General features: G+C 40.2%; 1 protein-coding gene across 1 annotated transcript; it reads left to right on the top strand.

Moving 5' to 3' along the window:
• The first annotated feature begins 7,448 nt into the window (after positions 1–7,448).
• Positions 7,449–57,658, top strand: TAFA4 (TAFA chemokine like family member 4). Its single transcript, XM_050904810.1, has 4 exons — positions 7,449–7,528; positions 10,623–10,738; positions 47,891–48,046; positions 57,507–57,658. Exons 1-4 carry the CDS (start codon positions 7,449–7,451, stop codon positions 57,656–57,658), a joined length of 504 nt encoding a protein of 167 aa, XP_050760767.1.
• The last annotated feature ends 14,431 nt before the right edge of the window (positions 57,659–72,089 follow it).

Here is a 72,089-nt window from a genome sequence, read left to right on the forward strand (position 1 = left end):
GGATTGCCTCTTGTTCTTAATTTGAATGGTCACCCGTAGTCAGTGATCATCTACTTCTTGCATGTGAGCCCTGGGCTGGCCACCAGGCATGAAGGACAGGTCTGGGACCTCCCAGTGCATTATCCAGAGACACAAACTGCCATGAGGCCCCCTCCTCCATCTCTTCCCTCCCTCCCCCAAGCGATCTCTGCAAAATAACCTACCAGCTCACCTGGGTCCCTGGTGAGTGGGAAGAAAGGTGAGTGACCTGCTCTATAGCAGGTCAGTTATCTTTTCCTTCCATGGCAGAAATGAAATTCCTCCGTCAATTCAGGGTATAGAAAACAGCGTCTTATTGCTCGAGATAATCTGTGCAACAACTTTAATGCTTTGCCACCTGGCAGGCAAAGTTTACAGTAGGGGAAAATGCTTATTTGCCATGTCTGAAACACCCTGCTGAAGAGATTTCTTCAAAGACGTTTCTCTCCACATTTTTTGGTGTGCTGCCTGATTTACATGAGTACTGCTCTGCTTCGGGGCGGTCAGTTGGGAGTGGAGCAGGGCACTGTCTCTGCTCTGCCTCCTCTTTGAACAGGGCTGAAGCAATTCCTGTGCTTCCTTGAACACAGCGCCTGCAAGTCTGCCCATCTCTTCAGTAGGCCATACACCAGGGAGTGGGGAAGATTTTGAGCTGTAGTGAGGGACTGAAAGAACCTGGATAATCACAATGAAAAATTCTCTCTGATAAATGTAGTTGAAAGAGTTGAAGCGCTGCGGTGTAATGAGGAGATATGCTGTGTTGGCTGTCCAAGTCGGGAAGTCTGTTTGTGCAACCTTAAAAATGAAACCTTGAGGCAATACTTACCTCTTCAGGAGTTTACTTTGGCAGAAGAGTTCTTTGTAGGATGGAGATGAATAATAAATAATGCTGTATGGAGAAAAGGGTCTATTCTACCTCTACTTTACAGCTAGAATAGCTGTACTTTACTCTCTGGGCAGTCCTGTTGGTCTGGGCGGAATTTTTCCTGGAGGGCAGATTTGGACTCAGTTTGAGTTGAGAGAGCAGGTTCTAAAACATTTTCCTAAAAAATTAATTTTCTAAATGAGATTCTATTTAATTTAGATGATCCTCTCATACACAGAGATTATACTTTTGAACTGCAAGTGATCAGTTATTTGTGCCAGGTTAACTCATATGCTTCATTTGCAAGACTACTTCTTCTTGCCGCTTAAATACACTTGAAAGCTGTGAGTTCTGGTGACCACAGGTCCCCGGAATATACACTGGAGTTAGTGTATATGAAGAAGCTACTGTTCCCTTGCCTGGAGGGGACCTGAACTAGCCCCTGTAGTTTGCATTGCATCAGGTTCTGAGTAGACACCTGACTTGTTCTGCCTCAGTAGAGGAGGCAAGAGCTTCGATTTCAAACTCCTTACACTGTGTGAACTTGAGATCTTCTGGCAGTCCTTTAGTTCTCACCTTCAGTCCCTTGCTTGAATTTGTTTTCTGATTCTGTGCCCTGCTGTTACTGCTTCTGTGTGACCTGAGCTCCACTGGGTTAAACTTGGAGGCCACAACTCTCACTTAAAATGAGTCCAGCTGAAAAAGGCTTTCCAACAGAGCATCCACCCAACTCACTGTTCTCCCTCTGGCACAATTAACTGAGGAAGGCTACAGTGACTGGGGCAGAGAATTAGGGTGGCTTAGGCATATTTTTGCAGTCCTCCCAGCACATCCTCTTAACATGCCCACAATGGATGGAAGATTTGTTCTCATCTCTAAAGGAGACAGTGAAGACAGATATACCCCAGAGAACTCCAAATGCTGGTGAAGACAGATACATTTCCCCCAAAACACATGGCACATAGGATGTCTGTCTGTGTGTGGATGGTCTGGCTGCTGGTGTGGTCGATACCTCATGCTATGTGGATATACTAGCAGTTCAGTACTCCCTTCTTAGGAGGCTGTGGGTTTAATTTCCTTTAGCTCTCACTGGCATTGTTTTCTTTTCCTCCCCTCCTCCCCCAGTTGCTCTTAAGTGAGATTTTGAAATATTCCTGTGGAAAGGGCTGACTAGCGGTGACAGACTGAGCGGCCGCCAGCAGAGACTGATGTGATAAATGGAAAGTGATGTCATCAAAAAACACTTGTAAAATTGCAGGTGGAGCGTGTTGGGATTCTGCTGGGGCCTGAGAGGTGCTGGAAACTGCTGCAGCCCCCCTGTGGTTTTTAGGCTACATGCCTGGCTTAAAAGTGAGGAAGCAGCACCTTTGCAGTTTGGTGCTACCTCGTTTAGCTAACTTTCTTGCTGTCTGAAGAGCCTTCTCGCTTCAGTTTGCCTTATGCTATGAAGCTTCATGTGGTGGGGCCTCTCTCAGTGATACCTGTGGGAGAGTAAATGCAGCAGAAAAGTTGATGTTGACTCTGGGAGTAAAGGGTAGAGGAACTGGGCTCAATAAAAGTTTTGCTTTCTTGCACTGTGAGAATAGTCTACGTTACTACGTGCATAACTTTGTGTCCTTCCCCAGTTTGCATAGTGCCTTCCTACCTGGTGTAACTGTTATTTGGTGTGAGTAATGATGGGCAGAACTGAGACCTTTAAGCACCTTACTTGTCCCCGTGTGATGCGCCAGCCAGGTAGACAAGCAGGATGTATCAGGAGGGAACAAGAAGTACAAGCTGGAAGGTTTGTTACCTCTGTTTATATGTTTATGTTTACCTATGTTTATGTTTTATACCTCTGTTACCTCTATTGATAAAGATAATCTCTGGTTACTGTATCTTCTGAGGTTCGCTTCAAAGTACCTGATGTTAAGAAGTTGGCAGTGATGCAGAGAAGAGCTGCATGACAGATTTAATAGTGCAAAGCCTTCCAAGGAGAGGCTTCCTCCATCTCACTTACGTGAAAGTCGGGGACGTGATGGCAGGCTGCGAGCAGTGAGTGCGGGCAGCGACAGCGGAGAGCGGAGGGCACTTTCATCTGCCAGCAAGAGGCCTGATGAGATCAGATGCCTAGAAGGAGAAGCTGGACAAATTCAGATTAGAGATCAGGTGCAGTGTTTAAAGTGAGGTTAATTAACTGTTGGAATAACTTAGCTGTGGTGAATTTACTGCCACTTGAAGTCTTCAGATCAAGCTAAATTTACCTGACCTGATGTAGAGAACTCTGCGTGAGGGTTGAGGGACTACATTCAGAATCTAAGCCGTGATATTTATTTCCCTCTGGCTGGCCCATTTCTGTGGGCTCACGGGGAACCTTGAGGAGACAGAGACGGGCCCGCGAGGCAGTGCGGGAAGCCCACCAGCCCAGCATCTCCTCCTGCGGGTGCCCACACCACGCTCCTGCCCTCCGAGAGGAGGGTGAACGGAGGAATCCTGTGACAGCAACGTGTTAATATGATTAATGACAAAACTTAATTTGCACGGACAGTTCATTCTCGCACAAAGGAGCGCTCGCAAATTAGAGGCTTTGTGGCAGGCGGGGGCCTCGGAGGGGATCTCTCTGAGGGCCAGGACGGCTCCGGTGGGGAACAATGAGCGGGGTTCGGCGGAGCAATTGGTGCACGTTGTACGGATGAGATTTAATGAGATTTAATGAGATTTCCGAGCGATGACAAAAGTTGGAAGCGTTTAATACCTCGCCGCTAAATTATGCATGCGGCCTGGGCCGGGGACAGCTCCATTATGCGGCGGGCCGCCGCCGGGAGCCGGCGGGGCGGGGCGGGGCTTGGCGGGCGCGGGCGGAGCCGCCGAGGCGGCGGGCGGCCGCCAGGGGGCAGTAGCGCCACACCGCAGAGCCGGCGGCCGCCCGCCGCCTTCAGGGAGGCGAGACACCCCCCCCCCCCCCCCCCCCCCTTTCCCGCCGCCGCCGCCCCGTATCGCCCCTCAAAAACTGCTTTATTACCAACAAAAATAAAGTTACTCCACGCGGACAAAACGATTTGCCCACTCGCGGCCCTAAAACTGCTGTGGGCTGCCAGGCCGGGCCGAGGAGCGTCACCTTGTGGGTGTCAGCCCTCCCCTGAGGGGCAGCGCCTGCCCTCCAGCCTGTGGGCCTGGGGCAAACTGCTTCTGAGGGATAAAGGAGTTTTTGGAGGGATGTTGCTAAATATATGTCCTGTTTATAGTCGTTTAGCCCTGAAATGGGCGGTCTGTGTTGGTTAGCTGGTGTGTAACAAGTGGAACGGGCCAAGCAGGTGTTCGCTCCAGCTCTTTTCTTGGATTTTGTCTCTGTTTCCCCTCCAACTTGAATAGCGGCGCTTTTCAAATACACGTAGTGACCAGACTAGATCTTTTTCTTTCCTCTTCTAAGAAATTGCAGATCTTGCTCTGTTTTCTCTCAGTTCTTTATTCAGTAGGACATAAGAGTTTAATAGGGCTGACGGTGGGGTTAAACTCTCAGGCTGGCAAATTGCCCTGTAAAGTATGTGGCACCCATACTTGCTTCCTTCTTACCAATTGCTTTACAGAAGAGGAGTCTTTTAAGGGATGCACTATCTTTATTTTAAGTGAGGAATTATTGAGAATGGAGAAATTAAGGCCTTTTAAATATTTAATGGACAGAGGTTTTCTAAATTATTTAATAGCTTATTATAAAAGATGGCATAAAATGGTTTAGTAATTTATTCTTTATAGAAAGTAGCCGTAAGAAGTATTTTACAACATGTAAATATTGGTAGGAAAAGTACCTAATTTAAAATGCTATCTTATTCCATCTGTCAAAGGAATTATACAGTGCCTATACGATTTTCAAATAACTTTAAACCTTTATTGTTTCTGTTCTTGAAACGCTTCTCTGGCGTAGGGAAATGCTATTTATACCCATTTTACTGGAGTGCAGAGGCACAGAGACAGACTGTGCTGGGTCTGAGGGGCAGCAGATCTGACCGTTGCAATTCCCTTTAGATGCCAGAACCCACAGTCTTAGTCTGGGCACGTGGATGCCCTAAATACTGACACAGAAGAGTTGTGTAGCCTCCGGGGCGACTACTGTGCAAAGGAGGAGTTGTTCATGGCCAGCCCATACGTAAATACTGAGAGCGGAGCCCTTCCCCTCTCCTCCTTCCTCCTTCCTTCTTTTCTTTTCTATAGCTTTGCTAGAGATGGAGGTGGGGGTTCAGTTGCCTCCTGCCTAGAGCTCGTTGTATAAAAACAACCCCTTTCTTCATAAGATTGCTTTCCTTGGGTAACTTCTGTTCAAATCCTTCTCGTGTAAATTAACCCCGCTGCGTTGAAGTCAAGGACTTCTCAACATTCCAGTTGTTGTCAGACATATTGGCGACTCTCGGGAGGCGACGCTGATTTTTATGTTGCTCAAAGCGGCGCCCGGTTTGCTCGCTGGTGGCCAGTGGGAGGGCTGGTGCCCGCTCGTGGGAGCCGCTGCCCTCGCAGGCCACGCTGCCCCAGCAGAGCTCCTGGCACAGAAGGTCAGGAGTGATTTGCTTGTTTGTGCAGCCTGCAAATAAGCAGCTCTGCTTTCCAAAGTGGCGCTGCGCCCTGAGACGAGGCAGGGACCAGCAGTATAACCACCGGTCACAAAGTACACACAAAACGTGGTTTCGCCATGAGAAGCCTGGGATTCCTTTTACCGTTATTCACCAGGTGAGCCTCTTGCTTCTCTTCTGATCTGCCTCCTTTATTGACATAAACCAGCTGAATCTCAGACTTAAGATTGCACTGTAGGAGTTTGCCTTACACTGCTCTCAAATGACCCTATTTTCTTAAGAAATATCGCTGCCTGGAAAGCATCAGAAAGCCCCAAGATATGCTGTAACATCTGCTACTTTTGCCGTATCCATTTAATGAGAATGAGTTAGAATAATCAATACTTCCTTGTCTTTTACCAGTGTTTAACATGTGTTTACAGAACAGGTTACACTAAAGTTAGTATTTACCTGTAGATGCATCTACACAGGTTTTTTTCCCTCTCTAATAAAAATAATGGAACAGATAAGCACTAAAACCTGAGTTAGTCTATTGCAATATTGATTTCTACAGGAGCACTGTAAGAATATATTTATCTATCTGTCCTATTATGAAATGAATAAAAATGTACCACACAACCATTTCAGTCATTCAATACTATATTGAAAAGCCTGTTTGTTTGCTTTTTCACAATAGGCCTTTTGAGGCACACTGATTTTTTTTATTTCATGTGTATTTGTGGAAGAAAGGATTAATACAGGATGGTAGTGCTTTGTCTTAAGACATCTCTTTGCTCACATTTTGTTTTGATTAGAACTGCTGCGTTGTGATTTTGGCTCACTCTGAAACTCTCCACATTGGAAAGCGAAGACAGAGTAAAATGTGATTAATTATAGATTGCTGGCCTGGTACCTCTTTAATTCCAGCAATTACTCTATTTTCTCATGGTGTTCTGAACAGAAAGGAGCTGAGTGTATCGAGCCAGGGGCTTTCCTGTCCTAAGCTTCTGAAAGGTGTCTGCCTATGTGCTTTTATGACCCCAGAGATGCTTTGCCCTCCAATGTGATAGTGTAATTTTGTGTTTCTTAAAAGCAAATTTCTAATTGATCAAAGGAAGAGTGAAATGAAAAGAGTGGTGGGAGAAGATGAGAAAAGGTTATTGTGATCACTCCGTAGGTGAAGACCACGTTATTATTACTCTCACAAATTGCACTGTGTCGTGTTTTCAATAGCAGAAGCTCAAGCTGAGCCCAGGGATAGAAGCGAGAGAACAAATAAACAATAAAAGCAAAGAAACTCGAATGTCTATGAAACGGCGCGTTTGAGCTCATTATTCTGTGGAACGTGTGTCAGTACTGCTGCAAAAGTGTCTCCATATAGTGATTTTGAAGTGTAGCTTCTGGGTATAGGTGGGCTGGGTGTGAGATGTGATGCTGGAAGCAAGTAGAGGCAAAAGTGTCAGAGGGTGCTATAATGCATTGATCCCATGGACACGATCCTATGGATGTGACCCTACAGACCCTCTGCTCCTGAGGCAGCCAGACTCCAAGGGCCTTGGCCAAATCTTATGAAGACAATGAAAGATTTTTCCCCTGTCTTTAATAATCTCTGGTTCAAACTATTGGAGGTTTCATGTAATCATGTGGAAATCTGTTTGCACTATGGTGGTGTCTTAGACCTTACAGCTTTCACAGCGGTGGGGTGGTGAAAGGGCACATGGTTATAAGCACACAGTGAGCTGCACACATTATGTTTGTAATTTCTAGTATAACGAACTCTGCCTTTAGTTAATGTAGTGATATTTTAGAGCTGCCTTATCAGAGTTTCTCTGTGTTCTTGGAAACAAGTGAAAAGAGCAGTATGACTGCTGCCTTTTGTCTTGGATTGCACTGTAGATGGCACTGTGAAACAATGATTTTGGTAACGAAGTTCTATTTCACAGCACCATTCCAGACGTTAATTGCAGCGTAATATGGCTTTCTTTCTAGGTCCCCAAAGCGAAGGAAAAATTCTGAAATGCAGAAAGGCTTATTTGCTGCCGCAAATGGGAATCTGGAATAACTATGAAAAACACACTGAAATAATTGTGTTTGACTGGAACAAAATTCTTGCAAAGTCCCCAAGGTAAGAGCACTTTTTATCTTTCAAATGACACTGAAGATTTGCTGTTCTGGTTAGCAACAATATCCACTTGAATCCAACAGAGAATGAAGGCTTGACATTTCTGAAAGCGGCAGCCCACTGACGCTGAAGGGCTCAGCACCCCTTGCTGCATCTGTCTGCCAAATTTCATTTTTTCCCTGCCTTTTTAAAGATCCTCTTGTATTTCTTTATATTAGCCAGCTGAAGGCTTGTTTCCTGTCTACCTGCAAGGCAGACTAAAGTCTGCAAATGTTGTATCATTTTAATGGTACTGGATGCTTTTAGCAGCCTTTCAGTTTGGATATAACTAAGTTGATGCTTTGTAGTGATACACTTATTCCTGGACTTGAATATACTTACAAAGGGGTAAGGTTACCGTGTTAACCTGATGAAACTTGGTTTCACATTCCCTGTCTAACATCAGGGCCATGGCTTCAAAAGAGTCAAACTCATCATCTGGGAAGGCTTTTGAAATTAGGTCAGCACACAACCACTTCCACTGAGCCCAGCTTTGCTCCTGCACTGGGAATGGTGGGAACACCTGGGTTCACTTACATGCTGAAATAGCAGCTGCTGAGCATGCAGTGCATGAGTTGGGACTAAATACCTGTCCCTTCCATCAACTCACACCAGAAAGAGCATGCTCAAAATGTCTGATCTGTGGTATTTAATTCCAAGGGTTAAATCCTGCTTTCAGTCACACCTCAGGAAACCTGAAGGAAGGTCCCTGTCTTCATTATGATACTACAGAGTGACACCAGAGCTGGGGTCTCCGCTGATACTTGGATCAGATTCCTGTGGTTGCATTTAGAGCAACAGAGGGATGGTATTGCAAGACGAGCAGGTGATGACTTCCTATTTAGTGGTAACTGGTGCATGAGGTGTAAGCCTTGTGTTTCTCATGGAGAGAGCAAGAAAACTAAGGTTAAATTCAGCTCTCTCCTCAAGAAAATGAGGTTCGGTTACCTGGGGAAGATTTGGGTGACTAAAATCTGAAATGGTAAGTTGATTTCAGAGCTTACTGGGCAGTTTCCTTAGACTAATATTGGATCAACAACAATAATAACATTTATGCTGGTTTCACAGTGACTCAATCCTGTTAGCTTCAGTAGCATTGTGTGGTTCAGCTGGGTGCAAGAGATGAATTAGATCCATGCTTACTAGCTGAAGTGTAGCTGCTTTGAATCAGCCTGGGCGTGCTCCATAAGAGGATACCTGAGGGTAGGCAAGGATCAATGACGTCTTTATCTTCTGGGCTTGATCCATGCTTGCAGAAGGCTCCTATAGGCTGCTGCAAAAGAGCCTCAGTGTGTTTCTTCCTGTAGTGGTTCATTTGCATCCAGGGTGGCAACATATTGGGCTCAAAACAGAGCACGCTCTTAAAACAAGGAAAGGTACCTTTTTGCCAAATCGGTCCTTAAAATGCGGCTTGTTTATGTGGAAATTTTTTTTTCTTAAATCTGTAGATCTGGTAAATTATTTTTTAGCAGTATTTGTGTAGCTTTTTAAAAAAGTTTGTAGGCGGGAGTAAAGTCTACAAGGACAGCTGAAGGTGCTGGCTTTTTCACCAATGTATTTTTTCTCAAGTGTAAAATAGTGTGTTTTGCTAAAGTATGTTTACATACAACGGGCTTTTGGTCTCTTAACTTTTGAAATTATTGAGTGCATTTGTGATTTGTTTGGGCTTTATCAACAATCCCATTCATACACAATGAGAGAACAAAATTGTTTTGTGATGTGCGAAAGGGAAAATTATGCAAGCACTTTTAAATGAGAAAACATGGCATCTGTTTTGGTTTCATTTATAGATGGTTATAAAATTTAAAACAGGATCCAAGTGCTTCACCTAGCTTTGACAGTGGAGCTGTCTAAGGCATGAGGTTTTTTTTAAACTATCAGTCTATTCAGTACTTGAATAGTGGATTAGTCTCAGGTATTTTAAAGATATACAGATAAACAAATTATTTAGAAAATACTTGGGAGAATCAGAATTGGAATCTGCAGGGGAAAGAAGTTCCCAAAGGACTTTTTGGTGCAAATAAGCATGCCTATGATAGGCTTGCCCAAATCCCAGTGTGCTGATTAACTGCAGACTAACGTCACTGCTATGAAAGCAGTATTTAGTTCAATTTATGCAAATTTATAAATTGCCTTTAATTAATTTGATGTATTCCTGCTTACAACATTTGCTGAAAGTGTGGAACATTGTATCTAAGGTTTCAACTGCCTAACGCCTATTTATGTATTGCACGAGTAATAAATCATCGTAACTGAGTTTAAGAAAATGATTAGATTACCTTTCTATATGATGAATGGCATAACATAAGCTATTGAGGGATTTAATTGTAGATATTTGCAGCAAAATTACTGAGGATTTGTGGTCTTAGTTCTAACACTAACACGAATAAGACTAACAACATCCGCCTTCTTTAGAACAAATGTTTTCTGAAATGCGGTTTCTAACACCCGGGCAGAGCAGCGAGTCCTCACATATTTGACTGAGGTGCTGGTTTCATGAGTGTTTAACCCTCAGCAAACTTATTGATCTCCAGGAAATCTAGCAGATGATGTGTGCTTGGGAGATCCAGCCAATTCGCGTGCATGGCTACATAGGAGTTGGTAGCTTTAGCAAATATGTCCTGAGAAGTATTAAGTAAAAAGGACATTTTTCTGTGATGTTTCTATGATTTTGAGGTGGGTGCAGTTTAGAAATAGTAGCACAACTTATTTATAAGTATATTTAAATTTAGAGTGTGGATGGATCTTAATTCCCCAAAACCCCACGCCTTATCTCAGATTCATAGAAATGTATTGCACTCATAATGTGTTATTATAAAAATGTTTTTGTGGGTAATACGATGTGTGATAGCCGTTGCATTGCTTCTAATTAGAAAACATGCTTAACAAAGAAATGATCCCAACTAAACCATGAATATGATTTTGTCAGTGTTGCCTTGTAATAAGCCATATTAGTTATTCTTCAGCATCTTTTCAGCTTTTCCTTCCCCGCATCATTTTTATGTTATTCCCTACTCATATTGTTCTTTCACTCAACTGCTTCCTTTTCTGCCTCCAGGATGAGATTCTGTGCCAAATCAATGCTTCTATCTGACTGGCTCTTTCTGGTCTATGTGTTAATGGTCTGCTGTAAATTGTTGTCCGCCTCTAGCCACCATCCCCGGGGGCACACAGGTAGGAGCTTTTAAACTCATTATGTGCTACTGAGACCAATTAATACCACTCACAGAATGTTAGAGCCCACTTGTTAGGAATGGATAATTGATGAGGCTGTTGACAGCATGTTATAATCAGTGCAATGGGTTAAAAATACAACAACAACAAGAAAAAATGAGTTACTGTAAATTTTCATGGTTTTTCTCTAGTAATTTTACGTACTGAAGCTCACCAGACAGTTTTTGGAGTGACTTCATGACTGCTAGGACTTTGGGATTTGTTTGTGTCATTTTGCTTTATCCTTATCCAAAGATATTCTGAAATGTATCTTTATCTTCTCCCTCTTAATCCAGTTGTTAAGAGACTTTACAACGGTATCATTGGCTTTGGTGAGCAACAGATCAAAGCCTCAGACTTATGTTAGCCAGTTCTTTCACTAAGTAATACATATACTGAACTGTGGTAGTAATACAAATACTGAACTGTGATTTAGTTCAGCTTGTGGTATGCTCCTTCTTTTCCTAACTTGCATAGTGAGGCAAACAGAAAGACATTGCATTTAAGAGGATGCACTATTGTAGTAGGGTATATCTACCAGGCACAATGTAGTATCATCTTATAAATGACAGAAATAACTCAGAACAAGCTGGGTTGGCTTCATGAAGAGATACCAGACTGGATCTTTGAAGCAACATCTCTGTGCTAGGATCATGCAGACACATCAGCTTGAAAGCAGAAAGAAATATAGTTGTACTAGTGCTAATGCAAAGATATCAGTGCAAGGCCTAAAACTGGATAGCTGAGTTAGCCCTATGTCACCTTTGATCCCAGAAGAGAGGGAGGTAAGTTAACAAAATACCACCTGTGAGCTCTGCTTTTTAGGAGAGGTCAAAAGCCTGGCTGCAACACCACGAGGAGAAGACTGCATTCTCAGTACTATAGTTAGCTTCATGCTGGCTTGGGGATTTCTGCAAGTGTTGCTGTTTGTGACATAGTCTCAATCTTAAATTAGGTGTAATGCCTTAAATCCATATGTAATGTTCTTAGCTCTGAGCCAGACTCTTGTGGGTCCAGGCCTAATGTTAGCATCCACTTCAGCTCAGTGCTAGGAAGTGGGGACGCATTTGTTAGAGGCTCCATCTTCCAGATGAGACAACCTATTGATCTCTTTCCTGGCTGCTTCCGGTGATTGTCTAGGTAGAAGCTGAAGGCTCCTCATGTGATCGCCAAAATCTCTTCAGTCCTGGCAAGCAGGGCTGACTGTGACCTGCATATAGCTGCGGTGTCCATCTACGTGCTCATAGCACATCAGCAGTGTGTGTATCTAAGAGCTACACAAACCGCACCCTTGCCTTACCCCGTCACCGGCTCTGCGTTCCCTGGTGCTGTGCAGCACTCGTATGTGTTTGCCGTAACACGCAGTCACAGATTATGGAGAATAACTGACGTGTTGCAGCAAAAGCCCATAAAGTGATTCCGGTGAATGCAGTGTTAGAGGATGATCCGTATTACCGTTTTGCAGGTAGCTGTTACAGAAACTAGTTGAATCACTTCAATGAGGAAGGGGGTCTATGCACAATGACAAGTTAATTAGGCCCTCTTGACCTTTCCTGTAAACAACTGCTGCTTAGCAGAGCATTTCAGAGCTGACTATGCAGCAAAACCTGGAGAACAGCCTTCCGCAGCTTTTGTCATTCAGGGAAGAGTCTTGTAAAAAGAAATGTTATTTTTTGTCTTTTGAAGATGCACTTTGCACGTGTACCTAAGGGAAATACTTGTAATAAGGCAGTAGTGATCCTGTGTTGTGGGCTCATACGATGAACACTCATTATGTGTTATGTAAATTACGACAATCTTTTTAACATTTCAGAATGCTTGACTGCATACTTTTAATTGACACCAAGAATTCTTTCCCCGGTATCAAAGAGGTACTGTAAAACACAATCAAGCTGCTCGACTGTTAAGCAGATTTGCGTACCATGCTTCCTCTGCTAGGCTAAAGAAAGGTTCTGCTCTTCATGAATAGATTGATCAGATTATGGAGCTCTTTTTCAAATAGACACCCTTGAAGCTGGAGCTTTCATGTACCTTTTTAGACTATGGTGTCATATTCTTCCCCAGACATGAGTTTCTCTTATGTGTACACTGAAGTGACCCCCATCCCACTTTATGATTCCATGTAGCAGATGAAACAGTCACCTCATTTTGGATTCTCCATCTCCCCGTGTCTAACATATGGCACCACAGAGCATCTAGAGGGCTTGGGGGGCTCTCCTCAAGGGGCCTGTGTTTCCCAGCCTCATCTTATCTTTGCTGTTTGATACAACACCCAGATTGACCTTCTAATGTATGATCAGATCTGTGATGGAATCTGCTATGTGAGCAAGACAACGCCTTGTTCATCAGGAAAGCAAATAATTTAAAGCTTTTAGTGTAGACTGTTTTGTGGAAAGCAAATAATTAGCCTCATTTGTTTAACACAAATTAACATGTTCTTGGATGGCAATTGAGATAAAATTTTTGCAGTCAATAGACAACATTAACATTTTTCAAAGTAAAATGTCCCAAAGCACATTAGAGGGATGAATTCGAGTTTGGGGTTTGGTAAAGGCTTTGTCCAGTGTCCCTTAGGTCAAGCAGCTGTAACCTGGCAGGTACGTACTGAGGTGGGAAATACGTGCAGTTTATGAGGCGTGCGGTGCCTAGCCTGGGATACCTTAGGAGGAGTTGGTTTTTAAGAACGTGTTGTGTCTGGTCCTGAAAATCAGTGTGTTTCAAGCTATGTACTTGACACCACTAGTCACTTTTGGAAAAAATGCATAGTCATTGAAGCTAAGAAAGTTTATTAACTAAAAGCAGATAACAGAATTTAAGATGAAAAGTGGGGATTGACTTTTTTCTTTTCAAAATACTGCCATTTTTAAGGAGCCTAATCTGGGAAAAGACAATTATTGACTTTGGTCATCTTAGATGGTGCCTGAAAGAATGACATTTGACAGCTGTCTCTGCAATATTCAGACAGGAACAGAGACTAGATCTTTAATGACCCAATAACCATCCTGTTTCTGAAAAGTGGGAGAGAATGCCATTGAGCAATCCCTTTGACAAAAAGGGCCTCTTCACTGTAATAAAGTATAAGACAGACTTGGTTCTTTCTTTTGTTCTGCAAAATATTCACCACCATCAAATAAATGTTAGTGGAGAAAGAGACTGTTCAATCTAGCAAGCTAATCCTGCCATTGCTTTGAAGCTGTTTGGATCTTCAGCCCAGCTTGGAGACCGCAGCCTATTTTTCATTCGAACACTGTAATTGTTTTGACTGGCAGAGTTAACTAGGCAAAAGGTAGAGAAGAAATGTTCTTTCTCATTACCATTAGATCACTGAAGATGCTGCTTAGGCAGATTATTTCAGCAGGTTCCCTGTACGTCTATGTAGAGAAGACACGTCAGAATATTCATCTGACTTTGTTGCTCTGAATTACCCTTCTGAAGAGTTTGTCTTTTGCACTGACAATAGCTGAGGGAAGCATAAGTACCAACCTTACTTATAGGTATTTAAAATTGGGCAGTATTTCAGGCTCCCAGATTGCCTAACTGATACTGATATAACTATCAATTCCATGCTGTGCTGAATGAAGCAACATACATTTAGTACCAGAAAAGATTTGTTTCCACCTCACTGCTATAAGTCAGGATCCACAAATGATGAAGCATTGAAAAGACACTTCCTCAGGTCACCTCATGTGGGGGCTGGACTTGCAGACCATTAATTGGTATAGCCAGCTGAGCAGTTTCTGTCATGAATTACCAGTGCATCTTGGCTTTTTTGAGACTGCTGTGTTTTATTTTTATGTGATGATGCTCACCTGAAATGCTTCTGGCCTCCTGCTTGCTGAAGGGTCTAGATTTTTGGAAAGTCCATTATTATTAATATGCCCGGAATCCATATATTTAGTGAACATCTGTAGCTTAAGGCAGGGCCAAATTTGGCTCTGAATTGTCTTCTTGGTTCACATTTTCTCTCTTTGTGATTTCAAGTGAAGACTTCAGTGGTAGCCCTAATAGTTTGCTTGCTCACCGCGCCTGCAGAATGATGCAGATCATAGGGATAAATCGCTGTGTTTGAGTGCACTGGGACAGCTTGCTCTTTTAGCCAACCGGCTGAATAAGTAGCAACTTCTTTTCATGGAGTTTATTCCTTGTTGCACTACAGACAGTTTTACTTACAGGGTTATCAGATGTTAAATGGGAGAAGTCTTATTAAAAATGGCAGTGGCAAGCAAATATGCATGACTGTAGAGACTGGGAAGTGGGTTCAGGAGCAAATTATCACCAGCCTGAGCTGTTGTAAACTCTACATCTTTGCTTAGTGAAATCCAGCTGAAAATTTGTAATTTGCTCCCTGGCATCTTAGATGTGATCTCCAGCAACCAGAATGCTGTCCTAGCTGTTTTTCAGAGGACCAGTGATTTCCATCACGTGTGAAAGACACGCTTCTTTTGTAGACTCTGCTGAGCAGGGCCCGAACTGGGACCTGAGATAATTTTCTGGGATTCCACGAGTGTTCTCCTTTGTTTTCTTCTGATTGATGCTTGAACAGGGAGAGACAGATGTATGGAAAGGCTCGGCTTGTGTAGGAGCAATCTGAGTGAATAATGCAGCAGTGCGCTTGATGCAGAAGACAAAGGCTCTCCTCGCTGCTGCTCCCTTTCTGCCCTTGCTATGGCTCACAGAAAGCAGTCTTTTTCAGAATGCGTCTGTCTCTCCTTTTTTTGTCCTTCTTTGGTTGCTCTCTGAAGAGATGCTGGTCTAACCTATCAGTGGGGTGGTCAAAATCACTTGTTTGTCACAGAAACAGACCTCCTGTCATTTGGTAGTGGCAAGTATTGTATGTACATAGACCTGAGGCAAAGATCTACCCTTGATGGACAGCAAACCAGACCTACTGAAGGCAGTACAGAGGGTGTGTGGTGAACTAGGTGTTTAATAATTTTTTTCGGTGTCCCAAACAGCAAAGAGAAGTCAGTACCCTGGAGGAGTGGAAGAATCCCCCCACAAACCTAGCGATCACACTAACACACTGGGAAAGTACATGTTTCATTGCCCTGTATTCCTCCCTTACTACCTAATAGCAGCCTATGATAGGTAAAACCTTGATGAGTTGTCAGCGTGGTGTGCGTTATCAGTAAGGTAGGCATCAGGTGAAGAAGGAATGAACGTCACAGTTTATCTGAAGGATGAGTAAGGGATTCAGTGATGCTGTTGGACTGGACTGAGGGGCTGAGTGGCAGGTGGGCATAAATAATACTGGGAACATCCCAGCAGAAGGTTGCTCCTTTATGCACAAAATAGCAATTCACGTGCTGAGGCATGTATCAAACATTGACCCTCTGAGCCTGCTTTTTTTTTTTTAACTCTGAATGTGAAATGTCATTGTCAGCTGGAATTCAGACCTGCTAATACCTCTTGATCATGCTTTTGGTTTCAGGCAGTCTGGTATCAGACTGGATTGTTCCACATCAGTTGCAGGTTTTCACAGCTTTAAAGACTTTGTGAACAGAATCCTGTCCCCATTGGAGTCTGAGGAAAAATTCCTCCCTTACACAGCTTCAGGACTTCATCTACTTAAGTGAAGGATGTGTATGTGAAAAATGCAGTTTTGTATTAGAAATATTGCTGCTTTCAAGGAAAAAGGGAAAACCCAGGCTTCTTGTTCTCCCCTTATTTTTGGGTCATTCTTCCTAGCAGTGCTGTGGGGTTGCCACGGGCACAGTTCCCAGTTCCACCAGAGGGCCCTGCAAGGCCACGGAAGGGGCCCCAGCGCACAGCCGCAGACAGGCACCGCGCTTGCTTTCTCGTCACTTAAATCATAACTGTGCATTTTACTAATTAGAATTATGAGTCCTTTTGTATTTCAACGGGTCAGACATGGTTAGTGCACAATAAGCTTTAGCCCTTTCTTCTATTTAGCTCCTTTTATGTCTTAATGTTTTATTCAGTGTGTTATTTATGTGTTTTATTATCCCGCTTCTAAACATAGGGTAGCTATAATATACAGCCCTGGCTGTAACCTCTTCAAGTAATAAGGTAGGGAAAGCAATTCAGTTGAGCAATATGTTCCCTTTAAGACAAAAAGGAGCAGAGTTCACTGCGTGAAGTTTGCTGGTATATTTATTTTTGAGAAGAAAAAAGAGGAAGAAATGCTTCTTATTTTCCTTTTTTTTTTTTTTTTCTTCTTCCCCTTAAGTAACAATGGGAACTTTTAATATATATGACAGATTTTGACACGACTTCAATTTGGATGCATAGCTATGTTACCAGTAAGGAGCAATTCAGGTCTTTTATAGGGTAAAACATAGCTTCTGGTATAGTTTTCCATGAATGTGTGCTTTAACTGCATGGAATGTGATTGTATATGAAAAGATTAGTGCATTCCAGGGAGTCAGGGGGAAAAAAATTACAGACAAACTGGTGAATGTGTAGGTTCTGCATGTCATATATCATCGTGTTTCAAAAGTTGGGGGAAAAGTTCTGTAACAAAAAGAAGATGGAGTCTCATTTAACACACAAATGGCCAAGTCCAGTGTATCAATCTGTATAGCAGGAGGCTGAAACCAAGCCCTTTCCCGCAATATCAAAGTGACCTTATTTTAAAGCCATTGGGGAAAGCTTGTGACATACTGTCTTTATTTTATTCATTTTACATTGACAGCATCATTTTTTATATAGCTGCTATCTGCAATAAATGATAATCTTTACATTCCGTTGACCAAAATTCTAACCAAGAAAGCTTTCTTTGCTCTTTGTCTTTTTTTAATCTACTTCTCCCAAACTTAGAACTTGTATTTTTTATAAAAAAAAAATTATATTGTAAATGGGTAGGCTTGTGCTAATGTGGGGATAAGTGAAAATCCGCAAATGGGATAGAAAGCATCTTGTCCTCAGTGTTCATCTGGGTGAAGTGATGCCACAAAAAGCAGCATGTGTTCTACTCAGGAGCTGTGCTCTGGGTTTACATGGAGGTCAACACGCCGAGTCCTTGGGAGGATGGATGCTTGAGTGATGAAGGCAATAGATTGAAATGTAAAGGACTTGCATTGAATTCCTTGCTCTGAAATGATTAGAAGACCTGCCTAAGATGAAGTCCTGACCCCACTGAAGTGGGAGTTTGTGATTCTTCTGTGATTTAGTTTCCAGCCTGCTCCGGATATGTCATATGGTTTTTGGTCCCAGCAGAAAAGTTAGACTTCATAGTTATGATTTTATTAACGCTTAAGCTAGTCATTCTTACAGAATTCATCATTCAGTGTTTTGCAAATCACTGCCATTTTGAGGGATGGAAATTGCTTTAGGGCCTGTTCCGCTATTGATCGACATGTCTGTGCTTACTGCATAGGCTGCATTGCCACAGCCTTGCAATTACAATAATTGTAATAGCAGTGCAGAGCCTGTCCCAAACTTAAAGTCCAATTTTAATGTAATTGTAAGGCCTTGTGTTACTGGAGAATTTCATCCCAAATGAGTGACTGCGCAGGCTTGAATAAAAGTCCATGGAAATGGATAGCAGTTTCTGTTGATTTGGTGATTTAGTGTCTTAGTGTCTGTTAGACACTTAGTGTCTATTTTTGTCTGTGCTGCTGGGTGAAGGGTGGTTCAGAAGCAGGCTAGGACATGCTGACCCTCCATGCTGGCTTCCATTTGTCCGTGGTTTTGGCTGTAGGTGGGTACAAAATATTCACCCTATATTTAAGAGCAGGAAACTAGTTGTCACACTTGGCTGTAGCATCAAGCATGCCCCACCTGTGCCTAGTCCACTCAGACTGCGTGAAGAAGTGCTCAGCTCTGCTCTCATGCCAAGCATGGTATTTTCCCCTGCCAGAGAGCTGCCCCTCAGTGTTAGTTTGAAAGTTTACGGTGTTGATGTCTCTGGTTTCAAGGACATGTTTGAGCAAGCATTTTTTCTTGGAAACCAGAAAATGTTTAATTAATAATGGAAGAACTTGGAGATGGAGGTGGCTTCAGCCCCCCGCAACAGTTAAGTGTTTTGTTGGCGGAGCACCTCCAGATTGCTGCCGATAGCCCTTTGCTGCAGCTGTCTGTTTTTCAGTGTTTGGCAGCATTCTTGCATTCCTTCGGGAGAGTGACAACTGGTAGAGGACAACGGATTCTAAATCAGGAGATTAAGGATGTCTTGTAGGGTTCAGCAAGGTAATCTCTCCTCATCAGACTGGAGATGCTATCCATCAGCACAGGAGTGGAGACTACACCTGACATTCATTATCTTCCAGGGTGGCAATCTTTAACAATGCCCCGCAAATGACAGAAGTTATGAGTGGAAAATTCTAGGATAAACATTTCTATTGCTTAGTGTTTGGCCTGCCTGCCATTCTTTCTTTCTTTCTACTTTTGTTTCCCTGATGGACAGCATCCGTACGCCTTGCGGTCCAGTGATGGTCACTATTCTTTTGATTTATGTTCTTGTTTAAAGAAATAATGACCAGATAAGTGTGAAGCAGGATTTCTCTTAGCATTATTTACTGCTTGCATCTTTCTGATATCAGTTCTTCCATTAGTTTTACACTGGTGTTTCCTTAATGTAGCATCCTAAGATGCAGTGAATATTTTGGAATAAACAGATTTCTTTTACTGTCTTTTTTGCACAGAGACAAATTGTTGCAAATTAGCTTGGTGCATTATACTTCTGGGGTGGAATGGCAGGATCTGTGTGTAACAGATCATGATTGTGTTAAGAGCTGTTTGTAGGGTGTTGCATGTAGTTTCATGTTGGCTGTTGATGCCTGATAGCAAAAAATGAAATTGTAAGCAATTGTAAAGCAAAAATTTAAATGTATCAAGGTAGTCTTTCCTATGCATCTTATTTTCAGGTTGGGTGAAGAAGCTTAGAGTATCTCTTGTGCTCTGTATATCCTTTCTTCTATAGCTCCCTTTTTCCTTGGGAGATTTCCTTCTACGTAGCAGGGAATAAATGTTGATGGAGAGCATGCTGACCTTCCTCCCTTGTGCTGCCCCTGGATTGTCACTGGACAGGACATGAAGATGAGGGGATTCAAGGGCTCTAAGGTGGCATTAGCCTACTTGGTTAGAGCACAAGTGTCCTTCAGCAACAAACAGTGCAAAAGGGGAGAGAACAGCATGCAAGTCCCTCGTTCATAGCTATGGTACCAGATTGGATCCAGTGCTCTTCCTAATCTAATGCACAACACAATGAAAGACAAAATCTCTTGAAAAAGAGCATGGAAATATCTGCTTTCCCTATAAATACGTATTTACAGCTCTTTTATACTATCCTACACACCATACAATTTGATAGTATCGAGGCTTTCTGACACATTTCCGCCCCCCGTCCCAATGATGTCATTTGCACAGCATGGTGATGTAATAAAAAATATATTGAGGCGCTGGAAGTTACGGAACCAGGTTATTGCATTTCATGAATAAGCAATAATTGTGCAAACACTCTGCACCCCTCCCCCCCTTTTTTTTTTTTAAATGAGGCACAATAAATAACTAGTCACCCAAAGGAATGGTGCCTGTCCTCTTATGACCTACCATTTTGAGGAGATCTCCTCTTCAGAGGAGATCGAACAGGAAGATTGTAGACTGTATATCATCACTGATGTTCGTTGCTACTCCCAAGTATTCTTAGATTGTCTTTAGAAAATATAGTTTACTGAAAGTATGAAAATCAAGTCAGTATAATTTGAAAAAAGTGCAAATTATGTCAGTTGGCATAAATCATTGTAGCAACATGAGTGTCTGGCCCAAATTGTGGATATGCTAATGATTTCTGTCTGTTGAGTCCTTTCAGCAGATGCTGGTATTCGTCCAACTGGAAAAAAAACCCCAAACCCTAAAACAAAAAAACCCAAAACTAAATCAACTGAAATTTCTCATCTAAACCAGTTTGCATGTAGAAAGAGGTCCCTACTGTTCTCTAGGTGCACTCTGTTGGAGTTAGCACTGTTGGGTCACTGAGGAATTAAGATGTGACTGATATTTTTATTTTCAGTGTTTCTAAACGCATCTTGCTTAAAAAGAAAAAAGAAGCCTGATTGCACTGGAAGTTGCCTTTTAGGACTGACACTTGCTTGACTGTGTGTCCAAATGAGTTGTCTGTTTTGGGGAGTGCCCACTCATAATAGAGTTTAATAATTTACTTGCATTGAGTTAATTTTTCAGGTTTTGTTCTACTTCCAAGGTTTCAGAAATGGGGAGGGAACAACATAGTGGATTTTACTATCAGACCTATACTCAATTTTTTTTGTTGTTTGAACTACATAGGAAAAAGCACTAGTTTGACATTTCATTTGGAAATACTGTGGCAAGTGTGCTATTTTTCTCCCCCCGCCACACACTATTTTTACTGGAAATACAAAAAACCCACAACTTTGTGTTGACATTCTTTAGAAATGGAGTAAAATTGCTGCCCTCTGCAAAATGCAATTTACTGCAAGGGATGCCACAGTCCCCAAACAAGGAGCCAAGATAATTAGTCTACAACTGACAAATAAGTCTGCTATACTAATGTAAAGAAACATCCTTTTATCAGACTGTATCACATGGTAGTTTGTGCCAAGCTAGTGGTTAAACCACGACAAGAGAAAAGAGGGTTTACTCTGAAAACATGTCCTCTTCTGGGGGAACAAATCTAATCCAACAGTGACTATGGAAAGCATTTTCCTGACCCTTCCCCAGGATCAAGGGATTTGGATTAACTGAATTCTGGATCAGAACCAAGGCCTGAGTAGGTTTTTTTTTGCAAAATCATTTCCATTTTTCTTTCAGCTGTAGCAAGAACTGTGTCAAAACAGCATTAAAAAAACTATGGCTGCAGAATGACCAGTTTACCAGAGGGATAAAGGTGATCCAGCATTCTCTCTGTATTGCCTCTCAACAAAAGAGAAGGGTCTTTGCCCCGAGTGCTTCAGTCTAAATAAACAGCGATATGCTGGAGTAACTCTAATCTGGCAGCCACACTCACTAAAATCAAAGCAATACAAGGTGTTTGTCAGTAGAACATGACGTGCTTTACAAATGAAGTGTGATTATTCTCATTTAACAGATGGGGGGGCTGAAACACACATGTGTGCATGGTGAATGCTTCCAGGTCTTGGGAACAAATTGGACTCAGTTGCAGAACAGTGCCAGAGGTTATATTTAGATTGCCTTGCCTGGGACTTGGTGGCTGGGCTACTATTTATGCAAACAACACAGAGCAGTACTTAAATACCATTGTTGCACTGTGCTGGCCAGCTACAGCGAAGGTATAAACCTATCAAAGCTGACAAGTGACCAGTAAGCTCCTTCCCAAACTTATTTCCAGTATTTCCTAGTCCAGAGTCCGTTAGCTGGTTCGTCAAAAGGCCATGCAAAGAAACGGCATTTTAAAATTATTATTAACATTTTGCATTGAATGCTAAATACTTTATTCTTATGGTTATTAAGTTTTGCTCACTGTATTTTTTTATGGAGTATGACATAGGCTTTCAGTGTGAGATCTGTTAGATAACAAAGAGGATTAGCAAGGTCATACCTTGACCAAGGAAAAACTGCATGTTGTGAAATGATAAATCCAGTCAGGGAACAAGCAATGGAAAGATGTCTGTTTTGTGGCAGCTTCAGCAGATGGTTGTAATGAGACAATGGATACTGCTGATTGCCACTGCTCTTATATTAGCATGTTTACTAAGAACTGGTTTGCCACTTGCCTGTGGAGATGGAGGAGAGAAGAAGTGGGGTTGTTCTGTCTCTGGTGAGTGAGGTGATAATACAGTCATTGCATACCAATAGGCTGATACTCATTTCATGCAGAAGTCTGTGCGAAGCACAGGTAATTCTAAGGTAACCACAGTTGAGAGGGAGTATGTACTGACCTTCGGTGGCAAAGGCTATGACCACCCCTTCAGTAACATCATGACGGCTCCTTGCTAAATCACAAACAACGCTAGCTGACTGAGGAGGAGGAGTGGGGGGAGGAAGCATTGTTGTGCCCTGCTCAGATTCCCTGTGAGAGATGCAGTGACTGTGACACTTAGGTGACAAGACTGTCTCTCCATTCACCGCGTAGAAAGCCAGAATGCCGGGGCCCCTCTTAGACTTCGGTCCTCCAGCAGTTGTGATGGCTCAGGTAGCACCCATCTTAGGAGGTGCCAACAGCACTCTGGCACTGCCCCATTGAAATGACTGGCTGACAGCATCACTCTTCAGGGCATGCAGACCCCTGAGCTTCTCCAGGGACAAGGGCAGTACCATTCCCCACCACCATTTGCCCAACCTCAGTGGTAGAAACCTTAAAAATACAATCAAGTCCTAAGACAGAACCAAAATGTGTAACATTCTGGTTTCTGCAAAACAATAAGCCTTTTTTAGTGAGACACCATTCTTTCCCTGTAAAGTTGGAGTGACTGCTTAGTTGAAGAATGAGATTACAGGCTTAAATGAAAGCAAAGGTACTTTTGAACTGTACTGAAGGTACCACACAGGGCAAGAAGCATGAAAGGAAGATGGTGATCACTGGAGTTATCTGGGAACTGTGGTGTGTTTAGAGGCCTGTGTTTTAATAGATGAGTTACACTAGCATATGAGTACGTATTTCAAATCTTAATTCCGTTTTGTGTTGATGGATTTCTTAAATACACCTGTCTTTCCATTTCCTCTTTAACTTTTTTCTGTATCTGTTTGAAAATCAATAAGTAGTGTTTTTTTTAAAGTCATTGATGTTATAACATACTGTAAATAAAGCATTAAGCAAAGAATTGATGAATATAGAAAGAACACAATATGAAATACACAAGGATAAACACTGCTTCAAAAAGAGTGTGTATAAAGAACAACATCAAATTGCAAAGTGCTCTCTGGGGCAATGAGAGCTACTTGTTATTTTTTGCATAAATCTGATGACTTAAGCTATCTGGTCTGTGAAAGGAAGATAATGTCAGGTTGATTGATAGAGTGAACAGGACATGACAGTCTTCAAGGAAGAAGAAAGGCAGAAATCACTTTCAGTGGAGACAGGATCTCATGATGTCGTTGAGCACTTGATAAGCCAACTGAAATTCAGAAATCACATTTAAATTACTGAAAGATGAAATGAGAGGGAGATAAATAGGTCTGCACTAATGATTACATACCCTCTTGACTAGAATCAGAGATTAAATAATATATTGTACATTTTCAGTTAATTGTGCTGTCCTGTATCCAAACAAGTGTTAAAGTTTAAAACACGGTTAAGCAGTAACCTGGTAGAAATGTGCAAAGGCTGAGGTTATTCTTCATGTTGTGTGCTATGCAAGTCTTGTCTATGCAATGTTTATATGGCTGTGTGAACTACCAGGGCTTTAACGCTACAGTTAATTTTTTTAAAAGGTGAATGGGCTTTTTGTGTTTTGGTATAGAGGCAAATCAAGGACATTTGTTTACTGACAAAACATAACCATCTTAAATAAATCCTTCTGAAATTAAGCACTGAGAGGGTCCTGGGCTTGGTGTCTTGCTCAGACAGAGCTGAACTGAACATACAGCAGAAAATAAGGGCAGAGATACTTGCAGATTGTAAGTAGAAAGCTGACTTGGTGCCTGGTGCAATGTATAGCAAGTAATCACAGGGCAGCTCTAAGTTTTGCCTGTGACTCCAGTAGAATATTATTTATAGCACCCAGGACTTGCTGGAGAGTAGAGGGGTTCTGATTGTATCCCTGCTTTTCAGGAAGGTTAACTGTACAAGGAGGACATGTGTCAGTCTTTCCAACTGCTATACAAATCCCAAGATAATCACAGAGTTAGGCTGATGTGGATAAGTCCTCAGTCGTTAAAACAGATGAAATGTGAGTTATGATTGTTCCATTCTGCTGATGGTGTAGTTGAATGTCAGTACTGGTAAATGATGTTTACTGGGCCACAGTTCACCTGCTTCCTCCCGTACACCAAAAAGAAAGCATCACCCCCTTCTTTGTTGACTGCTACACCACTACTGCTCTTTGGGAGAGCTCTGTGTAGTGGGATTTGATGCTGTGGGTTAAATGATAATTTTACGTTGCTTGTAGTAATTTCACAGGAAATATTATGAAGGTATGAAAAATATGGACATAGAGCAACAAGAGTCAGTCTCAGCAGCATCCCACTGTCTCACAAAACAACGTGCTGATTGTGCAGCTAGACTGCGGGGGAAAGCTTTGTCTTTTCCTCTCCCCTAGTCCCAAGTCAGTCCACTTCCCCCTGCTTCCCTCCCATTCTCCTTGATTTGCTGGGGGAGTTCTTGCCTATTGATGTCTTGCTGTAGAGTGCTATTAGCATCAGAAATTTATCTTCTTCATAAATTGCCCTGTAGACTGTACTCGACAATTTGAGTTGGCTTTAAATTGTTGTCACTGCCTCTGCTTCATCATCCACAAGTAATGATGTTGATAATGAAAATGTTATGCTATCATTTACCAATTCTGAGGCCCTCTGTTATCTATGAGGGGATGCTAAGTAGATAGCAGAGTATCAGAGTCTCATTTTGCTCTACACATCTCTATTCTGAGCTCCCAAGTACTGAAACAAGGCAGATATGGGCTTTTAAAGCCAGATTTAACAGGATATTTAGATACCTATCACTGCAGATTAGCAGTCAGTAGGATTTTTCAGATGTGTGTATGCAAGGTAGTTGCTGAACTTCCATTTTAACTGCAATGAAATTTGTAGATTTGAAGACTTGAAATTTCTGGTGGTATAAGCTGAGATCCTGCATGTTACAAAGCTGTGTGTATCCATCCCTCTGTCAACTCCAGCACCTTTAAACAGCTAAACAGCTGCAGGATCGAAGCGGATCAAGTCCATAGAGTGATTTCACAGGCAGCACCAAGAATGAGCCAGAGCAACAGAGTGCCTCTTTTGTCCTTGTGCAGAAGGAGCAGACTGTTACAACAGTTTCTTATTCAGCACCTGTTTTATTTTACTTTTTCTGAAAACTTTTGTCTTGGATGGCATTGACAGCAAGGTGCAGAATAAGCGTCAATCTGACAGCGACTCAGACTCAGCCCTTGTTAGCCATCGATCTTTACTCAAGTGCTTTCTACTCAACCTCCCCACTGGATGGCAGCAGCAGAACACATCCATATATTTCTTTTTTTGTCTGCATAAGTAGTGGGACTGTCCAAGTTAGAACCTACTCTCCAGTTTTCATGTGACTTTCTCCCTACTTAATCATCTATTATTTGCCTCTGCGTATCCAGGAGAGGCACAGCTTGGTCTTCAGTTTCATCTTCTCACAGTGTCCAAGAATGCTTATTGCTGTACTAGATCTTCAAAGAGTCCGGGGGCTGAGCGAGCCAGTGAGTAGGTGATGTGCCCGTGTACCTGGTGTGGGTCAGACTGCAGCAATGACCAGCTCAGCTTGCTGAATGTCAGGTAGAACTTTACCTGGAAAGGGAACTGAAACTGAGCATGAGCGTTTCCCTTCCAATTTTTATTAGGCTGTATCAACAGCAATTAAAACAGGCAGGTATTTACTGCCAGATAGCGCGGACAAATAATTTAATTTCCCACTACTTAAAAAATGGTCCTCATCTTAGCAGGCTTTGTAATTAGTTTTGACCTTGAGTAATCCCACATTCCTCATGTTACTCGAAGCAGTATCTGAATTTTTGAGTCTATTTAAAATCTAAATTATGTTACTTAAAATTTGTAACGACATCTTGTGTAGCATTGTACCTTTATAACGTAACATGTTTCTTAACTAAATGTCACGATTTTATGCTGAGTGCTCAGACCTACAATGTTTTATATGTGTGCCAGCATTTAAATGGCATCCAGCTCAACTCTGAGGCTAACAATCCATTAGGATCAAAGTGTGGGCAGTGTACCTCAGTGTCAGTGCTGTATTTTTCAGCTATTTGTGTGCCGAGTCTGTACAGTAAGAGAAAAGAGATAGTACAGTTAAGGTTCTCTCTGCAGTATGAGAAAGTCCCACAAAAATTAAAATTCTAATGACGGTAAGATTTTTGGGTATTTAGGTAGAGACTGAACCTGAATCAACAGAACAAGAGCTTTTTTTATTTTTTGACTTCTGGTCTCTTGCAACTAAATGTTGAGAGTTGATATATTTTTTTGATTGTTCTTGACTAATTAGTAAATACTGTAGCTGAAATGACAGCAAGATATATTTTGGAAAATATCACACCTACTTTCCTTGGAGGTGGTTCTAATTTTAAGAGGAAATACTTCTATTTACTAGGGGGTGAATAGGGTATTAAGTGGGTAGAATAAAGGTAGTGCTGTTTGTTGCAAGCAGGAAATAAGAGATCAAAAGACAGACTATTTCCCCAGAGCAGCAGGGCCTACAAATGCTGTAGCAGTGACACCCGGTGACTGGATTGTTAACAGTAATTCCACGGTAGTTCCTTTTGGATATGTAGAAGAGACTTAATCCCAGCCACAGGTCCTAGTGATGGTGCTAGGCAAGAATGTGGAGATAACAAAGTAAGGAAAATTACTATGTGGGGAAAAATGCAAGCTTGGAGCTGATACAGGCTTGACCTCTGTTACGGCCCTTAATCTTGCAATGAAACAAGATTTTGGCAACTTGTTCACCTCCTGAACTTGCTTGCAGATACAGTGACACAAATGTGTTTGAAATTTAGCAACACAAGCCATGTGCGCTGGATGAACGTATTATCTGATGCTGCGCTATGGAAATTGGGGCTATTTGACTTATGGGACTGTCCCAGCTGTTGAATTTATCTGGTTGGCTTAAAAGCCTAAAGGAAAAATCACTTTGAAGGAGGATTTTTTTAGAAATAAAGAGATCTCTTAATTAGGGTTAATTGTGTCATTCAGAGAAGGTAACTGGTTAGGATATTAATCTAGCTCTGTGATTGACCCTTTGGGAGTGGTGCCACGTATGCCCCAGGTGACAGATGATGGAATATCCACGGAGAGGACAGAACATCTCTAGCTGGCAGACACATGAAATAATCCATATGAAATTGGGGAGTTTAAGGGGAATTTGGGAGTTTTAAGGCCACAGCATAGATGTGTACTTGGATTCTCTCCTGTACATTCATTAGGAAATGATACAGTGTAATCAAGAGATGATATATGTAGTTGTAATAGTTGTGTGAAAAGGCTGCTGTTAAGTAGATACCTATGTTGATGTCTTGTTCCAAGTATTGGGATTAGCTACAGGTGGCAAGAATAACACTTTGGTTTTTGTCCTGAGCAAGTTGTTTCTTCCTTCTCTTTAGTTAGTCTGTTCCATTTCAGTTTGCTCTTGTGTATTGTGATACTTGTCAATCCAATAGTCCAGCATGTTCTGAATTAATTATGAAATGCTTCAGAGTAAATGGAACTGGGACTGTTGCAGAGAACAAGACATGGCTGAGTCTTACTATGTTTAGTGAGACTGTTTAATTCACAGTGCTTTCCAAAAGTGGAACCATGTGTACATCTTGCATTTCAAACACCTCTTAACCCTGAAGGACTAAAAGTGCCTAAAGAAGCAGGGCATAAGTAATTTTACAGTCCCTCTAACTGTCACTGACTCCCTAATAATTTTTTGAAACTGCTGGGCCAAATCCAACCAAATGAAGACCTTAAATGTGGTCGGGTTTCTAGCAATTTGAAGAAAACCAACAGTGAGGTACATTATTGGCCCCACTAAGAAAAAGTGTAATTGTGAGGATTATCTGCCCTGTGTGTCCTGGCAGCTTGCTGATTAATACACCTCTATGCTGGAACCAGCGCTTGCATTGTTGTAGTTAAGGCACACAGAAGATGCCTGACCACTGTGAAGTGCATGAGAATGGAAGCCATAGCAGTGATGTAAGGTGGGGACAGAAAACAGACATGCTGTCATGGATGCAACTTAGTGGAACAGCACAATCAATGAGGGATTATTTCTTACAGTAACCTCAAGAAGCGATGGTCACCTCTGAAATGGGATTTGTTTAATATCAGAAAAATTGGTTTCTTCTGATGGGAGAAGGTGGTGATGATTCGAATGCTGGTTTTCATGACATTGCCACTGTGAAATGGGCCAGAAGTAAGATTGTCTGTGGGGCAATTCCATCTAGCCTGAGGTGATAGAGGAGCAGGAGCAGGTATTGCACTAGCTTGAAAAAGCCAGTAAACACATACATGGGCAGCTGCTTATGGCTGTGACCTGTAGCTGTTGTGTCAGTGTGTCCTGTGATCCCAACACTGGGGTCCACCCCTCCCAGCACAACCATTGCCATTCTCACATGTGAAAGTCCAACTCGCACTTGATTTCTGTTCCATTAGATTTTGATTATTAGATATCATCCATTTGAGTTAGTAGCAACAAATGCTGAGTGGGAAAGGTCATTGTTTTCAATGCTCCTGGGACAACTTTTAGACACTTCTGAAAATCCTATCTGCAAAGTCTAACTCTTAGCCACTTTTATTATATGAGCAATGTCGCTCCTCATCCTGAAATGACAGGGAAACACCAATGGCAGCCTGCCTATTGCATCTCTTTAATCTTGTTTCATGTTCAGTGCCAAAGTTATAAAACGTATTTAGCAGGATCCCATAAATAATTGCAAGCTGAGAATGGAATAATTATGGAAAGTAACTAGTTAGTTAGCCAGATCATATAACTGCAATACTGTGTGTTGCCAGGAAGGACTTACTCCAGGTTGCTTGCAGAGTTGCAGTTTTGAACCTCCTTGAAACCTGGAGGAAGTCTAATCTGAGAAATTTTATGGATTTCTTTATGTAATAGTTCTAAGAAGCCTTGCCCCCAGTGACCTAATTATGTCACCTGCATGCTGCACAACTTTGTACTCAAGCAAGACTGCCACAAGGCATGTAAGCTTTGTAGTGAGTTTTTTTGTAAATTGGATTTCATCTTTTCTTTCCCCCCTCCCAGTACAAGCTGCTGACTTCAACATTTTACCTGAGGTTGGAAGCTCCACTGATTTTTGTTTTGTTTTTTTTTTTTTCCTTTCCAAAAGGCCAAGGATTCAATGATAAAACTCATTTGTCTTTTTAATCTTTACCTTGTAATTAGAGCTAAGAGAGGCTGGAAAGAGATGGCAGGCAAGTAAGCGCTTTTCCTTTAAAAGCTCTCCGGGCATATAACTGAGTCTTGGGAGAGCTTTAAAAGAAAGCAGTAATGAAAATCCTGCAGAAAAGGAAAAATAAGCCAACAAAATTAAGACTTAAGTGTGCTATTTTTATTCAAGACTGGGGGTAAAAAAGACTCTGGTACCTCCTGGGTTCATTCTCAGATAAAACATTCAAATCACTAATTAGTTTTAAATGTTCTTTTTGTACAGATGAGCTTCCCTCTTTGTTTCTGCCCCACTGATTTCCCCAGTACTGAGATTTTAGGTGATTGAAGGTGATGTTGATCTTACTTGGAGGTTTTGGAATCATTTTACCTCGGCTTTGTTTGAAAATCAGGTTGTTTTTACTGTGAGATCAGTAATTTTCATGAAGTTTTGTTTTTCTAGAAGGCAAAGCCCCAAAACACAAACCCCAACTTACTTAAATGCTGGAAATTGAATAGCTATGGATTTTAGGCACCTGGATCTCAGAAAGTGTTTAAAAATGCCACATCTTTCACTCAGGCAGAGCACTGAGTTAGAAACAAAGCACAGTCACGGTCATCCATGTTTATAACCGCAAAGAAAGTGATGGTGGTGGTGAGAGAGGTGAGGCGCCAGTGCTCGTCTCTTGAGAAGCCGAAATAAGTGTTTATCATGCCTTTGGGCAGGATTCTGCAGTTTTAAGTCAGTAGATCTCCAACAGTAGAGCAACACAAAGCTGTGTTCATGCATGGATCTGCTGATAGGATTGCTCTAGCACAGCAGATTCTTTGTCTCTAGGAAACGCATATGCAAAATTTCCATTATTTGTTCCCTTCTGAATGCGTATGACACCATTAGCGCAGTGAACTCCAAAGCCTTCCTTTTGCCAACTGATCCTCTAAGAGTCCCATGACCTCTGCTCTCAGCGCCTTTTTCCTCAGTCTTTAACAACCTTTGTTGTACAAATACTAGTTTGTAGAATCAAAATGATGACTCTGAACATTGCTCTGAAATAGTCAGAGATGTTGCAGAGCTAAACCATATTTTTCATTGGCACATCATGCTGCGCATGAGACTTACGGTTTTGCATTCTATGTATAAGAAGGAACATAAGCCTCATCTTGTGCTTGCATTCCTGAGGACAAATGAAAACAAATATTTTTGAACAAGATTTCTTTTGATAAATCAGATACCCAGTTAAAAATGAAACTCAAGCCCTTTTTTACTTATGCAAGACTAGCTTTTAGTCTTTTTAAGAAAGAGATGTCCAGGTGAATACACTAGGCCTTAGCTGGTATTGCTTAAAACTGGATTATTCCCTCCCTGTCCCCTTCCCTCATTTCTCTCTTTTTGATTGGATGTGGAAGACTGCAAAAATGGTTTTCTCCCCCTGTTGTTTAGTAACTATCCTTTGGGTTTTTTGAAGTGGTTTGGGTTTTTTTCATTGTTTTCAGTGGCTTAGTGAAGGTGGCTTTCTTCATTGTCTTAGCTGGAGGACAAGGCTGAAGATCAAAGTGACAATAGCAGTTATGATTTAGGAGCTGAATGGTAAACAATGGAGATTTTTATATTTCTAAAACTAAATTTTGGAAACTAGCAATATCCCCCATCATCAAAGGTGTTCTTAACTATGCGCCTAACTTACAAGTATTAGCTTTTCCAGTGATGTCAACAAAGTCAACAGGCCTGACTTTTTTATTACCTGTACCTTCATGCAGTCACTGCCCTGGTATAAATGCTATCATTTGGACGTTACAAGCAGCTGTAAACCTCTATTGCTTATTGCTCCCTTGTAACTCTGTGCTATGATGCAGCTCAGCATGCAGATTTTTGAGTAAGGAGAGGCAATAGTTTTCAACATAAACAAGTCCGCTGGGTCACATTAACCTCCTTCAGTCTCTGTGTTAAATAATTAAAATAAACTAGGTAGTGTTTAACTATACGTATTTAGAGGCTTACTGGAGGAGCTTATTAGTTCAATATCCTAACACAGTGCCTTAAACCTTTCTGAGCTCCAGGATCCCTTATTAAATATTTAGTGCCTATGGCTGAAAAAGTCAAGATTTGCTTTATTTTTTAGAGGCAATTGCTATTCTCAAATTTCTTTTAGCCTTTAAAATACTGGCCATCTATAAACAGTACTGTTCTCAAGTTGTCATTTCTTGCCACCAAGGAGTATTTTTCATTTGTACCGATCTTAATAGTACTCCAAGAATTAATACGTGCAGAAGGCTCTGCAATGCATCCTTGCTGTATTCTAGAGAACCACCTCAAATACCTTTTTAAGCAATTCATTTGACAGCAGCTCCTTCGGATAGAAAGAAGATGTGTGTCAGCTGCTGCCTGTGGTTTGGAGATGTCAATATTTCTCCTCTTCTGTTTCCAAAACTGTCAAAATGAAATTAGTTAATTGGCGAGTATTTTTGTGTAGTTGCTGTGGGATGGTAATTATTGGTGACAAGGGCTGCGGGATGTGCGCTAATGCAGTACAGCAAAACCTAAAATTTGAAAATATAAGGCATTATCCTGCACTACTATTAAGACTAGTCATTTTGCCATAGTCTGACTTGCTATAGATTCACAGCTTCAGGTTCAAGGTCTTCTCGCCAGGAGAGAGAAGATTTTGCTTTGTACACAGCAGAGTTTTATAAGACTTGCCATATAGCTGAGCAAAGGCAGCTTAGTGGATTAAAATAGCATCAGTGATATCTCTTGTCTCTAGGGTAATGAGTTATGAGCAAAGCAAAGACCTCCAGGAAGGGATTTCGTTTCTGTGGAGTCTCTATTAGATGATACTGTGTAGTAAACAAATAACAAATTGTTTCACTGAGTCCATTCTCATTTTGCCTAATTGCCTGTCTTGGTTCAGTACTGGTAAAGATAAGACATAAGCCACGTTGTATTTATTTTTACACCCAAGGACTGATTGCTTACTAAAAGAAGCTAGACTGTGTTTTCTCTCTGCCTGTAGCTGGAAACTGGTCACTCCTTGCTACAGGCTCTTCTTTAAAGATTTTAATTCAGCACTTTCTGTGTTGTTCCATGGTCCGAAGTGGCAGCTGAGAGAAAGAGTCCCTGTTCAGCTTCAGTAAAAGCATCAGCTTTGTAGTGTGAAGGTATCTGAGCAAGCCATTTACAGAATCCTGCAAACAAAGATGTTTTCCACTTCCAACAGTAAGCCTCCATAAATTGTCTGCGTGCCTTGAAACATAAACTATCTAATAATCCACCTCTATCCAAATGCTTAAAATTACTTAAAAGCTGACAAAGGATAATGTGTTGGACTGGCAGCACGTTGAATCTCTAATATAGGCTCTATTCATCCCAGTAATTGCCATCCACCTCTCCTCTGAAACTTACCTGTTCTTTAAGCAGTGAATCATGATCAGTCATAACACTATTCTTGCTAATATTAGGAAGGATGTGTGAGAAATTCTTTTAAAGAAGGGAGTCCCAGTTTTGACAAGACACTTCATGCACAAATATGTCTGTTTTTTCACTGTAGTATTTTCAGGCTTTATGGGGTCTAGATTAACAGACTGTTCTTCTTCTCTGCTGGAATTTTTACTGAAATTTGATGGACGTGTAAAAAGTTCATTAAAAAAAAAAATCCCTCTGGTTTAAGCAGACAGGAACATTAAAAGACATGGAAATCTATTCTCTCACACCCGATTTCAGTGTTTTTTTAATAACAATATATTCCCAAAGTTCCTGATAAAATGTCAATGATTTTAAATAAAGAAAAAAAAGGAAAAACGAGTTATGATTTTCAAGAGACTGCACCTTTTAATTTCAGAGTGCAAAATGCATTCCTACAGGAGATAAATGATGCTGTTTTTTCTAGTCCATTGAAAGTAGCTGTCAAGTTTGTTGCCAAATAACATGTCTGATTTCATGTCTAATAGTTAGCAAAATTTAATGAGTACAAACTGAAAAATGGAATAGTTCTCAGTAGGAGGGTAGCTGAGTTCTTCTTTTGATACACCTCGTTGCTTATTTTATTTAAAAGATACCTATAGGTGGCCATTCAGTGCTCCCAATGCCTCGCCTGTGTTAAAGAATGAATGTGAAGCCAGGGCACCTTGGAAACGAATCCACCCCAACTCACAGTCTGAATAGATTTCAAGAGGAGGGGAAAAAGGGCAGCCTTTGTAGCTAACAAGAGGGCGTTGGTGGTCTGAGATTTTTAGTGTTGATATTTAAGGTACTTGATATTTAAGGTACTTGCACCTAAAGCTCAGGAAGGGAGTGAAATTTATACTAAATACAGTGATTCAGTCCTTCAGGTGCCTAACTGTTGCAGTCAGTTTGAAAGCCATACTCGGAAACTTCTCCGAGTTTTCTGCTGGGAATTGTCTGCCAGCTGGAATCATCAAAACACAGTGGGCTCTGTGGAGAGGCAGCAGAGAAGTCCTTGTGAGAACTATCACACTTTTCTTCGAGTGTCCCATCCCCGACCAATGCAGAAGACGTGGCTCAGGGACGTTCTTTGTGGACATTATCTTCCTTGGAGCTGTCATGGTACTTGGGGGAATCACATTTGCCTACATCATTGTGATGGTTTGGTTGTTCAGGCTTTGTCCCTAGGATGTGTTAGAGTTAAAATAGTCCCTGAGGAAAAGGTGACACTGAAATGTGTTATTTAGCCACCCTATGTCTAGGAACTGTAAATGCTAGCAACTAGATATATGTTCTGGTGTTTCCCTGCTTTTTTAGTGAACTATTGTGGCAAATTTCGTTCAGTAAAAATAAGCTATTTTAAGTGAAACGTCAGATGTTTTTTAAAGACCGTATCTGAAGGTCTACGTCACTCTGGTGCTGAGCCTTGTAAACCAAGACTTTGTGTACCTTGGAGTTAGGGATGCTCTATAAATCACCAGATTAAATTCTGAACGTGTTGACTGTGAGCTCATTCGTCTAGCTTGCTATGTACTTTCGAGTTGTTGTGATAAAGATAGATCATTATTTTTCAGCTTCTCAGAGCACAGGATGCTTGGAACTTGATAGTGGAAAACCTGCTTTCCTGTTTATAAGTGAACTCTTTTGGGGTTATGTTGTTGAAGACGGATACCTTCTCAGCTAACGCCACTTCCGAAGTGTACATATTTATGATAACCTCAGGCCATCTGCCACCAATTTCAGAAAGAATAAAAATATTCATCCTAGGTGCATCCTTCCTTATTACAGCCAGTGATTCACAGCAGAATGTATCTTTCGCTGTATTTTATTGTTTTAAACCCAATAACTATTTTACACTCTTTCTAGAATCTTTTAAATATTCCTCCTCTTTTGCCTCTCCCTTAACCTTTGCCCAAAAATAAAAGGAAATTTTACCTTAACTTCTGTACTGCCATTTTTACATTCTCAGAAGCAACTTCTTGGAGACAGTTAAAATTTCCTCTTATTTCATATGTAATACATGAGTAAAAAGTAAATGACTTGGGTAGAAGTATTTAAACAGGAAGCTTGCAGGCAGTAAATCATAGATAAAGTGACAAAAAGACTTTTGAAAACCATTTCTTTGTCAGCATTTTTATGCTGAATAATGCCATGCCTGTTGCCTAACAATAAAATTTTGTAATATTTTTTAAAGCAAAACTCAGATTTTTTTTTTTTTATTAATGCAGAAGTGTAGGTATTTTTACATTACAAAATTCAGACTATTTCATTAAAGAAGTTATGGCATGGCAATCCAGGTGTGTGAATTATTTTCCTTAAATGTTCTGTTTGCCATGACAGAATTAAACTGAACTAGCCAGGACTGTCAGTGTGCTGACAATTGAGTACTCTTCATGGAAGTGGTAGTGCAGAAACAAATACATTAATTATATTGCTTAATCTCAAATGGTCAGGTTTGCATGCTCCAGAGGTTTATAGTTACTATAAAGAAAGTCTTGTAATTTCTTGTGCTCGAAAGAGGAACTTGTAAATAATTACAAGATACAATCACATGAGAACAGGAAGCCTCAATGGATTAGTAATGAGATACAGAGCCTCTCACCTCAAGGTCATTGTTTCTAATCCAGATCTGCTTGGTAGTGTTTGGAAGTGCCATCAGGCAGGTGGTTAGTGTGAAATTAGTTGGAGATCTCAGGGTTGTTAGTAAGTACATATCCACCTAAGAAAAACTGCTGTGGCTGTGGTTTTCTTCCTGGCTGTCTCCTTCCCTCTTATCTAGATAGGAGACAGAATTTCTGCTGTTTTCTTGTATTGAGCTGACTGGGTAAGATTAATGTGATTCTGGCTAGTTTCGCTGCTGCTGAGAACTACCTGCTGGGCAGCGATGATGCTGTCAGACACGAGTCCTCTGGTGTGGGCACCGGAGGGATGTCAGCAGAGGGAGGCAGTAGAGTAGTTCATGTTTAAAGGGGACGCTAGTCGAAGAACAGTGTGAGGGAGGCACTCCAACCACACACAGTGTCCTAGGAAGCTCTGAAAATAACAGGAGTTGAACAGGCATGGGTGGAAGAGAAGTCTTTTTCCATGGCCTATTCAGCCAGTGTGCAAGTGTGTTGTATAGACTATGAAGGACTTCATAGCTCGTTATCGACAGTGGCACTAATGCAGTTGTCACTGACTCCTGCTGTTGTGATTCACTACAGATTAACCTGACCTTTTCTTGGGTTCTCAGGACCTCCAAGCAAGGGGTCTTGCAGAGGAATCTGCCTTTATGAAGCTGCTACTGCTCTGTAGAACAGCTATCAGGAGCAATGCCTGTTGGTCCTTCCCACCCTGTCCCTGGTGGGACACTGAGTTAAAGAAAGTACCAGAAGGACACTATATATAATCTGACGATGTCCATGGATTTTCAAAGTTAGTTACCATTCTGACAATTTATCTTGCAAGAGAGGCAATGCATGCTTTGAGATCAAGAAAAGCCAACCACACTAGCAGAAACTGTTTTCTAATAAGTTACAGTCAATACAGTTTTTAAAGGTAAGAAAAATAAGTAGTGTAACTAACTGTTGATTTGACTTTTTTTTTTTTTGAGAATATGATCAGAAGAAACATTTTAAAAGTTTCCCCTTTGTAATGCGCAGACTGCAAGAGGAAAAACCTAACCATTTTTAATTAGAGTACCATCTTTTTGGAAAGATAGTGGAACTAATGACAACTGTACCGGGTCACCTTTAATCTTATTCAGACAGAGGAGATGGTGGAGCATTGCTGTTAAAGTCAATGGCTCTTGGGGGAGTCTAACCTGCATTGTGTAAGTTAATGGCGTGCCCTCTCCTGCCACCTATGGCTGCTCCATTATCCTTGAAAGCAGCCGTCAAATTTGCACAGCTTTAACAGGAACATCTGCTTCTCTCCCCTGGTTGTTTCCTTCACATCTGCAGTGGTTGTGACAGGGCACGTGCTCTTCTTCATTCACCCTCGTTGCTCTGACCTTTCCTGTGGCTCATTTTTTATGCTCTGCCTCCTTAATGATGATTCTAATTCATCTCTGCGTTTGCTGATAGTCTCATTAGGGCCAAGGGAAAAATCACCAGGTGAGGAAGCCTGTTGTTTTCTGGTAAGAATAAAAGTTTGTCAAATCTGACAAGCTAGCTGGGATACTTTAGAAAGACAATTTCACCGCATTGTTTCTGCAACTTGCTCAGTTGTGACAAGGGTTCCTGCTAAAATGAGCAATCCCTCTCTTCTGTAGTGAATGCAATATGTCCCCTTTTCTGTCTGACCTGGGGTTTTTTTTGGCCAAGATCTAGAAAGATATCCAAGTGTCTTCCTGCTATTTAAACATCTCATTTCCATTGATTTCAAATAGATTTCATTGCCAACGTGAGAACTGGACATCTAAAAGCCCTTGGGAATTTGAGACTTCCCCTTCAATTCTACCTCCTTTGCGCCTCCAATCCAAATATGCTTTGTCAAGTGTCCTGGGACTAAGCCAGTGATTGCCTTGCTACATACAGGTGTAGGAAAGTGCTGTTATTGCAGCTGCTACATTGCAAAATAAATGCCCTCAGTTATCAGGGAGCAAATTTCCATCTCATGGTAGAAAACCCCCTTCCAAATACAATAATCTGCAAGAGTCAAGAGCCTTCTTAGTCCTTTGAGTGATGACAGTGAGGCTTCAATACGATTCAAGGATTAAACTGTCGGACTTTCTCCCAGAGTTGTAGTCTCTTTCTGTGAAAGCTAAGACATGGTGTGGAGGGAGTCTTTTGATGTTACTCTCCAGTTTGTTCCTGTTGTACAGGTTACAGGATACAGTAGCTTCTGTACCATTTTAAATTTATATTTTAATTTTTCACTTTAAGCTGAATGGCTTAATTAAAATGGAAAATCTACCTAGTCGTCGTGAAGGACTGTCCATTTTAATAAGAATGGAAGAAGGGTTGGGTTCTCAGGTGCTTGGAAGGGGATCTGTGGAACAGGAAAAGAATGTCTTAACCTAGTTAAGTTAACCTCTAGTTCTTGCATTTCTGGGAAGGGGCTGTTAACACTCTTACTGATTCATATAGCTTTTTCATGGCAACTCACATTGTAAGCCTGGGTGAAATACCTTTATTGTTGCTAGTTGCCAAACGAAAAAGAGTAGAACGAACAGTATACTGACTGCAAAAAGGCCTTTTGCTGCGTAAGATCATAGGGTTAATAATGTAAATAACATGGAGGAAATAAGGTGAAAGACCAGCATAGGATGTGTGTTGTGGCAGCACCCATTTGTGCATGCACCTAGTTATTGAGCACAGATCTCCAGATTTGCCTCGCTGAACCACACCTCTCGTGGGTTACAACCTGCAACAGAAAAGTCAAAATTCTAGATTTGCACTTTTATTCTTAGGTAAAGAAGATTAAAAAGTGAAAGGTGAGAGACTCAAGAGATGTGCAGAACCTTGAAAAGAAAAAGAAGTATTAATGGTGAAGCTTTGAAAAAGAGTCATCAGTATGAAATAGGAAATATAGAGACCCTCACAACTTCTGAATTCTGACCTTCTTTTTAATTATTATTTTATTGTTACCAGTATAAGTCAGGGTCATGAGTTACAATGTGGGCCTATGGGAAATTGTTTTCAGGTTCTGATTCTCATTTTATTCGATCGTGACTATATTTTATTGTTGTCTTTTCCACTGTTACAGTGTAGCATAAAATGGTGCAATAACTCTGCAGGGTTATTTTTTTCCATATAAGAAAAAAACCTATCATTCAATAATACTGACTAAAAAAAGTCTGTTGGCATTCTGGAAACCTCACTTATGCTTTGCACTTATAGACATAATAGTTAAAATAGCTTAAGTTCAGTTGGCTGTTCAGCCAGGTTGGATACAGTCTGCACATGCTGAAACCATTTAAAAGTCGTCATGCCACTCAGAATTAAAAATGCATTTGTGCAATTTAGTTTTATGACCTGTTATTGCTTAACTGGCAGCTGGATCTTATACTTGGACTGCTGCGATGCTTTCCTTCTCCATTCCACCAGAATAAACCCAAGATAACCATTACAGCTATATAAAACCTGATATAAAATGAGGCAAACTCTGAAAATAATTAATCAGTGGTGATCAAGACATAGGGGCTTTTCCAGGGATTAAAGACCAGCTGAGGAGCTGATGGCCTGGTGCCCAGTGCATTAACTGATCTGATTGCTTGTAACGTTCCTCAAAATTCCATTTGCCTGATTTGCCTATCGCATGAAAATTTCATCTCACTTCAGCAATGAAATGTATCATTCAAATTCACAGACTTATCCACTGGTCCTGTTTTTTGCAAAAGACAATTCTTCTAGTAGCAACAAATACTGCTGCATGATTTTAATAAACACGGAACAATTAATGGAAAAAGAGATTCACTGCCAAAGTCAGTCTTTTAAATTAAGACTGTCAAACAGGACAACCAGAAAAACTTTCATAAACCATACCATTTAATGACAACAGTTATGTCTGGATCTTTCTTGAGCAGATTCTCAAATGAGGGTTAACTAATGAATAATTATTCATTTGCCTACCTCTAACTTCCAAATTCAGGCATGGTCCTATTACTTTGCAGTCCCATAAAAGTAATTTCATTTAAGGAGGGAAACGCACCTTTGCATTTAAAAAATAAAAACCAGAAAAGCAGAAGTTCTTTGTACCTTGTAAATTTGAGCTGTTTTGAGTACTGAAATGGAACAGAGTACAAATTTCCTTGGTTGCCCTCCTCAGTTTTAGCCACTATACTTGGACATGAGAATAAAGATTCAATTTTAACTTGAAATGAAGAAAATGCTTCTTTCCCAAACATCTACTTTTTCTGACAACTGCCGTTTACTTAATTTGCAGAGCTTAATGACTTACATGACAATTGCTGTTTCATATTGTCTAAACAAATATCATTCTTGTCTTTTGAATGACCTTGAACTGGGTTAAAAATACCTCTGGTATTTAGTAGATTACGAACATTTGTTTCACACAGCTAAGCCCCAAATGGTCATTTGATATTTCAGGTGATGAAGGAATGCTCGGAAGGGCACAAGGCCTAATCAAAATTTATTTTGTTGCATACATGAGACAGACTTGAGAGTGTTTCTTTCTTTTTTTAATTTCTTAAAGTTTGTGATAATATTAAAGGAACTTCTGGCATGCCCTAGATATGAAGTAATAAGTTGTACAAGTACAGTAGTGAGTTAGGGTGTGGTGAGCAGCTGCAAATGGCAGCAGGCTGCTGGGGACAGCGAGCTCACCTCGGCCCTGGTGCCTGCTAGGGCTGCATTAATGACGTCTTGGTCAGGATGGCTTCTGCCATCGATAAGGAGCTAGTTATGGATGTGGATAGTCCTTCCCAGTTTGCGGTCCCAGGTATGCTACTTCTGCTTTCCTATAGCAAGAGTCACCCTGTTTTTAGAGGCCATCAGCCCTCACAATTGGGGCAGAAAATTTAATTTTTGCTTACAAACTGGTGAATAACTGTAAGCCTGGCCTATATGGATGTGTGTGCACCTGCTTTCTTCAGGCAAGCAGAAATCTCTCTAGGGGACTACTTTCATTCTTTTTCCCTTTCTCTCATGATAAATTTGTGAAGGAAGGAACAAATGAGAGAAAAAGAGTGGTCCGCATGTAATAGCGAGAGTGAATGTTAATGGGACATGTGGGAAATACTTCTATATTACAGAGCACAATGTTGCTCATTTGCTACAAGTTATGATGGAAAACCAAATCTTTCCCTTGTATTTGCTTCTCTGCCTCACCTAAAATAGCCACACGGTAGAAAGTTTCCCGCAGGAAATGATTAACACCACTTTACTCTGAGGTACTTTACGAAGTTTTATGCTCTTAGATTTCATTTGTACAAGAGAGATGTGTGCTTGAACGAGGATGAATATTACTGCCTGGCTGAAAGGTAGGCCTTATTGATTAACTTCAGCGTAGCACACCAGCAGGTAGAGGGGCTCATGTTTTAAGTTGTTTTTGCTTCCACGTCACTCTTCATCCACCTTTCTTTTCATTTGCAGCAACTTTTTCCTCCTCCCTCCCCCATTTACAGCACCTACTTTGGTCTTGGCTGTTTTGATTTATCGACCACTCAGATTTAATGCTTCGTTCCTTGGAGAAGTCTCAGTGCTTGTGTCTGATCTAAGGTCACCTATGCTACTTATTCCAGGGGACTTTAATCTCCATATGGATGTGACCTCTGACACTCGCCAAAGAATTCACTGTGTTACATGATTTTCTCCAGCTGTGTCAGCATGTTCCTCCACCTGCACTGAAAGGTTATGCTTTTGATTTCATTAACTTTTTGGGTCTCATTATCAGGGTTTGAGGTCACTCACCTTTTTTTCAAATACACATCTAGATCTACTGTATCCCTAGGGTTCCTCTCAAATTGGTTGCTCATTTTGAGAGTTGTTGTCTTCCTTGGGTGTCACTTCTTGCCCAAAAGAAGTTAAAGTGGTTCAGTGCTGGTTCCCTGGTTATCCAGTTAAAATGCTGATTGAGATTTTGCACATGCCATACTACTGTCTTCCACAACCGGTGAAGCACAAATGTCTTGATTGGAACAAAGGCTGTAAATTTATGGGCTGTGAGAAACTCTTTGGTTTGAAACCTGCACATTGTGTGAGCATCAACTTCAATTCCTTCATCTGGGAGATCGTTGTATCTTTGCTTGCTTGTTTTGTTACAGATGTTAGCTCTTGTAATCACAATACCGCTATGTATTTGGGGAATGTGAGAGTAATGGACAGCAAACCGGATTCCTTGCTCCCTTTTTTTTTTTTGGTGTGTATGCTACATCTTACTTTGCCTGTAGGGCAATGGGAAGATTTTTCTTATCTATTTATCAGTAGAGCAGTTGAACTGGCCTTTTGTGGCAGTTCTGGACAGTCTCTAAACAGTCCCTTACTGCCAACAAGTGAAAAGGTAAAACTTCACAAGTGAAACTAGACTGAATTGTATATGCAGAGACAATTTATGAGAAAGTATACATATAAATATTGTATATCCTTGGGGAAGGAGAGCTTCTAAGTCAGGACCTTGACATGAAAGTGAAATTATTATGAAAAAATCCAGTGGCTGATGGAATAGTAGTAGAGAAAAGCTCTGCTGAAATTCTCAGCCTAGAAGATGGTGTGTTAATTTTACATTCCAAGTGATCTTTAGCTTTTTCTCTCGAGAAGAGGTGTCATCTTTAGAAACACCCCTTCTCCCATTTCCCCCCCAGAAACACCCCATGAGCTGGAGAGGTTCTCATAAATAAGTTTGGTAAAAATATGTGAAAAATAGCAAATGTTTTTTCCTTTAATATATGTGTTTTTCTAAGAATATTTGTCTCTTGGTGTGTGCTTCTGTGTGTTCATATATTTGTAAGCAAAAGCCAGCATGAGATGAAGGTGGAACTGATGATGAACTGGCACCAAGCTTTTTAGAGTGCTTTCCTCTTCCAAACAGCATCAGTGCTGACTTCTAAACTCACTTGTTTCTCTTACTGTTGTCTGCAATATTAGGTTCCATAGCCATTCATCTCCCTATTGACAGACATCCTCTTACCCTTTAAATAAACGATGCAGTTGATTTTATGCAGACTAAGCTTGCTGGTTTTGAGCCTTACTGAAGAATGTGCTGAGCTAGGGTCATATTGTCCTACTGTCTAGATGTGCTGTTCTCCACAGTACTGGTTGCTTTCTTCATCAGAGGGCAGCTTATGAAACAGAGATAAAAACTACCTTTAAATGTGTCTTTTCCATGTTTCTTAGCTAAGAAATTAGAAAAAGAGGAGGTTATTCAGAATTTCTGATAAAGGCATGCTGCCTGCGTGTGTATTGCATTGAAAGAGTACTCCTTGGGAGTGATTAGAATTAGTCACAGAGATGAAATGGATGTGGACAGAATTGGCTAGCAACCTTCCGAAAGCCTTCCTCTTTCTTTGATATTTTCCTTGTAGTTTTGAAGTACATCACTGTGATGTTTGATATTTTGTTAACAATAATTGTATTTCCCTCTTTTCATTTGAGGATTTCAAAGAGTTTTAGAAGCATTAATTGCATATCTGCCCCCTGACTTCTATGAAGAAAGTGAAAATAGGGTCTTGTCAAATATGTTAGTTGAAAAAATGTATTAAACTGAGAATAAACAGTTCAGTGGTGATTATTCAGTCAACTCCACTCAGAACACTTGTGATGGCTTGTAATGTGCAAGCCTAATAACTGCCTAGTTTGTACTTTCTTGTTCTTCAGAGATGATGACTCCCTTCTCTGAAAACTGTGAAGGCTGCCTAGCAGCTCTACACAGTCTACCATCTTCTGGGATGGAAAGCCCAGAGATAACAAAGAAACAGTCACAGAGCCTTCGTGTGGCCAGTCCTTGAGGTCATTAAGAGGCATTCTGGACTTGGGCACCTGAGGGCTGTTATTATCTGTAGATATCTCATCATGGAAGGCAGCAAAATGCATAGCAGGGAGTGTCCTGGAGGTTGCTTCCATTAGCGAGCCCTATCCCATTATGTCTGTGCCCTATATGGAGAGATAGGGGAAGTGTCCTTAGTGAACTTGAATAGCATTGGTATTTCTAGGGAAGCTAAGCTGTAAAGGAATTGGGATATGGAGAGCAACACATGTGCCAAACTTCTGATCAGAGGTAACCCAGAGCCCCATAGTTTTCAACATTCATCCTGTCCCCTACACAGTGCCTGGCTGGCAGACATTCCCTCTTCGGTATGTGGAAGGTGTTCTACGACAGGAACCTTTCTCTGGTACTGTTGCTGATATAATGTATCTCTACTTGGAGAGTTTTCTTATTTAAATGTGAAGATGTAACTGAATTTCAACTGCAAATATTGACAGTCCTTAAGTTGCAGATCTGAATAGGTGTACAGGTGAAGAGCTATGAATTTATGGGCTTTTTGTAAGTGAGCCCAAAGGGGCTTTGCTCTCCACAGCCTGGCTTTCTCCCTATCTCTCATTGCAGTTCTCCCTGAAATGGCTTTCCTGATGTGTCCGGTGTAGAATTCACTTACTGTGATCTTCACACTTTAAAAATTCTTCAGTCCCTGCTCCTCTAATGCCTTGGCTTCCTGAGAATCCCATTGATTATAAAATATTCTAAGGCTGTTCTTGAGTTTTTCTGGCATTGTGCTCTCAGCTGTACCTTAAATGTACTTTAAACCTGAGATGAAAGTTTATCTAGTGCAAGATGGAGATTAAAATGTGCAGGAGGGTATTCTTATATTCTTTCTTTTTGCTGCATTTGGGCACCTGAATGTAGATACAACAGGTTTCAGTAGATCTAGGCAGAGAACAGACTGAGTTGATGGTTAGTTTTTGAGATATTCTGTGAGCTTTCTTAAATCTGAAAGCCACTCTGCAAACTGAGTGCTTGTCCTCTAAATTGCTGAACACTGACAAAAACGGGACAGAAAGCTAGCATGTTAACACTTAGCATTTGTTCAGCACCTGTTCACAGATGTGTCTGAATATTAAGAAGAAATGCGTATCATGTTCAACAGAATAAAAAGTGTTAAGATGTGCGTGAACAAGCAGGAGGAAATATAGATGTGAATATGTAGGAGGAGAAAGACTATTACAAGGGCAATCCAATTAATGCAAATGATGCATGCAGATATCTTTGGCTTTTTAGTACCTTTCACTGTTATACTCCATGAGAGCTGCGCACTAGGGACAAGGGAGGAGAGCACTGTCTTCCTTTGCATGGCAGCAGTACTTTCAAACCTTAGCATCCTACCCCTGCCAGCAGATGAAGAGGGGACACCTTCTCTTACCTGCTTGTGTAGCTGCAAAGCGTGAATAAATGTACAGTAAAACAGCTACTAAACCAAAGGAAACATTCATGAGGTAACTTAATTTTGCCTTCTGCAAACATCTGTGTGCCTGTTGACTCCTGGCACTTGAGGGGAGCACTGTCACTGCTTTAAAATTCAAACAAGATAATTGAAAGCGAGCCCCAGGTTTTTTTGGGCTGTATGCTCAGGGCCAACCCGTTTGATTTATTTTGGTATTGACTTAACAGGACTGTTCGCCTAAAGGAAGCAGGATTTGAGCTTGAAAATAGACATTCTTTCAGCTACATATTGATCGTTGGAGCTGGATCTAGTCCATCCTTATGATGTACCTTCTGAAAAAATGGCTTCTACTCTTATCTTGGCATCTGATATCTGGTGAATAATGACTTTAATTAAAAAGAAGACCTGGCCGCTTGGTCTTTCAGATGAGATACATGGCAAACTCAAGTATGTGACCTAAGCAGTTCCAAATTTTTGCTTTTTCTTCCCTCCCTTATAAAATCTCCTTCTCAAGAGACAGTCCAGACTGTGACTTTGCTCTCCTGAAGTCAATAGAAATTTTGTTGTTGACTCCAGGGAATGCAGAACTACCACTGTAAGCACCATAGGAAACCAACGGAAATTTTCCCTGTTTACTCCAAAGAGTTTTGACTCAGGCTGTAGATCTAATAAATAAATAAATATACTGTCTTAAATTAACAGCCTCATTTTACAAAATCTTTTCTGTCAGAACCCCTGGCCATCTGCTTGTTATCTCCAAACATTGCCATGCGAGGTGTTTTGTAGAACAATACTTTGGAATGAAGTGGCATGGCCAGTTTAGTTTCTCTATTTGTGTATTTATTTTCCATATTGACTTACTGAGAAGCTACTGTCCTACAAGCTGGTAGCTGTTTTCATTTTTTTCATGTTTATTATGATACGGGTATTAGGTACTTGCATGAAAATTCGCAGGCTGCCAATAAACTTATTGCAGTAGCTATGTAAGACGCTTTTATGCTGTCTTCAACATTTTTCCAACTTTCTGTAAAATACCTTGTGCATTTTTCTGCTGTAGCATATTTTGCTTAAAAGTACAGTGTAGCTTTTTCCTCAGAAAAAAAAACCCCAAAACATCTCTGTGTATATAATTTCTTTTTACATATTGAGTGCACAAATAGAATACTAAATTTCCTTTCCAGGATTGCATATACATAGTTTCTTGTCCTTTGAGGTTGTTGTGAATACAAATTTGGCAACAAAAGTCACGTAGCCCTTTAGCTGTGCTTGAAATACTTGTGAAACCAAAACACACACAGCAAAGGAACATTGCCAAGCCAACCTTTTAAAAAGTTATATATATATATTTGAATACTCTCCTTTTTTTGGAAAACCCCCTTAGAAGCCTAAATTGCATTGCTAACTCTTTTGAAGGTTAAGATTTCCCACTTAACCAACTCATAAATATTTCTGCCCAAAAAGTACAGCGGTCTTAATCACTCAGTAAGATTTCATCTATAAGGATGTAAGCCTGGCCATATTGCATCAGACCAAGGTGTTCCCTATCTCAAAATCCTATGTCTGGTATTAGTTAGTAACAGATACTGGGAAAAAAAAAACCCAAACCCCAAACAAAAAAAATAAAAACAAAAACCAAAACAAGGCAAGCATGGAGTGCGTAGGAAGCAGGACAATCCTCCAGGCTTGCCACTTGGAGGATTGTCTGTTTCTGAAGAGTGCTTTCTCTTTCACCTTCCTTTCTTTAGTCTGCTGTGCCTTTGATATTACCCGCACCTACACCGATAGCTGTACTGTAGTCTCTTCTTGTATAAGGAGCCTGTACTGTTTTGATGGTGAATATTTTTATTATTCTCAGCGTTGTCTCTCTGTCTCGCTCACTTATTAAAAAACTCACCCTGTTCTGTAGTGCTGTTAATTTACAAGGTGCTTTACAAACACAGATAAGAGCCATCTAAGGCTCTACTCTAAATAAGACGAGACAAATGCAAGATGAAGCACTTGAATGCCGTTCAGGAAAGTGAGGACATGGAAATGACTTATGCAAAGAGGAGAGGGGTTTTGTGAAGTGGGGTTTCTGAGAAAGGGTTTTAGGCAGGACAGACAGGAAGTTTGGCAGCAGAGAAAAATGGTCAGGTGCAAGGAGCAGTGGAGCTAAGATGTGAAGGCAGGAGCGAGGAAAGGAGAGGAAGGGAAAAACAAACTCAGAGAAATAGGGGACTGTGAATTGTGAGGGAAGGCACTTGAGAGGAAAGCAATAGGATAGAATATTTATCACGGGTTTCTTCAAAATGGTCTGGGAAGGAACTCAAGAAATCTGCATAGGGTTTTTTTTTGTTTGTTTGTTTGGGTTTTTTTGGACAAAACTTGACTATCTACGACAGCTTTTCAGCCTACCTTGTTCTTAGCCTACCTGCAATGATAGGCATAGCAAGCAGTGCTTACATGTTATGTTAGAAAGTTTCCCTACTATTTAAGATAAGTCTCCCTTGCATTAAATGTTATCCTGTCCATTGTGTCCATTTATGAGGGGAAAGAATTAAGTATAAAACCTAATGCAAGACAGGAAGCCAAAGAAAGGAGGAGTGTGCTTTGTTCTGCATGTCTTCTTGTCTAATCCATCTACTTGACTCCTCCAATCTCCTTTTCTCCCTATGGCTTTGTAAGGGCCAGGGAAGATGGACTGAAAAATTGACATGTTATGATGACCTAATCTTTATTAATAAGAATAGGATAAACTTGGGGAATAAGCCAGATCCTACAAGATGCTTTGTCCCTTCGTCTTCCTGGGATTTAAACCAGTGTTCGAGAGATTCTGTATCTTGTAGGACTGTATGAACTGGCTTTTTCTTTATGCACTGATGTTTTGTTTTACTCTCCATCGCTTATCTCTGCAATTATTAGGCCAACACCAAGTCAAGCAAGGGACATGCGAAGTTGTGGCAGTGCATCGTTGCTGCAATAAGAACCGGATTGAAGAACGATCGCAAACAGTCAAGTGTTCCTGCTTCCCAGGGCAGGTGGCTGGTACGACAAGGGCTCAGCCCTCGTGCGTGGAAGGTAAGCAGTCTCCCGCTCACTCATGGTTCATTAAGATTGTTTGAGAAGTTTAGTCTCCTTGATTGTTTGACTTCCCACTGCCTCAAAAACATAATCCTTCCTTCTGTTAATTTTGGAAACATCTCTGTGCATTGATGATAATGAGTCTGTGCATAAATCTGAGTGTAATTAATCCTCTTAATATATGTACTCGTCCATTTCATGTCTGTGCTAATAAAACTTCATAATTTTTTCACGCAAGAATTCTCCTTTAAAACTAGTCTGAAAACAGCATAAGCCAAGAAATGCAAACTTATGATGTTAACTCTTCCAGTTGTCTTTAGACTTAGTAGCTTGGCTAAAAATTCACTGGATAATAAATACCGGCCTAAGACTGGGCATGCAGATAGTGCTGGGATATCTGATTTTGAGAGCTGCTCTCTAGATGAATGTTTCACCATTTTATGTGCCTAATGGACTCTTATGCTGGACACCAGTGCTACAATGATGCCCCGTGTCTATTCAGTTTCGTGTGTTGTAACCCTATATGCATTAGAGTTTGGAGAGCAGAGCAAGCATGCTGCTGCACAGGACACAGTGTCTGAGCTAGGACACCTACCTGATGAAGGAAAAATGTGGTACAGTTGCCTTAGTCTATCACCTTCCTGGGTAGATGTTGAAATCCTCACAGAGCTCAACGTTGCCATCCCTATGCTTTTAGCAGTATAACTTATTTGAAATTAAATTGATTATATACACTAAAGCTAAAATCTTACCTTGATGGTAATGTTGACCAGGCATTCTGAGGCTATATAAAACTTGCCTCCCTGAGGTTCACTCTGCACCTCACCCCCACCATTTTCCTCTCTGGCTTACCAGCAGTTCAGAAACTGTGGGTTACCCTTCCTTTTCCACCAGCAGAGTCTATTCCCTGGAGAGGCTGCTGCTCTTGTTGTTAACTTAGTAAACAGTTACTGCAAGACAGATTTTTTTTTTTTTTTTTTTTTTTTAGAAAAAGTCTAAAAGTTACCAGATCCCTCATTTCAGTAATTCATAAGCAAGACCCTTCTGTTTTCATTTTTTCACAAAAAATTGCAACCGTTTCAAGTTAAATATAAAACAAAAGCTTCAAAATCCAATTTTTAATCTAACATTCAGAGATATTTAGTTTTAAACATAAAACTCTAAATACATGTGACATCTAATTTTTTTAACCTATTATCTGTTTTGAGAACCTCTTATTTAAGAAAGTAGTCTTTTCATGCCTTGTAATTCAGGAACACAATCAACTTTAACTGCACAATTTGTTAAGTAGTTTTCTTGTCAAATCAGAAGTACCTTCTGTATTTTTAGGTGACACATCAAACAGCAGAAATACTTTTACATACAACAGATAATAAAAGTCAGGCATTGTTTTAAACTCACTTAAGGATTGCAAAGGTGACACTGTCATTCTGTGATAGAAAGATATAAATGCACGATACCATAGAAGCTTAATTCAGTCAATGCAAATAGTTGCTGAAAGAATTTAGTAGCTGTTTTTTCTCCAAGTATAGTTGAAATTAAACACGACAAAATATTATGAATGTAAGATTTTGGTTTCTAAAGTGGAAGCCTTTGATTCCCCCTCACCCCTTAGGGTAATGCTTTAGCATGCTTCGCTTATTTTTGCAAGCATCTGGGAATACAGTGTTATTCAGTTGCTGTAGCACAGAAACTATAACTATCTTCCCCTAGCCTCAGGATTAGATGTGTTTTCTCCCACTCTATACATATCCTTCAGTAGCCTTCTACACTGTGGAAGCCAAAAACAGTTTGTGTCTTGAATTTGCATATTTCAGTCTGATACAGACATTTAATTTTCTTTTCCAGCACATTTTTACTGAATGCAGAGCTGTTTAATTTGCCTGTATTTTGCCCTGAGCTTAAAGGGAAGGACATGCCCAAAGCACAGAGTTACTTTTCTAACCAAAAGAAAAGATTTTGTAGAACAATTGGCTTGTAGTAGTCTTTTAAAGTATTTTCTTTGAACTTCAGACCTTATCCAGCAGTAGTTATTATTTACATTAGGGCAGCAATTGTCTCTGTGCTGTTGAACATGCATGGCATGCACATGGTGGTTGGTACCTGTAGTTCCTAACCTCAAATCATAGAATCATAGAATATCTCAAGTTGGAAGGGACCCATAAGGATCATGCAATCCAACTCCCTGCTCCTCGCAGGACTACCTAAAACTAAATCATATTGACTAAGAGCGTCGTCCAGATGCTCCTTGAACTCTGACAGGCTTGGTCCTGTGACCACTTCCCTGGGGAGCCTGTTCCAGTGACTGACCACCCTCAAATTACTTATGAGCTAAACTGTATCTGGACAAAATAAGAAAACAATGTAGTTGACATTCATTGAGTATGTGTCCAGAAAGCACCACCCACCTGCTGTGTCAGACTACACAATTTTTAGTCATACACAGAGAGATGCTTTTACCTGTTGGAATTCTTGGTAAAAGTAGCTTAGTGCTTAGTAGTTTTTACAGCAGGTATGATTAAGTATGTTCTATTTGGATTTAGAAAATATGTTCTGTTTGGATTTTAGCCTCTTTACACATACGCAAAAGGAAAATACCTCTGTGCAAGTCATGCTGGAAAACAATAGTAAATAGGATACAATCAGTCTCTCTTATGTCAACATTGCCTGTGAACTTTTCAGGGTTTGCATGTTTCAGTTGTTCTTGGGCAGCACCAAAAAGACCATTGGAGAAGAGTAAATAGGATTGTATTTCATGTTCTATGTGGAGTAGCAGCCTTTATAAAGCTATTGGAATGTAATTATGTTTTCCTTTCTTGACCAAAAAAATGGATGGTTCTATAATTAAATAATTACAATTAATTTTGTCAAGATCTGCATGATGATTTTCCAGAAGTCTGCTGCTTCTTGCTATTTTTAAATGAAGGTCTGATTTCTCTTTTAGTGTTAACAACGCAGGAAACAATGAGTTGATTCTAACTTTCCTTTAGGCCAGGCAAGCATATCACTGGTCATAGATTGTAGATGCTCCATGAGATATTAAGACTACTGCAAGAAATAGATTCTCACAGAATATGGAAGACTACAAAGGTCTGGAACTTTAGCAAAGTCTAGACAAACTGTACTTACCATCCTGTTCTGGACCCGAACTTGACATTTGAGCAGCTTTCTGCTATAACCTATTTGGATTCTTTTTAAAATTAAAAATTAAAAAATCAAAATAAGCCTTTCACATTTGGAATTTATACATCTGGTTTTAGTATTTTTCAGGTTTTTAATTTAGTTGGGTATTTTTCCTTAGTTTTCTCAGTCTTGCAGCATATGGGTTTCCTGACCTAGATCCCACTGGGTTTCAGTGACAGCTTGTTTGTTAATTTGGGTGGGGGTAGAGCCTAGTTCATCAAACGGAGCTCCTTGTTGATAAGTAATGGGCATTGTGCCCTTTTGTATATATAGGCCATGAAATAGGCTTATAAAGCTCATCATCATGTTTTTTAGGATACAGTCATAGGCCAGCTGGATATTTACATTTTGAAATAGGTTGACAGATGCTAAAGAATTTTACACAAGGTCAGATTTAAAGCAGCAGTTCATTGGAGCAGCATTATATGTTAAGGCTAAGCCCTGCTCAAAGAGGTAGTGAATACGTGTACCGATATTCACAGCTACCAAAATTTCAGGAAGGCCCCCTATTTGAGCCAAGTCAGAATGGATGTTTGCATAATTACATTCAGGCATACACCTACACATGGAAGTGACTTTTTTCTCATGATATGTGCTAAGGAGGAAACTAAGTACTTGTGTTACAGAAGAAATGACAGGTATCCAGGTGAGTTGCAAGGAAAAGGTGTTGAAGTAGTGCAGAAGGGAAAGTAAAAGCTAGTTAAAACTTGCAAATACATAAAGTGACAGTCTCAAGTGCCTTGACTGCTACAAATCAGTCCTTTTCCATGTTGTGCAGCAATACTGTGTTGTGGGGCCTAACTGACATTTACAGAGTGCTTTGCATTTCTACAGTGTCTTTCATCTCAGAAACTTTAAATATTGGTAGTAGGAGAAGTCGAAGTACTTCATTTAAAAAGAAGGATATGAAGGTGAAAATTAATGTTTGTTGTGGACTGAGGTCTTCCTAGCATTTTTACAAGCACAGTAAAATCATTCGTCATAGCCTAGGTGAGAGTACAGGGCAAGAACTCTTTGGGTCAGGATATTTTTTATCCTTTGCCCATGATAACACACTTGGATAATTGCATTTTGGATGCATCCAACAAGAAAGTCTGTCATTTGTATATTTGAACTTAGTTGTGCAAGTTATTGACAAGCATTGGCAAACAAAAAAAGCACATGCACACCTAATTTTCCTGCAGTTTATTTGAGCTTCCAAGTACAGGTCCATCTGATACTTTGAGAAATGTTGCTGTAAATAAATTGACACTAAACTCAGAAAAAAGCAGAGCATATGAAAGAAAGTATTTAAATATGCAGAGAGGATATACCACACAGCCTGTGTATCCTTCCTTGAGTTGTAGCTATACCACTTGATTGCAGCTATAGAAAATTTTGCTTAGCAAAGGTCAACCTGTTCTTCTGTCAATGACTAAACTACATTTAAAGTAGTCATGAGATTTTGTTTATACCCATTTTCTTTATGGAAATAAAGATCCTTGAGTAAGTGCCTCCAGCTTGTCTAACAGCTACTGCCAAGAAGATGAAACATTAATAACTTTTGTCTGTAGAGTAGCTATCTTAGCTAAGTGCGTTAAATGCCTCTAAGTAAATCATCACTAGCGAAATCATCTTCCATCCAGGCAATTCTATTAGTCCTAGAATTTATGAGGAGGAAACACTCAGATTGAAAAAAAATGTGAATGAGACTAAAGAATTGTTTAAGAATTTTCTGTAGGGCCAAAGAGCTGCAATGAAGAAAAAAGACAATTTTGGCTGAAAGCCCATCTGGGTTACAGACTGAAGGGAAGAGAGCATATAGAAACAAGAAAACAAAAAATCAATACATAAGAAATAGATAAAAGAAGAAATAGCTGAGAAGATTTCCCTCCCACTGTTTTTGAATGGATTTCAGAATACTTGAGAATTCAAAAGGATGCTAATGCTGTGTCAGTATTGAAAGAAAAACAGGAAATATCCAGTAGAATGAATAGTGTACTGAAAATTTATATGGAAGAAAGCTTAATCCAGCAGAGTAGGAAAGACATCTGTATTTGTCCAGACTAAAGACAGTATGAATTTGCTTGTTCAAGTAGAACACACAGAAATACTTAAAAAAAATAAAATATTGGCCCATAATGCGTGAAATATTGACATTATTAATGCTGAGACAAATTAGTATCACAGTTCTCCTTTTGGTAAGTAACAGAATGGGAAGGTACTTTCTAACTTATTGTTAACTAAAGAAGGTGCTAACCAACATCTACTGGGGTTAAACTTTTTTTTTTTAATTTGAATTCTGACCCTGGATAGTTTAGAGTCCTAACAAGCTGGCTAATAGATCTCTGGTCAGTTGTTGTAATTCAAAATGTATCTCAGAATACTTGGGGTATTCTAGAAGAGCACTGGTATTATGCCAATTTTGAGAGGGTAGGCAGCATGGTCTATATACTTAGGGACAACTGAGGCTGATCTCAGTCCTGTGCGAGTAACTGAGAAGCTGATATGATATCCAATTAGCAAGGAATTCCTGGAGTACAGATCACAAGAGTTTATGTGGCTTTCTGAAAAGAGATTTGCCAGACACAACAGATTTCATTTGCTGAGGAGTTTTCAAGACTAATACAGATAGTTTCTGGGTTTAATACATGTAAGCCCAGGTTTTCTAAGTTACCTCGGAAGATAATGTGTAATTTATTCAACTAAAGATCTGGTTACTAAATACATTTGAGGATTTAAGTCTTATTTTTTGTAAGCTATTTAATTTTGAACCATATGCCATTGTGTGCACTGCTCAGTGTCAGTTACCTAGCATACCTCAAAAACACATCTCTCCTCAGAGTCATCAGTAGGAAGTGGCAGTCGAATGGCACATACCTACCGGGATTTCACAGTGCTTAGCTCTACACCTGACACTCTGCAACATTTTCAGCAGTGACCTGAAAGCAAATATAGACTCTCTCATGACAAAAACATGCATGGGTTTCATCCGGTGGGGCAAAGGAGTAATTAGTGACAAGCCCAAGGCAGTCACGTGGCATAGTCCTACTCACAGGAAGTGGAACCTGTTTGAAATAACTGCGTTAATAAAGACAAATGCATTGTGGTGCGAAACTAAAGTTCAATCAGCTCAGCCTATCAAGCAGAAGATTGAAAATTTACTGGATTGCAGCATGTTTAATACCTTCACAGGGCGAAAACGATGATCGCTAACAGGTGCTGTAATGTAGGAGAAGAAAGCACAACAGAAGAGGCAGGAAGAGGAAGAAAACCAAGGCTGTGTGTTTCATGCTGAGATTGTTTAACTGTCAGAAAAAATGACAATGGGAGAAGTTTCTTTCTTCACCTGTTCCAGATTGGCTTGGAAGGCACTGTGTAGCCAAACACAACTAGGGGTACAACACAGTGAATTGTGTAAGGCAAGATGAGATGATGTATTGACACCTTTTGGCTTTACTCTCTATGAACCTACCATTTCCATGGAGTCACGTTATCTAGGGAGCGATGTCAGCAGGTGATTTATTTCTGGCAGAGTTTCTGGCTGGTTTCTGGCTGATTTCCAGCAAATCAGCTGGCTAATGTCAAACTAAAGCAGTCTCCTTTCCCTTCATGAGGGTGGTTGTGTATTAGAGTGACATAGCTGCTCTCATTTCTTAGAAAAGTCATCTGTTGAAACCTCTCCAAGAGTGCCTCAATCTGAAAAGAAGAGGAAGCCTTTACATTCTCCAGTGAGTCGCGCAGTTACAGGGACAATGATAGTTAAAGAACTCTAGCTATGAAGATGAGCCTAAGGCTCTGACGGAGAATTTTAACAGACTAATCTCAGGGGTGTGTTTGACACAAACAGCTACAGCCAGTTAGGACATATAGATCAGCAGAGTGGACATTACAACTACAAAGAAATTGGACATAAAATGGATGTAAGAATTAGTGGATTGCTACAGCAAAGAACTGGGGTTTTGCTGGAAGCTAATGGAATAAGATCTGTACTAAGTATTTCAAAGTGTTGCCATTACTCTGAGGAGAGGTTTCTGCACGGAATAGAGATCAGTCAACAGAAGGGTAGGAGTCACTTTCTATGAAGGTGTCTAAACGAGATGAATAGAAGGTGAAATATGCAGTCTATTGAAGAGCTTGTGGATCTTGTTTGAGTTACAGATTGAGTCAGCAATGTTTCCCATTCATATCTGTGCTTGTTTTAACGGAAGATGGTACTGCTGGAGATGATGGGCCAGTTTCACTATCTTTGGTTCCACATGGACCAGGAAGTTGCATGGGCACAATTGGTCAAGAATGCTGTGTGAACCAACTCCTGTGCTGCACTTCTGGCCAGTCAACGAATGCTGCTTTTTTTTTTTTTTTTTTTTTTTTTTTTTTTTTTCCAATCAGGTGTTAGGAGCAGGTTGTTGCAGGTTGTATAGATAAATAAAAACTGCCATGTTTGGTGCATTTTCTGTGGTCTCAAAACCTATTGCACCTAAACCAATATGAAAAAGGTTGGATCTCAGGAGTTATCAGAGTTACTGAGGCACAAGGGATTCTAGGTACCTGCAGGAGACAGGTGAGTGAGAGGAGGTTTTCAAGGTCTGAAGTTGAACTTATGTTTTTAGGGTAGCACTAAATATATGAAAGCATGTTCACATGTCAGAGTGCAGGCGAAGTCTCAGCATGTCACCACATCCACACTCACAACAGCACTGTGCAGAGCTGTGTAATGCAGTAGTCAGGCCTCCCAGGAGGACTCGCTAGCTTTGAAGCAGAGCTCTGAAGATACAGCTAGCTTGCTACCAGGATCTCCTGCTTGCTTAGGGACCTCTGCACATGCCCTCAGTCTTCTTGAATCTGGCCTTCTAGACTTGCTTGTGTTTACCTGAAATAAATGTGGTACAGAAATTGAAACAAATTCAGAAAGTAGCAGAGATAAAATAGATGACTGAACTGTATGGAGTGGAAATGATCCCTCACCTCCTAGGAAGTACAGTCAAGTTTCACCCATTCTGTCAACAATCAATCAGCATCAACGCAAATGATCTAAGACCCAAATGACTGGTGAAAGGAATCACGCATTTATTTTATAATTTTATGAGATTGAAAGAATAGTTTATAAAAGCCAAACTGGTGTTCCAGAAGTATATTTTTTCACAGTGCTTTTCATGTAGGCTTAGAGTGAAAGTGCAAAACAAAAGTAATTGAATGAACATTTCAGCAATATCCTGATGTCAGCTTGCCTGCTTGTCACCCTAATTTGAAGGTTGCAGAAGTACGAATCTACCTTGAAATTAAAAGGAAAAGAAGTGCTTTACAAGAAGTAGACTAAATTATTCTTGTTCTTCTCTTTTGGATGTGGTATCTTTTAAAGCATGCCATTCAATATTTTGTGCACATAGTAGCATAATGCAGACTAACTAAATCAACATTTTAAGCCATATTTTATTTTGAAATCCAATTTAGATTATGTAAGACTGTGAACTGATATATTTCATAATAACTTTCTGGGATTTGATGAATCCCATGAACAATGCAAAACTGAGAAATGCATGCAGCTGTTTGCAGCTGTTTGTGGGAAAGTATATCTGTGGTTAACAGCAGTATTATAAAGTCATGACTACATTTGTAAAAATAACAAGCGTGTTCTTATTAAAGGAAATTGGCTTAAGGGTAGAAAATTAATAAATTTGCTCAGTTAAGGTGTACTACTGTAGTCTTCCAAAACATGCAGCAAAACTGGCAGTGTAACTGCAAGTAGATTTTTAGTTAATAAGCCAATGCTTTCCAGTGGTTTCCACATTCTTATCTGCACTATTTGCTGACAGACCTCACATGCTTACATCTCTGTGCAAGTCTATTTTCTCACCCAGTGAAGGGAGAAACTGGCATTTCTTCATCCAATCTCTCATATGCATATCCGGGTTAAACAACAAGCCTTAGTTTCATTCCACGTTATAGCAGGTACTTGACTGAAGCATGTAAATGAAGGAGGCAAGTCATCTTTGTAGTCAGTGGAGACGGAAAGGCACTTCCAGAGGTCAATTCAAATGTTGGACTTAGTCTCTGGCGGTGCTTGCCTGTCTTCACTGTTTGCATATGGCATTTACCCTTCTGTGGGCTGGTGAAGTTTTTTAGCCGCATTTTTAGCTCAAACACAATCAGTGTGATTAGCTATTAAATTGTAATTGTTGGTTCTACCTTTTGAAATCAAACAATTGAACATCGTACAGACAACCTCCCTACTAAAACCAACAGTAATAAAAAAAATTTGTGTTCTGTTTCTCTTTCCTATCTCTTTTTCTAGCTTCCATTGTCCTACAGAAGTGGTGGTGTCATATGAACCCCTGTTTGGACGGAGAGGACTGTAAAGTACTACCAGACTATTCAGGTTGGTCTTGCAGCAGTGGAAATAAAGTCAAAACCACAAAGGCAAGTACAGAGATCGCCTATATTTAAAGGTGGCAGTCTGCTGGTAGCACTTGCTTATTGCGTTGCATCTGCGGGTGTGAGCACCAGTACTGGACTCCTCAATGTTTTGGAAAGCGGTGATTAATGCAATTGTTCTCAGACAGGGAAATGTTGGGTCAGAACTGCCCCTTCACTGCCAGCCTAGCTAAGTTATTGGGTGCTGGAGTCAAACTGAAGAAGGCCCTGCTTCAGTCTTTAGTGAGCAAAGAAACTGTTCTGTTGTGACCAGTGCTAGAGGGATAATCGTGTTCCAGGATCAATTCTTCAGTTTGCAGACTGAGTACATGGATCCAAGGTCTTTACCAGAGTCACCTAAAGTTAGATTCCTGTGCTACCGGAAAGCCCTTTTAGCTTTTGAAAGTAGCAGCCTGTCTTGGGAGTTGTTGAGAATCTGCACTGACGTCAGTGGGAACTATGGGACACTGAGCACCACTGGAAATCAGGCTGGTTCAGATAATTTCTAATTACAGGCCATTCTGTAGACGGCCTGTTTTTAAAAAGAAAAAAAACTTTGCTATGTCATCCTATTTCTTAATTAATGGCCAGCAGAGAGAAAATATCATGTCCTCTGTCTGCTTAACAATCTAAAATGAGTTCAGTGCACTGCAGTTCAACAAGTCATAGCAAACTGCATATCTAAATATATCATGAAACAGGAATCTTTAGTAGGCAATAACAAGGAAAGACATATGCTTAGCTTTTCCCTTTACAGCCTCTTCTAGTTGGGAATGAATGTTGTTGATTAGGTTACAGTCTGAGTTAATAAGCAAATACTGACACCAAATGTTGTTAATAATGGCTGTTCTAAGGAGTGAAAACTGTACTAATTTCTGGATGAAAGAGAGAAAATTAGATGGTTTGGGTAGCTGTGGTGTGATTTTGGTGGTCCAAAGCCCAGCTACAGACGTTACACGGTGGCAGGCTCGCTGGAAAAATCTGACCAAACCAACCAGTCTGAAAAACCCTATTCCTGTTTTTAAGATCAGAGGAATTGTTGCAAATCAATGTTACTTTACAAATGTCAAAGATGTAGTCTATAGAGTGCCTAGGTCCTGCTGTTCTCCTGTGATGAATACTACACTTGTAAGTTGACCTGCACACTCTAGAATTAGTATGGGTAACTGGCAGTCAGTTATTGCAAGGTATAGATTACCCTCAGCCTTTAAATTTTTTCACAGGCACTGGCTTTTAACTACTCATATATAGATAAGGGGTAGTGTTGTAGCATCACGCTGAAGGGTAAGACTGGCAAAGTAGGAGTTCTAGATACTGAATAAGACAACTTCATCTCTGGACATACCAGAAGAGAGCTGGCAATTTATACCAAAAGGACCTTATTGGAAAAGAGTAAGCCAGGGCTAAATATCCTTGATGCCTTCAATAGATACTGGAGGGATGAAGGGTAGGAGGAAGAACTTTATGTTGACATTGATGACTGAAGGCCTGAGGCGTCAAGTCCTCATTCATGCAGCTGTCTCTTCCTTCCTATGAACAGTTGCCTTTTAGTTCATTGAGGTCAACTGACCACATGAGTCATATAGCCTGTGTTCATGACTCTTGCTCTTCAACAGTGAAAAGAGGCAGCCTGAGTCAGTGGGAGTTTACTAATAGAAGGGCAAATTTGGCATGGATCATTTATTTTATTATCCATGACAAATATTGCAACCAGCAAACTACAGAATATGGAAATGCATTCTGATGAGTTTAGGGATGTCTTTATAAAGCTAGAGTGGGACAAATCATCCTGCCTGCAATTAGACCTGTGCAAATTCATCAACTCTAGTGAGTTTGTGTGGGTCTGACAGAGGGCAGAGTGTAGCAATATGAGTGCAAATGTTGTTTCATTAAACTCTTCCTCTACTTTGCTGGGATGTGGAGTAATGCATTTTGCATTGATTTTTATCACTATAGGAGATTTCTTCGAGGGGCATTTAATTGAAAGGATAAGGGAACAACTGGCACTTGTGCTTAGATTTGAATCATTCTACTGTATTACTGACATGAGAACTGTTCGTTGTCCTTGCGTGGTTTTGTTTTCCTTTTGCTGCCCTGTGTCGTTTTAGATTTGAGCATGGTAAGGTAGGACTGTATTTTCTTGTGAATGTGGTTAGCAACAGCATAAGGGAGATCCTGATTCTGATTGGGGTCTTGGAGTACTGCAACAATATAAATATAGATATGAATAACGAAGTTAGTGCTTAAACATTACGTTGAAATGACACAAGAGAGTCCTAACCTTTAACTAGTGATTGGCCATGTTAGAGAAGGGAACAGGCAGACTTCCTTAAAGGGCAGATCCCTTAAAAAGTGTCTCAGTCTCTCCCTTTTTAATTACTCTTTGCTAGAAATTCTTCCATTGTTTGCTGTCTGTGTTTTATGTGTGGATACTTCAGGGAAATAATTACTTTCATGCTTTTAAATACTTTGATTTTGACCCATAAAAGCTTTTTCCATGCATTTACCTGTGTTGTTAGTAAGTGAATCCTGAAGAGTTACTTTTGGAGGCTGAGATTTAACATAGCTATATCCTCAGTAGTAGTGACATTCCTAAAAGTTGAGGACTTGTCATACTACCACCAAGTTGTTGTACTCCTGTGGCTAGCTTTTAGTATTGTACCTTTTGAGAATCAGTCTGAAATCATGAAGTTTGTCCTCTTTATTGGTCCAAGTAAGAAAGGACATGATTTGTCCAAGGTTTTGTGGGTGGGATTCTTTGTGCCCAGCTGCAGGCATGTTTCCATCCAAGCTGAGTTGTTTAGGATTCTCCAAAGTCACGTGGGGAGAAATGGGTGATCTCACAGCACGACTGTGCCTGTCCAGAAGAGTGTTCCCACAAGTACTTCTTTCTCTCTCCTGTACCTTAAGGAAGCCCTGAATGACAAGCTTACATGTAGATGTCTGCTTGCTAGAGAGCAAAAGCTGTGCTACAGAATCTGTCCTGGCATCCGTATTTCCTCTGTAGGTATTTTGCCTGTCTTGTGGGTGGTTTTCTCTGTCTACCAAGATATAGTTGTTGCACAAACATAATGAGTAATGGTAACTCCAGATTCTGCACAGAAGCTTGCGGCATAGGAAATATTGAACTGGAAGGAAAATAGAATGGAAAGAAAATTTCCCTTGTTATAAGGGAAAGGAAAGTATGATATAACTTATTCTTTTATTTTAAAAATGAACCAAAGATTTGTCCAAACTTAGCTCAATCAACACAATATGTATTAAGTGCATTATTAAAACTGTACACAGAGGACTGTATGAACTGTCAGACCAGTAGTCCAAACCGTACAGCAGCCTGTGTGTCTCAGTGCTGGGATACTTAAATCAGAAAGACACAGCAAAACCCTTGTGGGCAATTATAGAAAATGTACACATACATGAAATTCTTCCAATTTAATAGTTGGCTTATGTCTAAAACACGAGACCTGAGATGCATTCCATATTAAATTTTTTTTCTATGTTATGTACCAAAGATGATCTCACTACCATTTAAATTTCTAATCAATTTTTAAAGCTTTCTAAGACCCTGGGATCAGTGCTAGTTGGGACAACGACTTCCACAGGTTAATTATACACTGAAAGAGGAAATGCCATTTAATCAATTTTAAGTCCTCTTTCTTTTCATTCTGTGAAAATATTAGAGTAACTTGAAGTATATGAAGCACAGGAGACTCCTGACGCTACTCAGTATTTAGATGAATAGTCAGTAGCTGAGTGGGACAGTTAAAACGTGAAAAGCTGAAGAGCTCGTATCTTACATCAGTTACCTCAGGGAAGGAAATAAAAACTTCTCTATGCTGAGTGTCTGTTTAGTTTTGTAACACGTCTGGACACTACAGAGCAGAGCTGACGAAGCTTTCCTCCTTGCAGGCTGCCTGTTCTCATCCATTTCCAGGATGGGAAATCTGACATGACTCCTCCTCACTGCGTAGCCAAACCCGCTGGGTTTGTGCACTGTGTGTGTGCATTAAGGCTTGCACATACACCCCTGAAGCACCTGACTGAGTGTGCATATGGTTTTAAGGGGAAAAGTCCGTGGGGTCCCGTGGGAGAAGTGCTATCTGGGAATGGTTTCTGCTGCAAGAACAATTCATCCCTTCTGCAGACCATGTTCTGTCTGATCCCTGGTTCCCTCCCATAAGATGGACTGCTGGGAATGGGTAGCAGTTCGCATGAATGGTCTTTTGGGATGTAAGTCATACACTTGTGCTATAGGCATTGGTGTTGAAAATGATGCTAAGCAAAACAAAGTAGAAGGAGATTTCCATGAGATGTTGGTGGCAAATTTAATAGTGAATGGCCATTTCTTTATCTGCAAATCTCCCTTATACTATTGAATAACAGTGTAATTAACATTTACATATAGATTCTGTTTCTCTGCAAGGTATATAGGTATGGCTGGGGCAAGTTCATTCATGATGTATTCATGTGTACAGTTCCTTTGCAGCAACAAAGCATGTGTTATCATCCTTGTTTGAATGATTCTGTGTAGGTAACTCTTTCCTCTTCTTTTATAGGTAACACGGTAGCAAAGAATAAACCTGGGGGTCACTACCAGAGCAATGGCATGTGCAACTGTTGCTTGGCTGTTAGAGAGACCCTTTTTTTGTGATGATGCTATTGACTTAATTCTATGAACTTGCAAAATTAGTCAGCAAAAAGGACAATACTTCTCCTTTCAACTGTGGCTGCAGTTCCTGAACCTGGATTTTGCTATACAGAATGGTACATTTTAATTTCACAAGAAAAAGCAAGGAGATTTAGTTCTACCTGAAATGCACCTTGGATTCCCAAGGATCTGACACCTGGAAGAAATTCGTGGAAGCACACACCTGAACTTCCGTGACGCATCAAGGATAAGACTTTCTTAATGACACTAAGATACGTAAAATTGTTTTAAATGAGGTTAGATCCTGAATGTAACCTAGGGGGTCACAGAAAGAAAATGCTTATGTTAGAACTGATACAGATGATCTTAAAGGTCTTTTCCAACCTAAATGATTGATTCTATGATTCTATGGATTTGTCTGAGGTACTTCTCACATACAGTACAACATAAAAATACAAAGCTGATCCCAATGCTAAGTGAGTTGACAGGACAATGTTAGTAAATTATGTCTTAGTGTATTTTCAACTGTGATTTAGTAGCTATCAAGGTTGTATGAGGATGAAAAGATGGAACTTATAAATCAGTAGCAATTATTGTAGGGCATACTTTGGTTATATCTGTACAATTAGATTTATTTCCTTAGATAGTTCTAGGTAGTTTAACTTTTACATTCATAGGTGATGGCAGGAAAGCATGAGGAAGAGACAAGATTTGAAAGTAGGCATAGTTTTTCTTGTCCTAAAATAAATCCATTCTCTAGGGGAATAGCAAAGTATACATATTCCTTGCCTCTTTGAATCTAGATATGGAAAAAAATTTAGCCATTAGCTAGAAACATTCATTCAGATGCCTCAAAAAAAGGAGAGCATGCTTGTACTGCATAAGGAAGGCTTACTGGAAGGAGAGTAATTTGTTTGGATTTTCATAGCTTTGGTTATATCCTAATAGGTAACATACTTAAAATTCATAAGCAAAATCCTAGATAAAAGTTAATCTTCAGTTTCAATTAGTTCTTGTTTAGAATGATTATAATAATTAAATGTCCAGTTCCTTGACAGACTGAATTTCCAAGTGGTTACATTTTGTGACACATAATTGTTCCATATTATTGTAGATGCATTTCATACTGTTTTTCTTATTTGCCTGTTACAGTTTTTTGTCATCAGTCTTCATAAATAGAACAGTAAGTAGAGGTGAAGCTGTAGCCAGTCTGTTCCCCATTATATCATTTTTGTGACTTAAGATGCACTGAAACAGACAAAAATGCAATGATGCAGATGGCTATCATGCAGATGAACTGCTGCTGACCCAGCTACTGAATTCATTGTTATGCTTTATGTAAATATTAGGGTAACAATGTACATCTAATTTTTATATAGACAGAAAAGCCAAAAAAAAAAAAAAAAAAAAAGAATTGAGTGTGTTGTACTAATTTAGGTCATTGTGCATAAGCTTTCTAGTTTATGGGAAAGATACCATCAGCAGTGTGAAGCTGTTCAGAGTAATAATTGTTAGATTTTGATTTGCTGGAGTGAGTGGGAGTATTCAACCAGGTAATTCCGTTGAAGTCAGTGGTGGGAAGATCTGGTCCTGTGTTTCTTAGTTTTGATTTCTCTGGTTTAGTTCATTTTCAATTATGTATTTGATTACAGCTGGGATCATAGTGGTCATTGTACTCGGTGATAAGTAAACAAGAGATTTTCTGCTCTGTGCTTGGACAGCTGAACAGTTAATAGACTCTGCTTGCCCTAATGAGCTTTATTTTTCCATTGTTTTGATTTTCTGATTAAATTTTAAAATTACCTTTACTATTTCTACCGTTTCTGTGCATATGTATTCAACAGTGTCATCAGTGAAGAAAATTTTCATTTACTATTTGTACAATGTTGACCCATAACCGGTATTTATTTATTTATTTTTTTGTAAGTGTTCTACAAAGGCATAGTAAAAACCATTGCTGAGGTGTTCTAAGTGGACGAACAGGACTTTTAGAGAAAAGTTATTATTTTAGCTTTTTTTGAAGATAAATAGAAAGAAAATAAGTTACTTGCCAGTGGTCATACACTGGATTTGTGGCGGAATTGAGAACAGAACCAAAACTTCTTATGTCTAATTAAGTCTTTCCCATTTAAGGCATATAACATACTTACCCCAAAGGGGTACAGTATGTTACAAGTATGTTGCAATAGCCACCTGGAAGGTGCTTTCACTGCCACTGAGGAAAGGGGAAACTACAACATAATTTTGATAGCATGGGATTATGAAATACAGCCCAAATGAATGACTTGCCTTCCTAGATCCTCAGCCCATGACAGAGATTTTATGCAGCTAAAGCAGCTTCGTTCCAGAGGATCTTGGGTTGATTTACAGCTTTTTCTGACTCATTGCACAAATGCTGTAATATATGCCTGTCTCTTTTTGGAGGATTGCTGCTTCTTCTAATGCTGTTGTCTGGCATCTGACACCAGCATTGCCCTTCTGCTGAGCGATAGCAAAATTAAAGTCTTTGCCAGCAGCTTTGTTAGTAGAAGAGATCAGCGTCCCAGATTCTTGGTGTGTTCTCTATGTAAATGACTTAGTTTATGTTTATCTGTTTGTTCTAGAAAAGCAGTTTTTGTAAGCAGCATACTTGCAATCTCTTAGAAACCTCAGTTTGCATCCCACTGTTAAGCTTCTATGGGGCTAAAACCTGTGGGTCATCATGTCCAGGCTTTTGTTTGGACAAGCACTGTCTCCTAGGCTGGTTCAGAAAGTAATCCTCTTGGTCTTAAAGTGGCAATGTTTTGCCATACAATTTCTAACAAAGATTGTTGCAGACACTCACTTCTCTGATGAGATATTATTCTAATATCCAAGCCGAACTGATTCACGTCCTGATTATACCTATATCTTACTTCTTAACTGTGTTCTTTTCTCCCCTCATTAGGATGACCCTGATGTATTTTCCTTCACCCAGGTGACATTTCAGTAGGCATAAAATATCCATGGCCTCTTCATCTCGTTTTTTTTCTCTGCCTATCTTTGTAGTCCTCTTTGCATCCCTTGCAATTTAGGCGAATCTTTTTTTGAACAAGGATTGCCAGAATTATACACTTTATTTGACATCTGCCATTGCCAGTTTTCTAGAGTCTCATTAGCACTTCCCCATCTCTGCTGCAAATACTTCACTTTCTACAGTCTATGTTGCTTTTGCCTTTTTCATAGCTGCATCACGCTAGCAATTCACAGTCAGCAAGTGTTTGACTAATCTAGGCTTGCTTTTTTCAGCTCATGCCTCCTTGCTGATACCATATGTTCTTACCAATTCTACCTCCGAGAGTGGCCTTGAAGCTTGTGCTGCTGAGTGTCACCCGCTGTTACTCTCCCAGGCCGAGGTCATGAGGTGTTGCCTGTTCCCTGCGCTGAGGTTTTCCGTGTGCCTCTTTGCAAGGCCATGGTTGAATGCTACCAAGTCTGACTGGTGAGGAACTCCATCCTATCTTGTTTTGAACAGAAAGTGCCGTTTCCTTACCACCATCCTTGTCGTCTCCAATTAGATAAGGAAATACCTGTGGTATCAAAATAAATGCTTTCCTAAATAGATTAAACTAGATACATGGAATTTTCTTTATCTAGAAAATAAATTATCGTAATAGAAATCCCTGCAAGGTTTCTCTTGCATCCTACAACTCTGTTAAATCCATGATAGATTTTATTCAATTTTCCATTTACTTCTAAGTCTGTTATCTTCAAGGATTTGTGTTAGAATTTGTACCTAAAGAGACTGAATAAAATTTTTACATTTGCTGTAAATTTTCTCAAGGGTTAGTTCATAACAAACCTACAACAATAGAAAATGTCTTTGAAGAGTAACAATTTGCTTGCAGACTGAACAGACCCTGAGGTAAGAGAACAGTTAAGACTTCTGTCATAACAATAGACGCTTCTGTATCTATTGAAATATAGATGATCTTGTAACAAACTTTTACCTATTTAGGATAAATAAATGCCTCTAAACTGTAGTAATGTCATTTAAAGGACTGCTTTTTGCAGCACAGTGTCCCCAAGCACTGCATTGTGGTAATAATTCTGGGCAGACTCAGAATGGATCTGCTCACCTTGGAATTTGGAATATGCTGGTTGAGTTCATGAGGATGCTTTTTTGAAGGTTATGGCTGCAGGGATTCTCACTGCATGGAAATGAGACTCCTACACCTGAGAACATGGAGTATGTACTATTTTCCACTTTCCACTTCAGTTACCTTAGTGTTTAGCTGAGCAACTAGAGACCCTTTGCAAAAGCAGAATTATCTAGACAACGATAGATGGTGGAGGTTTTTTCCAAATGATGACTTTACCTTGATGAATAAGCAGCATTTTCTTTTTGTCTTTTGCTTGTTAAACAGTTACTCTTTTTAAAAAAAAAAAAAAGTGCCTAGGCAGTGTTTTTACCTTGTACTTTAAAGTCTAGAACCTTGTATGAATATGTCTCAGTTACCAGATTTTTCTGATTTGGGTGAAAATTCGCAAAGGTAATAGGTTAGAATAACAGCCTGTACCAACCTTCAAGAGGCCTTTTGCATTTTGTAAAGTACTGTAGCTTTATTACTGTTATGAGGACAAAGTCACCCACCAGGAGAAATTAATATTGCTGTTAGAACACTTCAGGGGCCATTCTACCCTGCTCGTGTGTGTGTGTGTGTGTGACGTTCCTATTAATACTAATAGAAATTACGTGCACTCAAAAGAAGAGCAGTTCTGGTAGCATAGATAAAAAGTTTGTTATTATGATCATTTATACAAAATGATAGTCAATGAAATTTTGCCAGAAAAATCACTACAGGCTGTACTGAATGTGGAAGCTCAAGCCTGTGAAATGCTACTGTTGCATTTTACCAGCCCAAGATGGCTCCTGGAAATGAATATGGCTTTCATTTTTGAGATGTAATGCCTTGTAAGAGGTACAGACATGAGGGAGACTAAGTGGAAAGTCAACTCTGGCTTCACTCTTCTTGCCCATACCACACAATGAAGAAAGAAGATGATGTATTCAGTCTTTGTGCACCTTTCTGGGACTGAAGTTCAGAGACTTATAAATCTCTTCTAGCCAATATAAGTTTTTCATTTTGGAAGGTATCTAAGGGCATGGCCAGATCACAAGTGATTAAGCAGTGCATCTTAACAAGATACTGGTCTTTAGCTGAAATGCAGGTACCATACATACTTGTGGTCTATGGATATATGAAGTAAAGTGAGGTAGCTTAAACTACTATGAAGGTTGGAGCTGTGGGGCAGTAACTTTAAAGATATATTAACTTTCTTATGTATAGTTGTCTACCTCGGCCATAACCTGCATTGTATCTGGCAAGTAGTGGTTATTTAGGGACATTGGATAATCCAGCACTAGCAGTGACTTCTTCATTTAGGGTATAAAAGGTTTTGATCTTTGTAAGTGAAATTTTGCAGAACTGACTCTGCTTAGATCTTGGTATTTAGTCATTGAAGACTTCTCAGCAGAGGAACAGGAACACAAATGTTTTGTCCGCTCACTGGAGTTATGTTTCACTTCATGACAATCCATACTGACACGAGGTTGCATAGATTGGTAAGGGTATTTACACAAAAATTTATAATTTGTAGGAATCCGATATCCCTTCTGCTCTTTATGTATGCACTGGGTGAAGGTTTGGTAATCCCGCTCTTGGCTCTAGAGTCCTTATTTAGGTTATCTGCAATTCAAGGTTGTGGGTGGATGAACTTTCTTCACATTTTTTTTTTTTTTTTTTTAAATTTGAATCATCAGGGAGGTTTTTCACAGAAATGCCTTCCAGTCAGGAAACTTCTTGCTGAGTCTTCTGAGTAGAGGGAAAGTTTGGTTTAGACACGAGAAGAAAGCTAAGAGGGACAAGGTTCATCCAATCCCACAAATGATCTCTACAGGGAGCCAGAAGAGTAACAAGGTAACATTGGTAAGATAACTCTACCTCAAGATACTCCATATTATTTCTATAAAGGGTTATTCAGTAGACTTTTCAAGGATAGTTGACCTGTAGCCTTCATATGCCTGAGACCTCAGAGAGCCACAATAAATGGAAAAATAATTTTCATGCACCTTAAAGGGACATCTACAATCCCATCCATCAGCCTCCACAAGAAAGAGATGAGGAACATTGCAAAAGTGGAAAAGTGGCCTAAAAGATAACAAAAAATTAGGTACAAAATCTGTTTGTCTGCTGTACAGTAGTATGCAGATCCACCTAAGCTCATGCGTTGAATGATTTTCCAGTTTACAGAAATACGATAATTTTTTCTTTACCACATTTTTCGACAAATATGCCCATTGCTTAAAATTCACTAGAACAAGTGATTTGCAAGCAAAACTGCCAGCTGTTTGCTTACCCTTTAAATTAAGTGGCCTACAAAGTAATCTACTACAGTGGTAAAATCAATGTAAAATACATTACTCTAAGTCCCAACAAAATAAAATAGGTGCTTTGTAAAACAGCACTGGTATTCGCGGGACTAAACTCTGCTGTCACTTGGATTCATATGAAACTCCTGGAGCTGATGAGTTCACATCGGTCCAGATGAATGCACAACGATGTTCTCTAGTCTGTCTTTTGAAGATGTGCCCGCAGACAGCAGGAGGTATTAGCAAATCCATGAGGAATATTGCAGGAAGAGTACAGAAACAGTACTGTTCCTTTCAAAAACTTTTACACAGTTTTTGGAAAGTAATGGGAAACCCATTTCATTCTACTTTAGACCATGGCTTTCACAGCTTATGGATTAGGCCCTACCCCTATAGAGAGCGTAAGTGTCTAACAGCGGTTAGCAGCGAGCTGATGGCTTGTTGGCAGTGGTTAACGCGCATTTATTTGACAGAGACTGTGCAAGTTGTAACGTGGCTGTGCTGAGTGTCTAAATATGCATTTCAGGTCCTGTAAAGAAGAGGCCACGGGGGTACTCAGCACCCTTAGCAGCCCAGATTGATTGGGGGGGTGTGAAGGAAATGAGTTTTCTCTCCACATGGTGCTGTGTCCCTAGACATTTTCTCTGTACGTGCGCTACGAATTCGTTCCAATCTTCTGACAGTAGGAGAATACAAACAATTGCAAAGGGGATGTGAATTCTTGCAGCAAGGGCTAAAAAGAACATTTTTTGTCACTTAAAGTAAAGCAGACAAGGTAGTATATCCCACAGGACACTAATGAGCCACCTGATAACACCAAGTGCACACCTGACCTCTTGACACATGAAGCGAAGATGACAGATGTACTGTCAAAATACAAATCTATCAACTTCATCATGTAAATCTACCCACAGATGCTTTACAGCAGAGATCTGAGGGGAAATAAACATTTTAACTTACAGAGTAACCTTGTAAACAGGAACTTTTTACAAAAGACTCTGGTTAATAATTTATGAATTGTAACGGTGTCATGAGAAAAGGATACTAAGCATTGATTTTTGGCATTGAATGACAACAAAGCCAATCCCCCAGTTTCCACAATAATGATGCACTCACCGTTCTAGTGTTGGGGTGTATTGATATTCATAATGCATTTGCATAAAATCCTGTCTCTCATCTTTTATATTATTCATTTTGTGCTTTCCATCTCTTTCCCAGATGTGTTGAGTTGCTCCCTTAAACACACAGACTTGTATTCTGCAAGTGGGAAGCATCTCGGAGTCACTTCAGGACTCTGATTTTTGCTCTTTAATTAGGTTTCTAAAGAGTTTGGTACTTAGAGCAGGAAGCAATATTTTGTTTTTGTTTGTTTATGAGTAATTTTTCATGACCTCTCCAAATGATAGCACTTGCCCTGTGTGAAGACAGTTAATTTTCCAAGATGTGACAAGCATAGTTTTTAATTAGATTGGGGTAGTCATGTCAAAAAAGGAACTTTCTTTTATGAAGCACACGGATATTTGCATTCTTTTAGCAAAAGCTTTTTTTTTTTCCCATGATTGAAAATTAAGCCTAGCAACAAAACAGATCTGGACTGCTGGAGTTTATGCAAGATGAAAATTTTTGAGCTGTTTATAATATCTTTCAGGACTCTGCTCACAAAGCTGCATTTGTGGTACAATATGTTTATCTATGATGAATGTATCAATATTTTAGCTTTCATTTTAGAAATGTTCTACCCAAATATCTGTAAATATTTTTGCAGAGAAACCTTCAAAATGTGGGTTGGGTATAGCTCTGATTGCCATTGTTGTGTCTTTTCTCCCTTGTGCCCTTGCTCTTTCTCCATTTACTCACCCACCAGGTTATCTTCCTCACCACAACAGGTTGTCTTCAGTGAAGGTCATAACGACCTTCATAAAGTTCTTCACCCTGGGTTCCTTTCCTGACAAGCAATGATGAGGAATGGAGAGCCATGAATCAGCAGGGGGGCAAGTGGCTGACTGCTGAGACAGAAGCCTTTTTAGTGCAACTGCTGCGGCCTTCAGCACACCAACTGAGTTCGGCACATTGGCTGCTCACAGGTCTGGTCACTCCTCCTTTCCCAAGGTTTTGACTCCCAAGCTTTGCTCCTCCGCTCCATCCACTGAGAACATCATGCATCGGCAAGGGCAGAGGAGAGAAGAGCAAAAGCGTTTGGAAGAGCAGGAGGAAAAGGAGAAGCTGCAGAAATTGATGGGCTTGAACTGGAAAGCTGTAGCTGCTGGTCTTACCTCTTGGCTCAGGAAAGAGGCTTGGCCACATCAAAACCAGCTGTCCACCACATCAAAGCAAGGCTCTGGCATTGAGCAACGATGTGACAAGTTCAGTCCCTTTTGGACATCCTGACTTTGGGAAAAGGCCATGATGGCCATGAATTGGGAAGGCTGGCTGGGCTGTGTGGGGAGGTTGTGATGTGTTGTGTTGACACGATTTCATGAATGAAATCTTGGTTTATCCATTCAAGCATCCCGTTGGAGTTCTGTAGTCATGGCATGTAAAAGGAGCGGGGTTTTCAACACAATCTAAAGCCCCCAGAAGCACCTTTGAAGATATTTTAGTTAGTAGTTCTGATGAGGCTGTTTCAGTCTGTCAAATCAAATCAGACTTTGCTCCTCCTTTAGAGGGACGTACATTTGTAGACCTACGGTTTAATGGACTGATGGCAATTTTAGAGATGCTACAGTCTGCTGAATTGCCGCGGGTGCATTGATGGGTTAGACCCTATAGGCCTATTCTAAGCCATTAATGTTCACCGTGTCAAGAATATTTCAACAGAGTTACGTTCCTGGGTCATTGATCTGGTGATCCATAGGTATGCAGAATTACTTTCCATCAGACAAACTCTGAAACAGGCAGGAACGTTTTCTGTACTCTCCAACAATATTTTTTTTACCTTAGGAGAGTCTCAATTCAGGGATTGCTTTGGAGATTCCAGAGGTTTTTTTAATGAAGGAATGACATTATTGAGCCTGCCAAAGGTGTTCTCTCTGCTTGATAAGTAGCTATATAAATGAATAAGTAGCCTCTGAAATTATAAACTAAATTCTTTCCTTTCTTAACGTTTTCTACCACCACAGTACTTTCTGGGGTATGATTTATTATATCCTCAAATCTAGGAAAAATCAGTATTTGATGAACAACAAAGACAATCCTTTATATATTTTTTCCTCTGTCAGGTCCATAAATGTCCTGATCTTCATCATGGGGATCAGCTCTCAGCTGATTTCAGGGAGTGGCCAAGCAGGAGACTAGGAGAGAGAAATGCTGGATTTCGTTCTGCTGTTAATCAGAGTCCTGCAACGGAGCTTGTATTTGAGATCCAGTTGCAGAGTATTACATACAAGGAATGACAAGATGATTGAATAAATGCAGATAGTCTTTTA

This window comes from Gymnogyps californianus, chromosome 13 (assembly GCF_018139145.2).
Source record: "Gymnogyps californianus isolate 813 chromosome 13, ASM1813914v2, whole genome shotgun sequence".
Taxonomy (NCBI): Eukaryota; Metazoa; Chordata; class Aves; order Accipitriformes; family Cathartidae; genus Gymnogyps; species Gymnogyps californianus.

Excerpts from the sequence above, each read along its gene's own strand:
- TAFA4 (XM_050904810.1), top strand. The coding sequence starts at position 7,449 with ATGGGAATCTGGAATAACTATGAAAAACACACTGAAATAATTGTGTTT. Across the intron at positions 7,529-10,622 it reads ATTCTTGCAAAGTCCCCAAG|GATGAGATTCTGTGCCAAAT; the intron begins GTAAGAGCACTT and ends TTCTGCCTCCAG. Across the intron at positions 48,047-57,506 it reads TCAGCCCTCGTGCGTGGAAG|CTTCCATTGTCCTACAGAAG; the intron begins GTAAGCAGTCTC and ends CTCTTTTTCTAG.